The sequence below is a fragment of the Spermophilus citellus genome (genome assembly GCF_964194105.1).
Source record: "Spermophilus citellus genome assembly, chromosome: 8".
Lineage (NCBI taxonomy): Eukaryota > Metazoa > Chordata > Mammalia > Rodentia > Sciuridae > Spermophilus > Spermophilus citellus.
In genome coordinates this window covers 141068786-141140874 of record NC_138189.1, presented here as the reverse complement: position 1 = coordinate 141140874, position 72089 = coordinate 141068786, and the positions used below count along the sequence as shown (strand labels likewise).

The 72089-nt window shown below is 35.6% G+C and overlaps 1 long non-coding RNA gene across 2 annotated transcripts; it reads left to right on the top strand.

Moving 5' to 3' along the window:
- Nucleotides 1-18781: 18781 nt before the first annotated feature.
- Nucleotides 18782-41359, top strand: LOC308654238. 2 transcript variants are annotated; one of them, XR_014023207.1, is made up of 5 exons: nt 18782-18908; nt 36592-36678; nt 37616-37745; nt 39155-39245; nt 40654-41359. It is a non-coding gene; the product is annotated as an uncharacterized lncRNA (long non-coding RNA). The 2 variants fall into 2 exon arrangements; XR_014023206.1 differs by lacking the exon at nt 37616-37745.
- Nucleotides 41360-72089: the final 30730 nt, after the last annotated feature.

Below are 72089 nucleotides of genomic sequence, written 5' to 3'. Positions count from 1 at the left end.
GACATCCTCTCAGGTCTGCACCTAGTTCCCCAAGGAATTAGTTCTGTTGAATTGGAAGGGATTGCGGCTTGCACTCACTCCTTCCCCTTGCTCACTTCTGGGTTTAGCCCACTACATTCCAGCTTTCACCTCTGCTAGTCACGAAAGACAGTGTCCTACTGTTTGAAAAATAAAATGGACACTTTACCCTAAAAATTTGTATAACATTGATAAAGGAAATTACAAATATTCCTCTTAAACATCTCTGCTTTGTTTGCATTCATGTTCTTCTGGTCTGATTCTCCTCCTACTTCTTTGATTCCTTGTGCTGGTTGGAATTTTTCTCCTATTCTTTGCGTATTGAAACTTCACGTAGACTATTTGACAGACTTCTCCCATAGTTCTGTGTAAATCTTAGTGTCACCTAAGTATATACAAAAGTCCTAGGAACACCTACTGTTCTGTTAATCTTCAAACCAATGCAGTAAATCATAAGCATTTTCTCTTGCTTCCTATAGACTACTGAATGATTCTAGATTAATTCTCTGTTTTAAAGAGCCCCAATTCCATTTTCTACAATTGAAACTGTACTCTTGGTTACTCCTTTCTCTGCCTTCGATCAACAGCCTCTCTTGTTCTCCATAGCAAACATTTCAGATCTCTAAACATTCTCTTGAAGAAAATCCAACTAATATAAATTTCATGAAAAATAGGGCATGAGTGTTTCTATAAATGTATTGACTAAATTAATGAATATCTAGATTTTAATCCATATTTGTCATCTATATTTTTATAGTACATCAAAAATATTGCCTTCTCTATATTCCTTACATAATACTAAAGCACTGAATATGTATTTGCTGGGTGATTCATGCATGCAGTAGGTAAATTTTGTATTGCAAAAGCAGTCTGTTCATTCTTCCCTGCTTCTTTCAGTGAGTCTTAACTGTGATACAGCCTAATTACTACTGATAATTACTTCTAGATGCAGAAAAGCCCCCTTTAAACCAGTGTCAATGTTTTTTACTCTAACATTACTTCTTTCAAAGGAAAATTACAGCTATTAAATCTATAGTTAAGGAAAGAAAAAATGCTGTAATCAGTTCTGGGGATTAAATTAAGTAGTGAGTAATAATACCATTCATTTGAAAGAAAACAATTTGTACCTGCATGTTTTCATTAGGTATATAAAGTACCTTTTAAAGGATTATGCAATAATTATATGTTTTATGTCTCAGTAAAATAGCCTAATTATACCATTATAAAAGAGTATAATGAACTTTTTCTTAATTCAGCTGCAGTTAAGACAAAATGCTTTGTATAATATTATAACCACATAGATCCTTCCTAGTTTACAAAAATCAACAGCATATAATATGAACATGTTGAAATGATAGGTCTATTGAATCTCCTTTTTTGAATAATTTTATAGTTACATTTATATTTTGCCCCTTCTTTTGTTCAAAAGTTTAGCTTTGTCTTTAACTTCCTTGGACTCATTTTCTACTTAGTGATAGTAGTACATTCCTTATGTATTAAAACATCAGCTAGTTTTATGCTCTAAGATGATTCAAAGGTTCTGACATTATAGCCATTCTATCATCCCTAATAGTGTTCTGAATCAACTGTCTTTATCTACATGTTTCTGATACATTTTTTTCCCCTCTCCTAGGCCACTGAAATTACAAAAAATAAAATAAACTTATTTCCATAGTTTCTTTCTTAAATTCAGCCCACTCTGGCTCCAGGCTGATGCTTTGGGTCAGAGCCTCTACAAGACCAGGAGCAGAGATGATCCCAGGCACCAGAGCCACAGCAAGAGGGACTCTCCTCTTAAGACAATCTAAGCTCTCTTCCCCAGAGGCTGGCCACACCTGCAAGAAAACTCATCTCACAATTGACATAACTCAGCCTAGTAATCACTTAGGAGAAAATAAATGCATATATTAAGTTGCTTTTTTGGAACAAGTAGAGGAAATATATGGTGGAAAAAAAGTAAAATAAAATTTGTCACTTTGGGGAATCTTCATTTCCTCTTATTTCATAGATATTCAGAAAAATTTCATACATTTGATTGAAGTGGGTTATGAACTCCCATTTTTACCCCGTATACACATTGCAGAATCACATTGGTTACACATCCACGTTTTTACATATTGCCATACTAGTGACTGTTGTATTCTGCTACCTTTCCTATCCTCTACTATCCCCCCCTCCCTTCCCCTCCCATCTTCTCTCTCTACCCCACCTACTGTAATTCATTTCTCTCCCTTGTTTTTTTCCCTTTCCCCTCACTTCCTCTTGTATGTATTTTTGTATAACAATGAGGGTCTCCTTCCATTTCCATGCAATTTCCCTTCTCTCTCCCTTTCCCTCCCACCTCTTGTCCCTGTTTAATGTTAATCTTTTTCTCATGCTCTTCCTCCCTGCTCTGTTCTTAGTTGCTCTCCTTATATCAAAGAAGACATTTGGCAGAAAAATTAGTCACTGAGCTACTTCCCTCTAGCTCTCCTACTTTTTAGCAATTCCAGAAAATGCTGCATTGTTCTCTGGATCACTTTTGCATGTCAATTAAGCTGGATGTGTTTTTGTTATACTAATAGATGTGTGCTAAAAAGATTGGTGTCTACCTCACTTCTTTTTTGATTAAATTCCACTCTGACAAGTTATTCCTATTCAGCTGTTTTTCTCAGCCAAGACAAGTTTGTTCACACATATGAATGACCTTGAAAGCATTAACACAAAATCCTAATGAAGGAATGTAATTTAAATATTGGGATAGATTCAAGTTCTAGCTTCAACATTTAATATCAGGACAAGTCTTTCATTCATGGTTTTTTTGTATCTTCTGTGATTTTTAAGTATTGGACTTTCCTTTTTTAAAAAAAAATTTTGAGAGAGAGAAATTTTAATATTTATTTTTTTGTTTTTGGCAGACACAACATTTTTGTTTGTATGTGGTACTGAGGATTGAACCTGGGCCACACGCATGCCAGGCGAGCGCGCTATCGCTTGAGCCACATCCCCTGCCCAGTATTGGACTTTCCTAAAGCTAAGATTCCATAAAGCACATGGAACATTATCTGTGAAACATGTTAAGGAAGTTGTACACTTCACAACCCAAGAAGCAACATAGGCAGAAGTAACATAGGAAATTTCCTAATCTATTGAATGTGAATGGCAGCACCTGCCTCAGCATTGTGTGGCTGTGTGTGTGTGTGTGTGTGTGTGTGTTAAGTTACATAATCGTCATAATATATTTAGAATAGTATCTTGAATATGGTAACCATTTAAAGATTAAGGTATGCTAATTTTAATCTTTTTATAATTGCAAACTTTTAAATTTTAAATTACAGTATTTTATAGATCACAACTCCAATTGATCCATTATCAATTGCCATTCATTTTTCCTACCCTGTGTAAGAAGTGGCATCAAAATTTGTCACCTAACTCACATAATGTCAAAATAAAAAATAGATATCCGAGACACATAATTTATATAGCATTATGTGAAAATGGTAAATTAACCATATTGTAACATCTATGGATCTATGAGTCGATGATTAATTATTTCAATCATATCTCATTATATTCTCTCCAATAACATTACAAAACTTCAAAACTATTTGGGACAGCCCACATAGAGGCACAACAGAAATCTGCTAAGCACTGCTTCAGTTTCTCTAACTCGTCATCATTAACACAGATTCTGTGATGAATTTACCCTTGCTCTGCCTCGGTTTTTGTCTTGAGCATTTTATATTGCAGATAATCTGACATACACCACAGGGAAGTCGAGAAAAGGGAAGAAAATTTAACTAAAGCAAGTCAAAAGTAAAGGCACAATGTAACCATCAGTGTGGAGTTACCCAAACTCCTGTGTCCTCCTAAATTGTCTTCCAAAAGTCTAAGATTGAAAGGAGTTTGGGGTATGGCCTCTGATTTGTAGTATGTGTTCTGAATTGTCTCCAATTCTATTTGTTTTCTGGCCCAGTACTGACGTGGAGTTGATGGCTTTAAGTTTTTTGTCATTGTCCCCAAAGGATTCTTTATCAGCTCTTGACAGATTGTGACCATTTAAGGAAAAACTTCTTTACTGATTTATCAACCTTATTTTCATAGCTTCTTATTTCCTTGTGTCAAACAGTATTATGTACATAAAAAAAAAAAGTGCAGTCATCCATGTCAGGCAATTGTGAGCAGAATTGTACTTTAGGTGATACAGCAAACAAAATTGACCTTGGTAAGCCTTGTGACTTGTCAGAAATATGGCCAATCCTTCAATTCAAGTTTTATTTACAGAACGAAAGAACTAAGCTCAAAGAAAGTGGACTGTTTTAAGAAGGTCAGAGCCATTTCTTAAATACAAGGCCAAGTGTGCCCTCTTCAGTGAACGGCAGCTCAAAATTTTATTTATATAAAACGACTAGAATCAGAGATCTGTCTCCATGTTTTACAGGGGTGATACTCAAAGCCTTCTTCCTGGACCAGCAGCAGTAGTGTCACCCAGGAACTTCTCAAAATTTCAAATTCTTAGACTCCCCTACTCCGGGGAAGTACTGAATCAAAAATGCTGGATGGGCCCAGAAATCTGGGGAACTTAAACAGTGCTCAGTGTGATTCTGCTACACATTCAGGTGCTCAGCTGAGAATCATTGAAGTACACTATAAGCTATGATTTCAAGCAAAGATTAGTTCACTGTTTTAATTGCCATTTATTTCTATAACTCTCCTGGCCATAAAATTTACTATGTGGAAAAAAAAAAGTAAATAAAGTGTAGGTCTCTCAAAAGAATGATTGGGAAAAAAAAAAAAAACAACTAGAAAACAGTACTTGGCAAAATGGAAACATAACTCATTCTACATTATTTTTTTTAAAAAAAGCCTGAAAAAATGCCATCAATAGTCCAACAAATCCGTAAAAGGAGAACATCAAAAAATCAGAGGAAACAACCCCAATCCCAAACTTTGCTGTGTCCCCCATGCATCACTGATAGTCACAAACGATTCTAATAATTTAATACTAAACAAGGCAAGCATTTGGGATGCACATGCTGGGAATATTCTCTACAGCACATCATAGGAAAACATGAACCATTAACTATTATAAAAAAAATGTGTGCACTACCCAGCAATTTCTTGAGAAAATACTGCCAGCTCGGGTAATATGTTTATGAATCAGAAGGAACAGAGAGCTCTACGGAGTTTAACAGTCAAGACAGAATTGGGGAATTAGGAGAAAGCATTTTGCCTCTAGTCATTTGCATAATAGCCATTTTATTTTAAAAGGATCATACTGAAACTAGAAATGGTCTGAAGAGAAACAGCAAGAATCCCCATTTTGAAACGAGCAGAGTGGGAGTGAAAATGTTGCCAAGTGGACTGGCTGAATCTCAAGATCATTGTAAAAATAAGTTATGGTGAACTCCGGGCTGAGTCAAAGGCTATGGCCACAAAGGGTCGGATAATGGCTGAGGGCTGAAGATTCCATTCCATTCCCATCACTATGAAAATAGAAAGCAAAGAATGAAGCTTTGGCGTGCACAGAAAACTGCAGGCAGTTCAGCAAAAGAAACGAGGGTTTGATCTTTCTTCATAAAGAAAAGATATGCAAAACAGAGTAGCTTTCAGTCCAATTCATGACACATCAAATATGCATATTATTAATAGCATCATGATGATTTCATTGTCCTGTAAGCAATTTTTAATGAAAATGAATTCAACAATTCGGCTTACTTGCTTCCTACAAGTACTAAAATCTTTTACTTCTTTGTAGCCTGCAAGAGTGTCTTCATTATATGATGGCCAAAGTTAGAAAATAAGGTTGAACATGGAGACCAAACATAACAAGACCTCTGTATATCTATCTTTCACACATAATCCAGTATTTCAAGTCTCAAATTTTATGACACTTTTCTCCATTTATACTTCATAACCAATTGGGCCGTCTCAAAACCGTAATGCTAATGTTCCTTTAATGGTTGCTTAATCTTAAAGTATGTATTTTGCTACTGAGCTCTGCATTTCCTACTTATTAGTAATTTTCTCTATCAGACTTTGATAGTAACTTTCATTATGTTATGAAAGCAATCTGGCTGTGAATCTAAAGTGCCCCTGGGCTCAATCCCCAGTACTACAGAATGAATAAACAAATAAACAAGAGAAAACAGATATGGAGCTCAGTTCACCCTTCTTGAAATCAAATCATTAAAATAATGCATCTATTCCTACTCACTGGTGACTACCTTGATATACAGTCTAGAGAATAGAATTTTACAACCAGAAGAAATCTTACTGAAATATTATCTGGTGTAATTCCCCATTGCACAGATAAGGAAATCAAACCTCAAATTACAGCAATGTGCCCAACAGTACACAGTGACAAAACACAGAGCTAAGTAAATTCCAAGAAGACTATTAACTCTGTAATAGAATGACATTTTTTTTTTAACTTTTTAAGTATACTAGGCACATAATATAGTGGACTATGGGTATGGTCATAGATAAAAATTTGACATATATTTGTTATAGTTTTTCCAAATACAAAATTGGGAATGATACTTAACACTTCAACTCACTGAAATTTAACTTCAATATAAAAGGGTAAATTCATATTTGTTGTTTGTGCCTCAGAATAAAGAATGGTAAACGTTTTATAAGTACTATTTGAACCAATGAATATGTAAATAAGTAATCTATATTAATTGGATATTAATGAATACATATTACCAATAATGGAAATTATACTAATTAATGGTTGATTTAATGAACATGAATATATTCTGTGTAATATAATGATATATGCATATATATCTTTGAAAAATTCAGATGTGATGATTTACTTTTATGTAAAAACTTGGTAAAGTTGTACTACCCAGTTATTTAATTAAATACTAATAAGGTAGTGGTAGAATACCCTCAGGTATTTTGTAGACGTATTTAACATTTATAATTAGTTGACGTTAAGTAAAGGAGATTAACCTGGATTACATGGGTGGGAATTACTCAATGAGCTGAGGATTTGAGGAGCAAGAGCAGGTTTCCCAGAGAAGGAAAAGTTCTGTCTCATGCCTATAGCATAATCCTGTCTGAATAGGAAGCCTACTAGCCTTCCTTACAGTTTTTGAATTTGTCAATGTATGGACCACATGAGTCTCTTACTTAAAATCATACATTTCTTAAGTAACTCACACATCATTTGAGCTAAAACAAAACATACATATATCCTATTTGTTTTGTTTCTCTAGAGAACTCTGATACACCACAATTATGAAATCAATTGGGGAAATACCTGGCACTTCCTGCTACTAGTTTTCTTAGAATGTCACTGATTTTTCATGTTAGGTACTCTAAACTATTATGCAATACATAAAGAGAAAAGAAAACAATTTAATATTTTGCTGATTAGTTGGCCAAAAATGTGTGTAACCTCGTGTCTTTATTTTCTCTCGTGGACAAGCTACTCAGATTCTCAGCCAGGGTTTTTTTTTTAGGTCACAATTTTCATAAAATTATTAGTTTTTTTTTTTTTTTTACATCAAGCATGATTGTAAATATTCATACTTTTTGCCGAGCTTTATGTATCTAATCCCTTAACTATAATTACCTACTTTTCTATTTTGTGGCCAAAATATGTCATGGATAAGAAAACAATGTCTTATGACATATCCCACTAAAACACTGAAACAAATTAACCTGACTTAAGCTTAAAAACAAATAGAAAAATAAATGTGTAAAAACCAGACAGCTGAACGGGTTAGTTTACCCTTGGTGAGTGGGTTTGGAAAAAAGTTTAATTGAAACCTTCTGTTGATGACTCATTCTCTCTCAAGTCTCTTAAAATGTGTTTTTTGGTGTTTGTTTTTAAAAAAAAAAATTTACACCAAAGCCCAACAAATTGCCTTTGAAAATTTCTGAATTACTTTTTCAATTAAAAAAAGAAAAAAGAAGTAAAGAATGGATTAGGTACAATTAAGAGCTTCAAACATCCATTATCACTTGTTGCCAAGTGAGATTTATAACCCATCTCTGTGTAGATGTTGGGGTTTCCTGCTTCCTTCAGTGTGATGACTCCTGGCTGAGGCCGTAGATTATCCTGAGTAATTCCTCAACCATCTCCCAGGAGCCCTTCCTTTTGCTCTATATAGTGAGCACCACAATGAGCAGTGGATGGACAGATCTGCAAAGTCAAATCCCAGAGTATTAATTTTCACTTTTAGGTGTTTATGTTATTTAGTTTTTATTCATAATCACAAATTTAAATCTGTAATCCAGCTAGACCTGAAGGGGAGTAGGAAACTAAAGAAATGCAGCGAGAGCACAAATGTTGCAGGGTATTGGGAGCAGGTAGGAAGAGGCACTCTCCTAGAAGACAGAAGGAATGGTCTTGAGGTTAAGAAAAACATGAATCAATGTATCACTGCTGTCCCCAGTTGGCAATGGTGACCTTGCAGGTCTTCCATTGCCAGACCCAAAGCATTCCATGGCTCCTATGTGTTCACATGCTCTTCCTCATTTCCAAAGACTCTCTGCTTGCCATCCACCCCCGCAGTGTTGGCACAGCAGATGAAACACCGGCCACCATTTGCATTTGGTCCAGCACTTTCCATGAACAGGCTGGCAGGACCTGTGCGCTTCAAGATGACGTTCTTGTCATCAACTTTCTCCCCAAAGATGCACTTGCCACCAGGGCACTGTGACTTGTGATATCATCACCCTGGCACATAAATCCTGGGAAAATTCTGTGAAAGCAGGAATGGTTATCATCAAATTGTTGTTTTATAGTGCTCAGGAAAGAAAAGATTTCTGCTGTCTTTGTCTACAAATGGCTTGAAGGAGATGTAGCCAAGGGCGCACCACCTACAACCCTTGGGTTGATCATGGTTTGCAGTGGGCAATACAGGCAACGCAGCATCTGCAAAGCTCCACTCAAATTTTTTTTTTTTTTAATTCTGAGTTAACAAATGAACCCAGGTTTACCAGCTTAAACCACCCAAATTCATCATCTCACATTTCTGTGGTCAATTACATGACTTACATGAGTCCTTTGTTCAAGGTCTCATTATAACCATTTTTCGTCTGGAATCTTAACTGAGGAAGAAAACATTTCTGAGTTCTTTCATTTATAGAATTCTTTTTGTAATGACTATATGATTGAGTCCCAGGTTTTTTGTCGACTTCCAACTCCAGGGTCCCACATATCCTAGAGATCACCCACAGTTCCTAGTTATATAGGCTTCCTCAACATGATTGATAAATCAAGCCAGCAGGTGAATCTGTTTCTATTCTGCTGAAATAGATCATTTTTCATTTCAGTTGTACATGAAAGTAGAATCTAATTTGATATATTCCATTCTTGTATAATTATATCTTATTCTAATGAGGACCCCAATACTCTGGTTTCTCTTCAGATCATATAAATCTTTCACCTTTTACTAATGAGGACCCTAGTCTTGTGGATGTTGCATAATGGTAAGATTCACTGTGATATATTCATATCTGTACATAGAAAAATTATGTCAGACTCATTCCACCACATTTTTTATAAGTTAATATAATCATGGGATTGATATTCCATCCCCTTTACCTTATTTATTTCTCTACCATATCTATTTCCATTGATTAGAAACAAGCCTGCCACACCATCTAGGAGTAATAATCACACAGGCAAAAATAACGAGCTGGGAACCAATGGGGCCTGCCTTAGGGTCCCTGTTAGCTGTCCATCTCTATGATAAACGAGAACAGCTTAGAAGAGGAAAAGTTTAATTTGGCTCACAGTTTCACAGATTCATAGCTTCAGGCCAGAGGTGAGGCAGAGTATCAAGGCAGAAAGGGCATGCACAAGGAAGCAGCTGAGGACATGGAAACCAGTAAGCAGAGAGAAAAAGCACAAAGAGCCAGGGATAGTATAATTCACAGGGGTCTGCCCCATTGACCTACTTCTCCCAGACCCTGGCAGACTGCCTACAGTTACCACCCATTCATTCATTCAAATTATTAACCATCAAATGAATTAATCCAATGATTTGTTTACAGCTCTCATAATCTAATAGTTTTACCTCTGAATATTCCCATATTGTCTCACACATGAGCTTTCAAAGGACACCTCATATCAGAAACATAATGGGGTCTACCATAAGCAAATTTCTAGAACGATTTTCCTGAGAGATTAGAAATATTATCAGGGGTTTCAAAGGTTGCTCATTTTTAACAAATACACAAATTAAAAAGTCATGAAGAGATCCATGGTTTAAAATCACCCTTGTTCAAAGTGAAGGCTAAATTACCAAATTTTATAATTCCTTTTCTGATTTAATTTTGAGGGAATTTGCTGAGGGCCATTGCCAAGTAGGAATGACGCATCGAAATTTCCTTGCCAGCGTACCCCATGTTAAATGGACTTGCCTTGGAAATTCGCTGTGACATTGCATGTGTGTTTGAGAAAGGTGACCCTGCTCAAGGACCAGGGTGGATCCAGGATTAGGGTGTATCCTGCAGGTTTTAGGAAGTATCCCGGTTTAGGATAATTTGGGTTTAAGACTTGGGTTTAGGGAAGTTCCAGGTTTAAGGTGTACCCTGCGGGGGAATAGGGCGTATCCTGCTGCCTCAGGCACGCCCGATCAGATCCTTGAGTTCCCGTTGAGTTCTCGTGAGATTCAGAAAGTATTGGAGAAGAAAGCCTCGTGGAGTAGGTGAATTGGGCGGCAGCAGAACTTGGATTTCCCCAGAACGTGTGTAGAGGCCGGTGTGAGTTCGGGAATAAAGAATTGCTGTTTGAATCTACAAGGTGTGTGGTGGCTCCTGATTCTGTGCCCAGCCAAGACATTGGCAGGAATTAATATTTTTCCCACTACCAAAATATGATTCCCACAAAACACCTAATTCTCTTTCCAATAAGTATTTTATAATTCATTTTTAATAAACTTAAACACTTAGTAAAAGGTATATTATAATCTATAACCTCTCATGGTTTTTAGCTTTTGATTAAAAAAAAAAATCTTGTGATGCTGTGGTGCTGGGGATCAAACCCAGGGCCTTTTGTATGTGAGGCAAGCACTCTATCAACTGAGCTATATCCCCAGCCCCTAGAAAAGAAATTTGATGGAAATTTAAGTATACAAAATTTAAAAACAAATTATTCTTTTTTTCTAAGAAATGTAATTCAGGATTCTTCATTCATTGGAATTTTCAATACCCTTAGATGTAAACCTCACAGTAGCATGCTATATTCTTCAATCTTGAAAATTAAAATCTTGATGTTTATAAAACAATCAACAGATAGCCACATCTCTGTGTATATGAGGAATCAAATAATCCATACAGAGAGACAGAAGTAAAAATCACACTCTCTCATAAATATTTGCATGTGTTAATTTGTATACACGCTGTCCTGTGCATTATAGAATGTTTACGATCAGTCTTGGCTTCCACTCCTTCAGATGCCATTCACATTCCATGAGATGAATAATCAAAATTGTCTTCAAATATTGCTGAATTTTCCTTGCATAGGTAGAAGAGTAAAATTTCTTGAACCTCAAAATCTCAATAATGAAGAACCACTTTATGAAAAATTCAAATACTATTCAAATTGACAGGGAAAGAGTTTCCTTGTACAAAAAACTCTAGATCAGGAAGAGACTATAAAAACTAAGCAATTCATTCCTGGCTGCCTGATCGACTAATAGTCTCCTCTGTCAACATGAACAATGTTATACACTCCAGACAATAATATCACCAGATTATTGTTGGTTCTAAACTCTGAACTCTGTGTAACCAAAACTGTCTAATTTAGGAAGGATGTTCTTTACTAGAAAATGGCATAATGCTAGATAATATAATTATATCTAAATTTTCCACATTTGTATGATTCTTCAATCTCTTCTCAATGGTTGTGCAGTATGTCCTACTGTCATTCTCTTCAGGGTGTTACTATGTTTATTGTCCTTTATAATTCCCAAAGTTTGATTTGATATTCATTTTTTTATAGTTATGGTTTCCAGGCACTCCTCTAAATACTGTTCAAGACTGATCTCACTTAATTTTCTTTTTTTGTTTCCAGATAGAAATCTCATTTAATTTTAATCACCCCTCCAAGAGATTATTATTGTTTTTATAGATTATCAAAGTGAGGCAAAGGGGGCTGGGGATGTGGCTCAAGTGGTAGCGCGCTCGCCTGGCATGCGTGCGGCCCGGGTTTGATCCTCAGCACCACATACAAAATAAAAATGTTGTGCCCGCCGATAACTAAAAAATAAATATTAAAAAAATTATCTCCCTCTCCCTACCCCCTCTCTCTCCTTCTCTCTCTCCCTCCCTCTCTCCCTCTCTCAAAAAAAAAAAAAAAAAAAAAAAGTGAGGCTAAGAAAGTTGCAGACTCCAAGGCTGGCCAGTACTATGGTAGCCATAAGTAGTCACTTTCTAAGTCCTTGAACTGCAAACCATAATGCTTTTCAACTCCATTTCACACTGAGAAGAATGATTCAATGCATTCGATTGTTACCACCCAATTCATATATAGAAAAATCACTTGGGTAGGTCTGTGTGAGATTATAAATAGTTGATGACATTTACGTCATTATTTTGACAATATAAGTAGGAAGGAAATTGTCAAACTAGAATAAAGTACTTGAAGACCAATGAAAGGCAAGGGTAAATATATTAGGAAATAATAAATTCTTCAGGAAAGGTATCGAGCAAAACATGTATCATGACTTGCAGGTATAGAAAAATATGCATAGTCACAAAATCAGCTATATTTTTACAAAGGTATTATAATTATTTTCTGTTAAAGCAGTATTTTTTTGATGATCAAACTGACAGTTCAAAACACTAAGGCACTAGGTCAAAGTAAATGTTTGGGAAAAAAATAGAATCAATACTCAAAATTACATTTGTTGACTCTATATGCCATGATTTTCCCTGTATAGGTAGGAAGAGTAAAATCTCTTAAACCACTGAGAGATACCAAAGTTAAAAATTTTTAAAAAATCAGAATAAGTGGATAGACTTTATAATTAGACAAGAGCAGAAATTGATGAATTTGAAGACAGAACATTAGGCTATGGCCTACATTAAGATATGTGATAAGATGAAGAAGGAGTGAAAGACTAAGGAATCATCAGAGAGAAGGAAAAATCACTAAGAAAAGAGTCCTCTCTTTGGATTTAAGGAAGAAATTTCAACATGAATATAGTGGTCAGTGTTGTAACACTGAAGTGATCAAGCAGAAGTATCTGAAATGGCATATTAAGTATGACAGTCAGGGAATTCTTCCTGAACTTTGACATAATGCTAAAATCAAGGTGGCATAAAATTGGTGTTTCAATTATGTGACTGGTAAGAGGTAAAAATATGGAAATAATTACAATTACACACAAGCAAGTGTCATGACTAATGAATGATGTTTTAGTATATTGTACAATTGGCAGTGTTTGAAGGTCTCATCAAGGAGTCAAGGAGTCACTGGGAAGATGCAAATAGATAATGAGGAAATAGAAGATGAAAGAAGAAGAGTTGAGCACAATGGCCCACGCTGTAATCACAGCCATTGGGAGGCTAAGTCAGGAGGATCACATGTTCAAAGCTTGACTCAGCAACTTAGTGAGGCCCTAGGTAACTTAGTGAGACCCTGCCTCAAAATTAAAAAAAAAAAAAAAAAATTAAAAGGGCTGGGGATGTAATTCAGTGGTTAAGCACCCCTGGGTTAAATCTCTGGTACAAAAAAGAAAAGGAAAAGAAAAATAATGGAAGAGGAAATAATAAATGGAAAGAAAAAATGTTGGCTGCAATGGAGAACTGGTTGAGGTGTCGTGGTTGGGGAGGGCAAAAGGACACTGATTTAGCAAGGAAATGACCATTCATCCTTTGAAAAGACTATTAGTTGATGAGTCATGAAAAATGTTCAAAGAGGGCTGGGGATGTAGCTCTATTGGCAGAGTGCTGCCTTGCAGGCACAGGGCCCTAGGTTTGATCCCCAGCATCACACACGCACACACACACACACACACACAAAAACAAATTAAAGAATTTCTAAAGGGATACATAGTAACATAAAACAAATTGTTATTAGATTGTTTTGTTACATGTAAAGTAGGAGGCAAAGTTTACCCACTATAACAGAGTATCAGAATGGCTTTAGAGAGGTAAAAATGCTTCAAAACCTGTACTTAAAATCTGCACAGGGGTTTATTTATGTGAAAATAAGAAATACTATACAGCACACGGTATCTAATTGAGATTAGGTACTATGAATTACTAACATTTTCAAAATAGATGTTGCTATTTCAGAAAACATAATGTAGATTACAAAAACATTTCTTATACTATTTCTCATAATCTGTCTTGTCAGATATTTTTATTTTTCTCTTGTATTTTCATGGACTTCTTTATTTCCCTTTTCTGCCTGTTATTTTTAACTGTATCTAGTTTTAGCACCTTAGTTTCATTTTTTTTTATAGTGCACATTCTTTCATTACCCTTCATTCTATATTTTGGAAATGACTTAAATAAGTCACAAGTACTTCTTCATAATCTGAAAAGGTAAATTCTTGGAAGAAAAAAAAACTTATAGTAGTTTAAGAAAACAATGTACTCTACTATTATAACAATCTATAATGTAATTAATTAGAAAATAGACAAATATTAATATGACTATGTTCACAACATCAACATGTAATAATACAATTCTTAACTCAGATTTTTCAGTGTAAGCTAATCAAAAACTAAAAGTATGCAAGTAGGACAAAACTATCAAAATATTCAATAGAAATCTTTCTCTTTTTGCTCATATATGGTTATTTTGCCCTTAACTTGGTATTATTTTTATCAACATCCATTAGTTTATAGAACTTTTCAGTGAATAAAGAAAGCATTCTTCAAAAAGTTTTGATTTCTAATTGTTAATGTTCTAACCAATACAGTTAAAAAATGACAAAGAAATTGTGCTCTATATACATAATAAGAATTGTAATGCATTCCGTTGCCGTCTATTTTTAAAAATAAAATCAATTAAAAAATGACAAAGAAATTTAGCCTAGCACATGAGCAGAAAAAATGTCTTGTTCAATAAAGTTCTATAGGACTTTTTAAATTTTATATGTTTCTGAGGCACAAAGAATCTGAAGACAATAAGCATCCATAGTAGAATAAAGTTAATGCTTTAATTCCCATTTTCAATTTAATTAAAATCCTTTCTGGCTTTAGACAGTGTGTGTGTGTGTGTGTGTGTGTGTGTGTGTGTGTGTATGAAGTTAAATCCTTTTGTGTCCTCTGCCTATGGTCCAACCTGCACTGGTGACAGTTCAAAACATGCTTAGAATAGTTCATTCCACATTTGCTGTTTTGATTTAAATGCATGCTTCAAACATCCAGGCTAATTACTTCCTGAGGAAGATTGCACCAGGCTCTTTCTAGTTCCCTCAGTAATCAAGCCAGTACCAGACCCACTAATATGTATGGGGCTACATTTAAAGGCATATCTAAGTTGTTATAGAACAATTATATTTAGGAATAACATCAAACAAAATGGGAATGCATAACCTCTGAGATTTATTCTTCATAGAAGTGAAAGTTCAGGCTTATAAATACTTGCTAAAACTCCTGGACTTGCACTTAAGTTCAGTTGGAATGAAGGCATGAATTTAAATGTTTTAGTTTATAAATTGTGTAGTTAATTCTGTTGGTATTACAGGAAACTCTAAAATGTCAGCCCCAATTACAAGACAAAGAATCTAAAGGGCACAAGGAGAGAATCGTGCTTAAAAGAATTGTCTTTTTAAGTCTCTGTGTGAGGGCAGTTACTACTCTAAGTCAAGTTATAATCTTTGAAATCAAAGGTTTCTCCACATACAGAAAACACAAATATGAAAAAGTCCAAAAATTGACTTAAATTGTTTAATATGAAATATCTTCCATGTTCATTTGCCTACCATAGAGTATAAAACTTATATTAAATATGTATTTACCATAACAGTGGAAATTAGTTGCAGACTTTCAAAGAGACAGAGTCAGACAGAGAGAGACAGAGAGAGACAGAGAGAGACAGAAAGAGACAGAGACAGAAAGAGACAGAGACAGAAAGAGACAGAGACAGAAAGAGACAGAGACAGAAAGAGACAGAAAGACAGAGACAGAGAGACAAATAGTTTTAGAGAAACACGAACTATATAATAAATTCCCCAACATCAATTCCATGAGCTAGGCACACTTTTAAAATATTTATAAGTAAAACATATTTTATGCTCATAATTTTACAATTTTGCAGATGAGGAAAGGGGTTAAGTAACTTGTCCAAGTGCCAAGTTTCAGAGTCAGACTGTAAAAGGGTCTGAAGTGGGGTTCAAACCCTTACATTCAACACTATGTAACTTCTTTAGCAGCAGATGTATTAGCTACTAATAAAAGAAAGTAAATTTGGGTCATACATATTATTCACACTTATCTATTTTAAATAACTAAACATTCTCAAAGTATCCAACAGCATCAGCTTTTCTCCCTTCTTCCCTCTTCACCTTATCTCATTTTTTCTTTCTCTTTTTTTCCCTCATCACTAAATGAGCATTTGTCCAAGACTCAAAAGACACAAAAGCAAGTTTTCATGATGCTTAAAATAAATAAGATGCAAAGATAGAAACATAAACTAATGTGTACATGGGGGCTCACATCATGTTAAGGAACAGTAGGGAGGAACCCCTTCCCCAACCTTGATGTAATGCCTTACTAGCTCTCTTGAAAGTGACAGCTGTGTGTAGCAAGAGGTAAATAATATAATGAGACTGAAATGCTTCTGAGAATTACAAATCATGTGGTAGGCAATGAGGAAGGTAAGAAGGAAGTAGAATATATATAGAGATAGATATAGATATATTCATACATACATACTGTGGAACACTATATATCATATGTGTGTGTATATATACACACGTTTGTGTGTTTTGTTTTTTTTTAGTTTTAGATGGGCATAATATCTTCATTTCATTTTTATTTGGTGCTGCAGCTTGAACCCATTGCTTCATGTATGCTAGGCGAGCATTCTATCATTGAGCCACAACTCCAGCCCAAGGAAGTAGAATATTAAGACAAGTTAAGAAATTATACTTTATATAATTCTCAAGATTATCTCAAGGCATTGAAGGATTTCAACTATAGTAGTACTTAAACTATCATTAATACTATTCTAGAAAATAAAACAAAGATGAATGAATGTTTAATCATTCACATGTGAAATTCTTAATGTGATCCAACTTGGCAAACTTTTGGACACGTATGTATTCAGCCAACTATGGGACATTCAGATAGTGATACAGAGTGGGGTTTGGAACATAATCAACATGTAAAGAAAGGCCTGGGTTGAAGGTAATGTTCTCAGAGTTCACAGTTTAGGATTGAAATCCTTGGAAAAGGTGAGACTCCTCAGAAAGATTCCATACAATAAAAAGAAAAAAGGATAAATTATCAAATACCAGGAATGCACTAATATTTAAAGAGTGGGCTTCAGGAGAGAAAGTCTGGAAGAATATTGAGAAATAGTAAGTACTTTATGGAATAATCGGAACAAAGCAGGGTCAGGAACACCAAAGTGTGACAGCATTGTTTTAAATATGAAAGTTCAATGGCTTTAAATGACAACAATAATAAATAAAAATGGAAGGATGATGAATGCACTTAGCAACCAAAACAAAAACATTTTCAGGGACTCAGAGTCAACAATATGGTAGTGATGCGAGTACTGACCTCTGTCCCTTCATCTCTCTTCCTTGTGTGTATAACTCAGCATTATCAACCTATTAAACTATGCTCTTTCAAGCACCACAGTATTCTTTCCTCTGCTTTAATCAGGCTCTTGAGTCCTCAGTTGGAACTAGATTAAGCATAAAAGGACATGTATTGGCTTCCAAAGCTGAAAAATCTGAGTACACTGGCGTTAGGCCAGGGGACTCAGGTGATCAAACCCTGCTGTCACAAACAGCTCACTCTTTCTTGGCAATGCTTCCCGTGTTGCAGGGATCCTCAGGCAGGTGTTGTTAACATGCTGTGAGAGAGATGGGTCCCAGAATCCCCACACCTACGTAGAAGTTTTGGCTTGAGCTTTATGAGGCCAGCAGAATTTCATCACGAGGTTTTGATTGTCTCAACTCATCTATCCTTGGAGAAAAGGACAAGTCCAGCTAAAACACATAAGGGAAGAACAAGAATGTGACTTCCAAAGGAGATCTGTTTGGAAAAATAAAAAATAAAGAGGAATGTCACTTGGCAAAACCAGCTAATGGCCACAAGAAAACACTAACCCTACTTTTCTACATGCCTTTCCAATCTCTGAGTCTGATTTATTCATTGTGTTAATAATGGAAAATACAAGGGTTTGATTCAGATGTACTTGGCAAGGATAAATTGTCAACCAATTTTGTATTGGACTGGTGCCTCACAAAAGATTTGGAATCCTGCTATGGCCTTGTGCTTAAAACAATCATTTCCAGTCTCCAAACCCTTGATTTTGCCAGGAAGTGACTGGCCTTTCCCAATATGGACACCACCGATATGAGGCATCCGGCTGCTGTCTTGCCACATCACAAGCTACAACAGCAAGGCGTGGAACAAGCCCCTGACTGATACTAGAGTATGACCTAGTTCTTCTACACACAGCCCCAAACCACAAACACTGAGTGGACAAGAGAAGGGAGATGCAAAGGTCTAGCCAAGCCCTGCCCTTAGTTCACTATGATCTCAACATGGGAGGGGCCAGTGTTTTAGTAACCACACAATTTACAAAGCCCAGTGCCCAGGGTCACATTTCTTCTCCCAGAGTTGGAAAACAGAACCTGCTAGACCCCTGTGCACAGGCTATATAAGAGAACAACAATAATGGACCCACACTTCTGTTACTAAAGTCTCCCACAGTTTTGCTCAATGAATCTATTCCTGCAGATCTGGTAAGTATACAGGCCTGCAGTGGCCTATATTATATTTTATTTCCAATTGGTTGTTTTTATTTGGGAAATGACTTAATCACAGTGCCTTCTTGAATAAATCAGTGTTCTCTAGAGGAATAGAGCCAGCAGGAGGGAGATAGATAAATGAATTTATTAGATTGGTTTACTACACAATCAGAAGCTGGATAGTCCACAATGGCTGTCTGCCTATCAGAGAGCCAGAGAAACCAGAAGTGTTCAGTCCAAGAAGCTGGAGCCTCAGAAGAAGAGAGAACAAGGATGCAGCCTGAGTCTGAAGGTCAAGAACTCCCTGGAGAACTGGTGGTGGAAAATCCACATTGGGAGAATGAGGTAGCTAGAGGCCAATGTCCACAGGTCATGGCAACAGCAACAGACACACCTGCTCACGAAGAAACTGGCTTGCAGCTGCCTTGCTTTCCTCCTTTCTCTGCTTTTCTTGTCATCTGCGCTCCCAGCTCCTATGGTAGTGCCTCCCACATTCAGGAAGTTTCTCTTCTCCATTTGCTGTCCCACATGCCAATCATCTCCAGAAACACCCTCACTAACACATGGAGAAGTCTCTTAATCCTGGGCATCTCCCAAACCAAGCAACCATCACAAATCCACCCAGACTAACCATCACACATCCATCCCTTATCAACTTGGCTCCCCAAAATATCTCCTTAAATCGTACTCAATCTCTAAATTAACACAATAACCATTCTAACATGATATAACATGTCGTATTCAAATAGAACAATAATTTCATCCACAGAATATGAGGGAAAGCTTTTGAGTGATGCTTACCCTTTCTGACATCCCACCACTTAAATATTATAATCTAGATTCAATAACAAGTACTGGTATTAAATTGATGGATATTGTTATCCAATAAAAGGAATAAAAGAGAAGAAAAACAAAGATATTCACTTAAGATATGTGTTTATGTGAACAAATATATTACTTAAAAAAAATAGGAAGGGAATAAGGGAATATATCACTCACAATCCTCATTTTTATAACAGGTCACATGGCCGTAAGTGGTATTTATTACTACCTTTTTCTACAACCCATTCTGAATTCCCTCTTTCTTCAGCAAGTATCTCAGTGGCTCTTGGCTCTTCACTGGAGGGATGACTCAAATCTTCATTTCGGAAGGGTTTGGGCCATGTGTCATCTTGACTGAACTGGGTTGTAATTTCCTATTGATGTTAAGGACAGGTAATGGTAATATTAAGAGCTGCCCTGAGGGATTTCCTGAACTTCAGGCATGCTTTCCTCCATGGTGGTGTAGTCGTCCAATTTTCTCTTGGCAATCTGGATCACTCACCCCCATCAACAACATAACTTCCCTCTTTGCCTGTTGATTCTGAGGCATGAGGAACCCAAAGTGACCAAGGAGAAGTCTTAACTTTCAGTTAAATGAAATCACTGTTGTGCCTATTGGTAGAAGCATCCCTACCTCTGAAGCTGAGATTTCTAAGCCAGTAGAGCATAAGGTTATGTAGACAAAAAGCAAAACATTTACCAATGAATCACTAGTGTTAATGGTAAGTGGTAACATTTGTTTCTAAATCCTTGATTCTTGGACCTGTGAATCCTAGCTAGAGGAAGCTAGAGGAGAAATAGCACCACATATATTCGGTCCTGATGCAGAGCATATTTAGTCTTCTGGCTAAAATTTCCCTCGTCCAGCAAGATAGGCTAGCTGGCACTGTAGCTGCCCCTTCAAAAACCATTCCACCATTCTGTCATTCCAGTTGCCTCAGAATAGTGGAGAACATAAGACCAGTGAATCTCATGAGCATGAGCCCATTTCTACACTTCTCTGCCTCTGAAATGATTCTGTAGTCAAAAGCAATGCTCTGTGGGATTTCACAATGGTGGATAAAGCATTATATAAGTCCACAGATGGTAGTTTTGGCAGAAATATTACATGCAGCAAAGACAAACTCCTACCCAGAATAAGTGACCATTCCAATAAGGCCCCTTCATGATTATAGTCCAATATAATCAACCTGCTCCAAGATTGCTGACTGATCAACTAGAGCATGATGCCATATCAGAAGCTTGATGTCAGTTTCTGCGCTGGCAGAGTGGACATTCAGCAACGACCGTAATCAAGGTAGCCTTGGTGAGTGGGAGTCCATGTTGCTGAACTCATGTACAACTGCCATCTCTGCCACTCTGGACACTTTGTTCATGAGCCCTTTGACCAATAATGGGGGGCTGGGAAAAGAGGTTGACTGCTATCCACAGACCATCTTATCCACTCAATTATTAAAGACCTTTTCTGCTGAGATCACATTTTTTTTTTAAAGAGAGAGAGAGAGAGAGAGAGAGAATTTTTTTTTTAATATTTATTTTTTAGTTATCGTCGGACACAACATCTTTGTTTTTTTGTATGTGGTGCTGAGGATCGAACCCGGGCCGCACGCATGCCAGGCGAGCGCGCTACCGCTTGAGCCACATCCCCAGCCCCCTGAGATCACATTTTGATGAACATTTACATTGGGCACAAATACCTTCACTTTTTCACCCATTTGGAAAGATTTATCCATATACCTATTCATCAAATATCTGACACCAATTTTCCAATCATGTTCTTTACAAGTCCCAGAACCTCCAGCCAAGCCATTGGCTATAGCACCTGAATTGATATGCATTTGCACATCTGGCCATCTTTTTCTTCCAAGAAAAATATACAATCTGGTGCACTGCCTGAATTTCTTCCCACTGCAAAGATTTCCCTTCATTATTGTCCTTCAGGGATGGTCTAGACAGCAACTGTAATGCTACAACTGTTCACTTCTGTATAATACCATATATCATGCAGAAACATTTGTAATACAGTCCTTAGTTTTCTAGAATACACCTATGCGACCAAAGGTTCATGCTGAGGAATAGAAGGCATTGTAGAAAGAACTCATGGATATTTGGGCCACTTTTTCTTACAACTTTCTTGATCCTCCAGGACCTGATCATGTATATACCACTTCCATTTGATGATGGAGTGCTGCTGCACATATCCAACTATATGGCTTCATGGGTTGCATAAAATCCAGTTTTGTGATAATCAATTGTCATTCTCCAAGATCCATTCATTTTCTACTCAAACCAAGTAGGAGAGTTAAATGGCCAGGTGATGGGGAGAAACTCCTTTACATTTTTCACATCCTTGATGGTAACACTAATCTCTGGAATTCCTCCAGGGATGTGGTATTTTTTTTTATTTACTATTTTCCTAGTTATAACAGCCTCTCAAGGGGGTTAGGTACCATAAACTGACTCACATCTGGGAATTGGTTGAGAGGACATGATTTTCTGCTGTTAAGATTTAAGGCAGACTTTTTTGTGCATTTGCTCTAGATTGAGTCTACTTATATAAATTGAATCAGAATCTGGTGGGATTTCCCATCTATTTCACTTCTGGGAACACCATGATATACATGGGTCAGAATATTTGGTTCACTGCTTCTCCTGTTCTGCCAATTATGGTAAATACGACCACCTTGCCTTTGAGTGCCAGCCATCACTTGGCCCCTGCCACTGTGGGATCCTATTATACCCACAGCATTTCAAGTTTCCCAAGTGAATGATTGCAGTTCCCATTGTAAGATCTGGTGTTTTAGTCAGCTTTTTTGCTATGGTGACTTAAAGACCCAACCAGAACAGCTGAAGGAGGAAAGGTTTATTTAGGGGCTCAGGATTTCAGAGGTCTCAATCCATAGACAGCAGCCTCTATTCCTCGGGATGAGGCAGGACATCAAGGCAAAAGAGTATGGTGAAGGGAAGAGGCTCACATGGTGATCAGAAAACAGATGGAAAGAGGTCTCCATTTGCCAGATACAAATATATATCCCAAAGCCATGCCACCAATTCCCACCTCCTCCAGCCACACCCTACCACTTAATTACCAGTTAATCCCTATCAGGGGATGAATTCACTGATTGAGTTAAACCTCTCACAACCCAATCATTTATCCTCTGAACCTTCTTACATTGTCTCATACATAGCTTTGGGGGAACACCTCCCATACAAACCATAACATCTGGCATGCAGAGTAGTGTAATAATGACATAGTCCTTCAAGGATGCTGATACTCCCCACCCAAATCTGTTTCTTAAATTATTGGTGAAGGGAACATTTTCTGGAACTTCCTAGTATAAAGGAGAAGGTCTTACATGTCAAACCCACTATAGTATTACAATCTCACTGAGTTTCTGACTCCCACCCTAAACTATAAACCAAGGAACATCAGGTATTTCCAGCTCTTCCACACTAGCTCATCCTTTGATACATAGTTCAGCCAGTCAACAAATGAAGTATCAGTGTCTTTTTTTTTTAACACTGCGCTAATACATTAAATCCAGAATCTCTGAGCCCATATTTAAAAAAAAAATTATTTACAGTAGATGGGGTAGAGAGAGAAGATGGGAGGGGAGGGGAGGGGGGATAGTAGGGGATAGGAAAGGTAGCAGAATACAACAATTACTATTAGTGCATTATGTAAAATTGTGGATGTGTAACTGACGTGATTCTGCAATCTGCATTTGGGGTAAAATTGGGAGTTCATAACCCACTTCAATCTAATGTATGAAATATAATATGTCAAGAGCTTTGTAATGTTGTGAACAACCAATAAAAAAAATGTAAAAAAAAAATTATACTGGTCTAATTTGATGTTCCTTCCACCATTATTCCACACTCTTAAAATCCATTCTCATATGTTCTCCAGACTTTTGTCTGTATAACCTAAAAAACTCATTCTTTTAGATCATAGTACACTTTCTCATGGGTCTCACATCTTTAAGGGTCTGCTTAGACTAGCATCTCCTTATAGGTCTAGAGGCAAAAGTGGGTTGTCCTGAGGAATATCAGCCTTGTCATGCTCATTAACTGCACCATGGAGTATATTTTTAGTGTTTCCACAGGCAGTGCAGGATTAGTTCCCTCAGGGAGATCTGTCGAGGCCAAGACCACAGAGGGCAGTGGGGATGCCGCCTCCTCTAGCAAAATAAACGCATCATAATGCAGGAGTTCAATGACTCCAGCTCTTCAGGGTCCTCTCATATATCCTCATACAAATTTAGAGGATTCCATTCTTTTACAAGAATTGCTCTTCTGTTTAACTGCAGACACCTTTCAGAAACTGAGAGCTAAACGTGCATTTCAATTCAGCAATTGCTGGATGACAGATTGTGTTGGTTTGGACAACCCCTTCCCAGTAGCCGTAGGAGACAAGATTCTCCTTGAGAGCACACTGAGAAGTCTTTAGATTGGTTAAGCATATCTTGACTTGGGAAATTCAATCTCCAAGATCATTCTTCCATTTTGTTACTCTGCCCAGTGAAGCCTGGAGCAACCATCTAATGCCATTATATTTCTTAGTTTTCCAAAAATGCTCAAAAGTGTCATCCAGAGAGCAACTGTACTCTTTGTCTCTCACAAATGTGGAGTTAGGAGCACTGAATACACTCACTTTACACATATCTTTAAACAGTTCACAGCACATATTATCAGTGCTTTCCATTTCCTCACATCACTTGACTTGTCAATATCTTTAGTTTAAAAAAAGAATCATTTTTGCTTAAATCCCCGATCTATGCACTTGGTCACATATTTGTTACAATAAATTTTTCTTAGTAATGTTCTTCTTTATTTTTACAATATAAATTATTAGTTTTTAATCGGTTTTATTATTATAACACTCCAAAAGAGATCCCAAACTTGTACTATGCAGTGTTCACTGTCAGAATGAAAATCCATGTAACCTGAGCCAAGGTCAGTAAATGGAACCTTGCCATAACCCAAGGAGCCTCCAATATTTCAGTCAATCATGAGACCCTAATACCACACCCAAAATATTCTAGCCTGGCTTTAACTTTTATCATTTCCTTATTTGTTTTTATGTTTTGCAGCCAAAGCATGCAAACCTAAATACCATATTTCAGTTTTGCCTGTTAGTTATGTTATTGTTGTTATTACTGACATTATTACTTTATAGAAATGGAAAGAAAAATATGATTCTTTGGGACCTAGTTTCCTTTCTATAAATATCTTGTTTATTAGTTTCTGCCATGTGGTTTCTTTCATTAATGTCAGGGACCCATGCTAAACACTCTTGTACATACTTTTGGTGCATTTTGTGTACTTCTTTGTATTTCTATTAGGAATGAGTTTGCTCTCTCTATGTTCAACTGTAGTAGAAAAATGTAATTTTTTAAAGTAGTCATAATAAATTCATTCCTACCTGTGAGGTATTACCTGTGAGAAAGAGGAAGTCTTATGGTCCATTTTCAAAATAGAGTATTTGGCTTTAAATATAAAATTACTGGGAATGTAAAAAGAAAAGAAACCAGAGGGGAAATAAACCAAATGGTTATCAGTAGTTAATTCACACAATAGCCTGGGGGAAATAGCAGATTCAAAGTCCACATGCCTAAACAGTCCCTGGACAAACAGGAGTTAGGGAAAGGGGCCATCCTGACCAAAAGAGAGAAAAACATCTCAGTTGAGGAGTACTTGCCCAAATGCTTTCACTCAAAGAAGGCCTTCCCACCACAAGAGAACAAAGGGAGGTAGAGACAACTAAAGGTGCATTTCTTTAAATAACCCAAAAGGAGACAGTAAAACCTAGGCAATGTCTGGGAGGATAGTATATCTTATAATATTCAGCCAATGAGGAACAAGGAGAGGGACCTTGTAACTAGGGAATACAATACTGATAGTAACCACTCTGGGGGTGCCTGTTCACCCAGACACCTGGTCTTGCAAGACTGTCATTAAAGCCTTGCTTTAGCCATACCTTGTGCCTACCAGTCCAATCTTTGGGTTTGGACAGGTGAGCCTGTTTCTCACATTACCTCCATCCTACCATGGGTCGTGACTATCTTTTAAAATTTGCCATTCTGGTGACTGTCTAATGGTATCTCAGTGTTATTTTAAATTGTATTACCTTGATTTTTGTTTAGGTTGAAAACTTTTGGGGGGAGGGGTCATTTAGAGATCTGTTTTAAGCACATTACCCATTTTCCTTCGACACTGTTTTATTCACATTGATCATTAGAAAATTTCTTGCATATTCTGCATCCTGCCTTTGTTAGTTACATGTGTTGCACATATCTTCACCACACTCTTCTATTTTAAGGATGACTTAGTATTTTACTAAGAGACTTTGACCAAGATAAATGAAACAGTTAAAAATAGTAGACACTCAAGGAAATACAAAATATTTTAAGGGCTAGTTGTTAACGAGTCCCTAAAATTAGTCATTCTCCAGGAGACCCGATAAACATGTTGTTTTGATATAAATATTTTTGAAGACAGACATAAAATATGCAAAAATTACCATGATTAATATCTATATTATTAACTTCAATTTCAAGAAACAAATATCATCAACTCACATCTCTGTATTGCCTGTTCCTATCACTCTTCCTGCTTTCTCTGTTAATTACTATTCTGACTCCTAGAACCATACACTAGTATTCTGTATTTTCTAACTTCATTTGCAGCCAATAAATGCATTCTTTGAAATGTGACTCCAAGTCACCATTATACTTGTAAGATTAATACATGTTATTATATTTAGCAATAATTCATTAATTTTGTTGCTACATATTGTTGCATTGTATGAATGTGTGCCATGTTTTATTTGTTCTTTCTACCTCTGATCTTCATTTAAGTTATTTTTATTTGAATCTATCAGGAATAATGCTGTTATATTTGCATGCATAAAATTCTTTTGGAAATATACACTAGGATTCATAATTACACCCCTAAGTGTGTGTAATTTTAATTTAGTGGAAAATGTCAAACAGATTCCTAAAATTATTGTACCAATATGTACTTCCATCAGAAATCTGAGTTTTATTTGGTTCACATCTTCAGCAACACTTGGTATCATCAGTATTGTTTCAGATGTTGGTATTGATACATAGCAATATCCATTTTAATTTTCATTTACCAGATTAAGATCAAACATTTTTTGATCAAATCACTGACTATTGCTATGGTTTAGATGGTTCCACAAAAAGCTCATGTGTGAGACAAAGCAAATTGATTGGGTTATGAGCATGTTTATCTAATTAATGAATTAATCTCCTGATGGGGGTTCTCTGGGTGGTAACTGTAGGCAGGTAGGATGTGGCTGGAGGAGTGGGACATTGAGAGTGTGCTTGGGGATATGTACTTTGTCCCTGCTGAAGAAAATCAAAATCAAAATCAAAAGTCAATCTCAATCTCTCTCATCTCTCATTCCTGGTGCCACGTTCCTAGCTACTTTCCTCAGCTTCATCTCAAGACTCAAAGGATGGAGTCTACCATCTATGGACTGAGGCTTCTGAAACCATGAGTCCCCAAATAAACTTCTCTAACACTGCTCTTCTCGTGCATTTTGGTCACAGTGGGGGAAAAAATCTATTTATCCTATTAAAATGTTCAATAGGTTCATTTTTCAACTGGTTGTCTATTATTAGTTTGTAGTAATTATTTATATACATTTTGGATATGAGAAATTTGTTTATGTGCAGTAAAGATATTTTTCCCATTTCTTAACTTTATTTTCATTCTCTTAATAGTACTTCCTAATGAAAAGAAATCCTTAATTCCATATGCTCCAATGCATTAACCATTTCTTTTTTTGTGTGTTTTATGTTTTTTGTTTCATAAAATTTTCTCAATCATAATTGCATGATGATATTCTCCTATGTTATCTTTGGAAGCATTTTGCTGTTCATTTTGTATTTAAATCTATAAAATGTCTGGAATTGACATCTGTACATAGTGTGAAGTTGGGGTGGAGTTTCATTGTTTCCTAAATGCATATTGGAACTGACCTATTACTAATTAAAAGGACATCTTTCCTTATTTCTTTTGCATTGTCATTTTTTTGTTATAAATAAATCATCATATTGACTTCTGACTTCCATTGTTTATACTAAAAAAACTAAGTACTAGTTTAATGATTTGTTCTTGAACAATAATATATTTTTATTTGCCTGCTTTAAAAAGCTGTCTTTTTGATTTTCACCAGTATCACTATAATGTGTATTTATAGATACGTCACTATTGGGGAATTCTGAGCCATTATCCCTTGAGATACTGTCTCATTCTCTTCTGTTTCAAGTTACATATATCTGAGTACCTCACTGTGTCACCTAAGTTTCTTACTCTGTCTTCTGTAGTATTCATGTTTTTTCTCTGTCCTTTTAAAATATCTTTTTTTGATCTAATTTCCAATTCACTCTTACTTCATCTGCTTCTCAATTGCTTTTAAATAAAGCCACTGCATTTTAATATATCATTTTATATTTATTTCAAAACTTACTTTATATAAATCATTCATGTTTTTTTTAACTTTTTTATTTTTAACTGAATTCTTAACCTGGATATTTTTATGCTCCTGAGCAAGAGAGACCCGATATGTTGAGAGCCATCCATGAACTATGCGTGAGGACCTTTTCAACCTTGTAGCTGGCGAGTGGGAAAGGCTGGTACTGGGAACTTAAGTGGCTCTCCTGCTGTTAAGATGGCCCCAATACATGTGAACTCCCCTCAGCTCTGCTCAACAAGGTCCCACACAGCACCAGAGATGGGGTGACCTGCTGCAGCCACAAAACCTCTGAGATGGGTGTGACCTGCCAAATGCCAATCAACCTGATGACTGCAAGACATCACAAAGTAAGACTCCATCCCTGAAACCTTATCCCTGCCTTTGATGTACCCCTTAAATAAACCACAGGAGCCATTTTCTAATTGTCCAGCTCCAGCTCCTGTGTGGACTGAACCTATCAGTCGCTCTGTTTCAAAATTATGATTCTGACTCTCTTGTTCTTCACTAATTATTTCTGACTTATTTTCTCCAGTGACTTATACCCTCCTGGGCAGGAAAAATGACATCCTGGCAAGACACCGACACTCCCCATACTGATAATTATAAAATTTGATAGAAAACTGTTAAACCCTTTCATGGTCTGTTTTAAATTTCTGTGATTTTTGCTAAACTTATGTTTTTATTTACGTGGGTTTTTTGTTTGTTTTTTAATATCATGTGCCAGGATTTCTATTTGAAAGTTAGATATTTAAGGCCTAGGTTAATCCCATCTTCTTCCAGAGCAATTTTCCTTTGGCAAGTACCTGAATAGTAAAAATCTTGGATTTGCCTTCTTCAGTTTTCCAAAATATGAAGTTTCCACTGGAATCTCCTTGCTTCCTATCTTCTGGTGTTCAACCATGGTCTTATTACGCATGGGATGCTTTCAAAAGTGGTACTTCTGTTATCAGCCAACATCTTCAGGAGAAAAGTGTCTCCAGGCAGCTACCTATCTCTGTTTATAGGCTTTTTATTTACCTTAAGAGGAGGATTTACCTGAGATTCCAAATTCACCAATATTGGAGGTAGCAGACCTCTATTTGAGACATTTTGGGGTCATTTTTAAAAATTTTTCTTCTTTCTTGTCATGTTCTTATGGGAATATTGAATAATTTAAAGTAAAATTTCCTCAAAATATACTCACCTTTAAAAAAATTAATGCAAAACTTAATAACATAGTTGTATGTACTCTATTACTTTCTTGTGCTAAATTTCCATTTTCAACTGTTATGTTGGTTTTGATTCAACAAATACTTCCTTGAGTACTAAACATTCACCACTTGGCTCAAAATGATTTATTGGATACAAGTGAATTTCTATACCTGATAATTTAGACTTTATTGTAAATATTAAACCTCAATTAAACACCGATTCATCCTTTCTCTTTGACTTTATCTACAATTTTAACCCTTTGGTTAATTTTTCATTTTAATTTTTTCTATATGACTATCCTTTTGTTAAACATAATTGAGGAAACAAGAATATTCTCTTTCTGTGTATTCTAAAGCATTATTTTTGGTCCCTCTATATGCCTTTCTTTGTAGTTTTGAAAGACCATCCATTACTTGTTGATTTGGGAACAAGTCTTTGATTACCTACAAAATACCTTGCAAAATCTTGCTTTTCTCTGATAATTTACCAAAAAAAAAAAAAAATCTGCATAGTACCCTGAAGCTCTGTTTCTCTAACATGAACATTTGTTTTATTTATTGCACACAGTGAATGAAAACAGTGTTCTGTTATAATGGGGGGCAAAACTTCTATTTTTAGAATAGATTCATAAAACTACAAAACCCCATGGCAAAACCTAGACCTACTGAATCAGAATTCCTGTGGACATAACCTGGTACTTTTTTTTTTTTATCTCCTTTTTCTTTTTCTTTCCCCCTTCCCCTTCCACTTTTTTTTTTTTTTTTTTTTTTTTTTTGTCTTTTAACCTCCTTTATGAACTGTGATTAACATCTATGACTCTCATCAGCTGCGGTACTTTGTTTCCTTCCCTGAAATCTAATCTTACCAAAAAACGTCACATTTTGGTTTTTGCTTATCACTTCTTATTTGCTGATGTATCTCTAATTAAATTCATATTTGTACCAAGGAGTTCACAATTCCCAGCCGCCCAGGTATGTAACATTAAAGCTTTCCCCGACATCTTTGCTTCCCAAATTTCCATCTAGTCCCCAGCCATATTGATTCTATTTCCACAATATTTCTCTCATTGGTCTTCTCCTTTACATTCTAGAGCAAGACTAATTCAAATTCCCATTTCTCTTGCTAAGATTTTTTAAGAGCCTAGTCTCCCTAACTCCAAGATCAATGCAACACAATCTCAAAAACTGTGTCCTGATCTTAGCATGCCTTAAACAAACATCACTAATTGTTCCTCATTTTCTACCAAGTGAAGTGACTGTTCATAGTCTGTCATACAAAATCTGCTATTATTTGCGTACAAGGTACCAGTTACATTTTGTCTCCCTTGATTGCTTTCATGCAATTACCTGTTAGTCTATCTACTCCCTCAAATGTGCTCTGTATTTTTTAGTTTTTATGTGTTTGCTTCTGGTATCATTTTCAGCTGATTATTCCTTTCTCTCTCCAAAATCATTAATATTTCAAATTAACATTCAAATGCCACCTTCTTCAAGTCTTAGGATCTCAAAGGATTACAACAATCCATTTGTCTTCCCAGTCACATTTTCTTATGCTATAGATATTTAGCATGAAGTTTTTCTGTCCTCATTGTTAGGAAGCTCACTGAAAGTTGCAACTGTAAATTACTCAGCCTTCTCTGCTGCTGCCTGCCTGGCATCATGCCTTGCCCACAATGAAGGCTCAGTAATTTATGGAATAAATTGGTGGGTGCATGAATAAATGACTAGACGGAGAATCATAAAACAGCACTAAAATTACTATCCAGGCATCCCTAAAACTTGCTTACAAGATTCTAATGGGGGAAATTGAGAGTAATAGAGCAATAAACATATTAATATTATCTAAGAATTATTTTACTTTATTGAGAATAAGCAATTATGGTTGCCTGCATTTCTACCTTGGTTGCCTCAGAAAGCACAAACACTCACATAGAGCACACAGCTCTCTGCTTAGTGCTCAGTCTAAAGTAATTAATTAGCTTGCGAAAGTGTAAGTGAATGAATTCAAATGTAAAGTATGACATAGGTTTTGCTTTGTAAATAATTCTTTTCTTAACCATCCTATTTGTAGGAAGGGGAAACTAATATATTTGTTGAATGATTTCTGGAAGCAAAATAACTAATACATTTGGAGTTGTTTCAAGAAAATAGAAAGGCATTGAACTCTGCTTTCCTTATTTAAACCACCACTAACTTGCTCTTCTAAAACATTGTGATCCACCGAGGTAAGACACTCTATAAAGTGTTCCCTTACTCTCCTATTCTGAAGTTTGTTTTCCACTTTTTTATTAGACTCTATCAGCCCCCTGGTCTTTGAAAGTGGTAATGAGCATATCCTTTTGAAATACATAAGTTTTGTTCTTAGTATTGTCAAAATATCTGGAGTTTACATTTAAAGTACTTGGTTTGGTTTAAAGTTGGAAGCATTTGGAAATTTAATATTTGTTTCCAAGAGGAATGACAATTATCGATGCTTGAAACAACTACTGAATGGTCACATCATACGCATTTTTAGCTTTGTCTCCCTTTTTCTCTTCCTGCAATTAACCTATAAATCTACCTATTATTCCAAACATGTTCTGCACTTCTTAGCTTTTAAGTATTTTCAAAGTGTTTTACAAAGGAATTTCAAATAATATGGCATTTCTAAATAATGCAATCCATTTTTTTTGTGGTATAGAATTTAAGAACATATTTTCAAATAGCAATCTAAATAGATAAATGACCTGAGAGGGTATTCATAGATTTTATATTCAGGTAGTGATTAAGTGCAGTAAATGATTAAAACCTTGGCCTTTTGCGTATTATTCGTTCCTTCCTGCTCTGCTCCTCTTTGAATTTACTCCCTTGCATTAGAATTCTGCTCACTTCCTTTTCTCCCCAGGCTGCCAGAAACTGCTAATGGACTATGCTTGTTCTTTTTTGATCTTCTGGCGTTTTTTTTTTCTTTCGGTGCTATTAATTTGTTTATATATTTGGATTTGGAGATATTATAATATCCCTTAAAAAAAACCTATTGATTGCTGTGAAAGATTTGCCTCCTTTATCATGCTACCAAAGTTAGTTCCCTCCAGGAAACAAAATGAAGTCATTCATTGGTACTTCTCTGCCCATTTTAAAATGTTCCTGAACATATTAAAAAGAAGGTATGTAACAAAGGCATCAGTGCTTACGAAAAATGGAGTGTTGTGCATTTATATTTTATTTCTGACATTTTCCCTGTAGCAATGCAAACACCTAGAAAGAGTCACGTGATTACATACTGGTAGTTTTCATGAGTCTAACAGCAAGTAAGTTTTCCATTCAATTAAACTGGAAATACAGATAATTTTATTCTATGTAGAAGATGTTATCCCAGATTGTTCTGTTTAGAAGAGGCATAAATTCAACACTATGAAAGGAAGCTACTGGATTATATAAACATAGTCTAGGATAGATATTTGGTACCAGGGATTGAACTCAGGGGCACTCAATCACTGAGCCACATCCCAACCCTATTTTATATTTTATTTAGAGATAAGTTCTCACTGAGTTGCTTAGCACCTTGCCATTGCTGAGGCTGGGGAAATGGTAGAAATACAACTCTAAATACTACTCGCGATCCTCCTGTCTCAGCCTCCCAAGCTTCTGGGATTACAGGCGTGCAACACTGCACCCAGCTAGATAAGGCTTTAAGTAGTATGGATTCAGGGATGTAAAAGATGCTATTGGGATTCTAGCTCCTTCCATTGTTCCTAGATTAAGCTTACTTCAGTCCCTTTTATGATTTGTGACCTGTTAAACAGAGTGGTTGTCTTACGATAGCATCAGCAATAGAAGGACAACTCCAACTACCTTAGCCAGGGAGCTGATTCCCAGGTTGGCAATGTGGCCAATGTAATTGACAGGTTTACCTAGTGGGGAAGGATGGTTGCAGGAGTAAAATCATGTGGGAATGAGAATAAGGAACTATGTTAACTAGGTCACTAGTTAAGTGCCAATCAGCACTTTCAAAGCATGCATTGCTGGATAAGCCTCTGAGGAAACAGTCACCAAGAAGTGAGCCATCTGCTGAAATGCTACTCTAAAGCAGAATGAAAAGACTTAGGAAGAGAGGACCCAAGAATTGAGACTTAAATTTTTCCAGTAAGCATTGACTTGTTCCTTTGCTGGGACAAAGTGAAACTTCCTTGCATAATAAGTGTTTTTGAACAGGATATAGTTTATAATTTTTCCTCTCAATTTCTCCTTTGAGAAAAGTTTTCACATGCATGAAACCTCCATCTTAACTAAAGGTGCTGAATTTGTCTTTTCCACCTCTTTACTCAGCTATTTAATCACTAATGTGTCTACTCCTATCTTCTGACTATGTCTTAGGTCCATTACCATCATCCTACCTCTCAGCACATTCATTGTGGCTCTCAACATGAGGTGGTCTCCAGGTTGACATTTTTTTTCTTCCTTTTAAACAGGGCCACAAGGGCAGTAGTGCTAAAGAGCATATCTAATCAAGTTAATTGTCCACTTTAAATCTATAAATAGGGAGAAGGCTCCCATCAACTACCCTCCTGACATGGAGAACTTGTGCTTCCCTGACTGTGCTGTGGATTAGGTGACTCTACGCACAGACTGATACAACGCAAACTAGGCTGAAAACTCCCTTCCATTCTGCTTTCCTCTGCATATTTCTATGCACATTTTTATTATTGTACTTACAAAACATTCTTTATCTGTTTGCATGCCTTGCTCTTACTGTTAAGGCAGGACTTTAACAGACAGAGCCTATGAGTTTGCTACAGTATGATGGTCCACACACCAGGAATGGAAGCATCATCTAGGAGCTGTTTAGAAATGAAGCATTTTGTGCCTAAGCACAGCTCTACTAAATCAAAATCTACCATATCAGAAAAATACATTTTAAGAAAAACCTTCAGGTGAATCAAGTGTACTTTTAATTTTGAAGCACAGATTTATGATATATACTTTGTACTTTAATACCAAGTATCTAGCAAACAGGATCTTATGCCTGTATATGGAATATGACTTACACATTTTGTATTTAATAACATTGGAAAACATTTATCCTCCTTACAATATTTTCTGAGTCATTGGGTGAAAACTCTTCTTCTCAGAATCATACTGGGGACTTTGCACCCTGCCAGGACATGCAACTAAATCATTCAGGGTCACTCCAGGTGATTTGCATTGGCACAAAATAATTACACAGGCAGACAGAAAATACCTTTTTCTTATGGTCTGGTGACAGCCTTCCACCTTAGGGGTCTGCTGGAAAAAAGAGTGAGCCACCTGAATTCTTTATTTTTATAGAGGGCACACAAGGGGAGGTTCAATGGAACATTCCATCCAAAAAAGGTCAGGGATATAAAGGAACAAGAAGGCAGCTCACTCCATTGGGTAACGCCCACTCCCACACTTTGCTCCTCTGCTGAGTGGAGATGGGGACCCACCTGCTTCTGCCACAGGGAAGTCAGTCTCCACATTTCCATCACTCAAAGCTGGGGGGGGGGTGGCACTCAGCTCCTATGAGGCAGCTCCCGACAGCACCAGAAGAAAGTAAAGAGCTTGTGATAATGCCACATGCCCAGGTTACAGATTTAATATTTGTTTCCTTCTCTTCTTATAAATCTCAGGACCATGAGAGTGAAAAGGATGGTGGGGAAACATGAATGAGTTTAAACTGTGTTGCAGACCACAGTGGCCTTTAATTACAAGCACTTGTTCATGATTTCCCACACAGACTTTTGTCTCAGACACTGACTGCTTTAACTTATAGAACAGCGACACATTTAATGTGAGTAGAGGCCAAAAGTCCTTCCATTTTCTTTCTCTTGTTCTTCTCCTACATTATTGGAACACAGCAGAGCTCAGTGCACCCAGTTGTACCAAAGTTCAGACATTACAACTTGTAGCTAATATTCAGCTTATTACAGACACATGAGTGAGCCCAACCAAGCTCAGCTTAGGTCAGCAGAACTGTCCAACCCACACCCAGAACCACAGTTCAAAATATTTATGGTTATGTTATTGTACATCACAGAGGTTTTGTTGCTGTTATTTATGCAGCACTCTTGGGACAATCAATAATCACTACTGCAATGGAAGGCAGTTCAAGCATATTCAGTTCCAGCTAAGGTTCAGTCACACCTGGAAAATTTGTTCACAGTGCTTAAGCTTTAAAATTATCAAAAAGGGTTGCAGATGCTGAAATTACTTAACAGTTACAAATTTTAATAATATCAAAAAGTTACGTTTATGGAAATAACACTACTTTTAGAAATCTTTGAGTCTCTGTAGGAACTAATTAAGCTGTACTATCCCTATATGTGTGCCCCCGCTATTTGAAAATATGTCCTTAAATTCTATACCACAAAAAAATGGATTGCATTATTTAGAAATGCCATATTATTTGAAATTCCTTTGTAAAACACTTTGAAAATACCTAAAAGCTAAGAAGTGCAGAACATGTTTGGAATAATAGGTAGATTTATAGGTTAATTGCAGGAAGAGAAAAAGGGAGACAAAGCTAAAAATGCGTATGATGTGACCATTCAGTAGTTGTTTCGAGCATCGATAATTGTCATTTTTTCAAAAATGAAAATAAGGCAGATATATGAGAAGATTCTTCTGAAAACGAAAGGGTAAAAAGATTTCTTGGAATGTAAACATCTTTCTTATTAGTTTCTCATAATTCTTAAGTAGAAAAAGTCCTTTAGATTAGATTTTTGCTAATTAACCTTTTCTATTTTCAGATGTTTTGAATCCTATTTTATAAAAATCAGAATTGGAAAAATTCAGCAAGTATATATAAACCATATTATAACTATGCAACACAGTCAAAAGAAAGCAATAAAAGTTATCTTGAACTACCTTTATTTGTTAGTTCAGTCAAAATGCTTCAATCAGCCATGGTCCCAGGTATAGAGATGGGGTGGTAAGCAGAGAAGGCAGGAGCCATTTGTTATCAGCCACACTCGTAGCAGCTGTGGAAGGGACTTAACTCTGGTCATGGGAATCCATGCAGATGTAGGGGCATCACTGTGCCTGATTATCATTCTAGAATGCTTATTCCTTATATTTTCCATTCATTCTCTTGCTTTGTAAATTAAAGTTTTCCTCACTCTTGGTATGTTAATAGTTTTTGATGCTTTTTCACCAGACTCAAACCAGAATGCTATCCTATGCCCCCTCTGCGGAAGCATGATACCATGAGAAAGAACCAAATGGATCACTCCATGAGGGTCAGGTACAGTTCTATCACAGTGCTTGAAAGCACTTGGTTATGTTTTCTTCTATCATACGATATATGTTGTATATAGAGTGCATTTATTAGTTTCAGCCTTGCTTAATTTGCTGTTTATCCCCAATTTTTCCAAAATTAGATTACAATAACTGCATCCTTAATCAGCAAAAAGTAAAATATAATACCCTTGCTTCTACTAATGAATGTAAATTTTATTACTGTAGTTTATTTTTAATTATAAAACTGAAAAAATATGTTTCATTTATCTTCTAGATATTTAATAACCACTTATATAAAACAAAATAATTGTGTTTTGTTTTCCCTCATGTATCTTCAAGAACATCTGTGACATCAATTCAAGGAAGAAACAAAAATGTATATTTTATACTGCTTGTTTTCTTTATAACTCTCTATAATAGTATTTCCATGCTATAAGAATCTTTCTAATATTTTAAAGGAAAAAATGTGGAGGTTGACTGGCTTTCTTTCTTAAATATAATAACTATTTATCGAAGATTATGTGTTTTATGTGAAAGAGTAAAGGTCTCAAGATTATGTTAAGCAAAATCTAGAAGAACCATAGAACTTTCAAAACAATAATGACAAAAACAATTACATATGTTAGCTAGAATGATTTTATGAGTTAACCTCTTAAAAATTAATTAATCCATCTTTAATTGAAATTAGGCATGTCATGAGAGAAAAGTTGTATTAAAATTGTGTCAATTTCTGTATTTCAGAAATATTGTTTTGTATCAATCCAATAGAGAACTTTGGCTGTTCAATTTAAATTATAAAAAAAATTTAGAGAATATTTTTAGGAACTTGATATCTTTTGTTACATTATAATTTAATTTTTAATGTATTCTTCAACTTCTGTCCAGAAATTCCTATTATCTTGCCTACTTTAGTAACTGAGGAAAACTAATAAAATTTCTAGCCTGTCTACAGAAGTTACACAGAGTTACAAGGAAGATGAGTAGTAAAAGAGTAGAAATGTAACAGAATTCTACTCCAATCAATTTCTCAATTTGCACTCAGGATCTACTTGAACTACTTCACTACAGAGGGTAAAGTGTCTATTAGCCAGATCAGTTAGATACTATAATTTTTTTTTTTTAAATAGGGATAGTAACAATCTGGAGAAAGTGAGGACAAAGTCTAATCCAAATAGAAAACACACAAGAAAACAAAAGCAAAATATGCCCATAAAAATTGCCTATTAATTGCCTAAAGTGCTTTATCTACACCATCAATTTTTATATAAAAATTGTGATATTTTTATGTCTAGCTCTATTTAATATTCTGATAATGTAAAACAACCAACAGTAGCAATGTTATGTAAGATTAATTGTGCATGATTTCTTATTTTTCCTTTAAGACTGTATGTAATTATTTAAACTAAATAATAATTTTGCAATAAATTAGCAGTTTTGGTCTCAAATAGCAGACAGCTTGATAGAGAATATCAATAAAATAATTTAAGTAATTATAATTAAAATTATTTATTGACAATAACCAATAAGCAAATCTATAAAATTTGATTTTTTGATAAAAATTAAACAAACGAATTCTCCAAGAATTTTTTTAAGATATTGCAAAAGTAATAGTATGCTAAGGAAATATATCTGTTTAGAATGGGAAAAAAATAGTTGCTCATGGGTTTGTCATCACAAAAGATAAACAGAATACGCAGCCTCAGTGCACCTCTTTAGTCCTAGTAGGCACATTAAGAGATTAGAACATGAAGTTTTTTTCCATACTATTTATTATTTTTTTGGCAACTTAAATAATGTCTATATGCACTGGTGATAAATATTGCTATGCATATTTCAGATATGAGTAGAAATAATGCATCCAAATAAAGGTCAGTACTCATTTAGGTCAAAAGGAGAAGTGGGAAATATTATTTTTTGTCTTGAAGATAAACAAACCAGAGACTGATGGAACAAGAAAAGAAAAAACTTTTAAAAGCCAGCCATAGACATCTTCCTGCCAATAATCCAAGCTGTGGATCATGGGTTAGAGTTGTCCTGCCAGCACAGATAAATACAGAAGATAAATTGTAGTCCAAGATCTCTATGCCAAGAAATATCCCAAGCAGAAATAATAATAAAAAAAAATACCCCAGAAGGTTAAAAGAAGAATGCTTTCAAAGGCTTTTTAGCAAAGCAGCTGGTGTCCTCAAATGGTCAGAGAAATCTCAGGATGGATATTTCCTATGGCTCTACTGCTCGGTTCACCTGCTTCAGGGTTGATGGAATCCCTATCCTTAATGCTTCTTGTCTAGATTTTGACATTTAAGAAAGTATCATGGAAACTTTAGAGAAAATTCTTAGGTCTTTAGAAAGAGATACACTGAAAAAACTTTACCAGTTTGTAAAACATCATTCAGCCTTCATCTTGCATAAAGCAAAAATGTTCCAATTATTCAGGAATCATCTTTTTTCTTTTCAGCTTATGTTTTTTTTTTTCACAGAAAAGAAAACCATCAACTTAAGAAATCCTATTTCTCCATTGACTGCAATGCTGTTTTTCAGGATTATGTGGTTTCGCCCAGTCCACATCAGGTAAGTAGATTTAGAAGATACATGCAAAGCAACCACCTCTTGTCTGATGAGTAATAACAACTACATTTCTGACCTAGGTCAGCACACGTATATTTTCAAGGTATGAATTTGTAAGATGTACCTCATTATAAAAACGGAATAATACTGAAATGGAAATTAATTCTATAGTTAGCAGAGACAGATAGATGTCAAAATGAAAACTGTTTATACCAGTGCTCAAAAACTCTTAGGTCAGAGCATCCTGGTTTTGCATGCAGTTCATAGGTAATGTTAATCAAAAGAACTCAGACAAGTTACTATCTATAAGCCTTAAATTTCTATACTTACAATGAGCTTTAATGATTGTCAGTAATCTGTGAGGCAGTCTCAAGTTATATAAGTTCCTGTAGGCTTATTTTTTTTGCATAATACCTGACATATTAAGTTTCATACAAAAAACAGAAAATGTAATTTATATCATGTCTTAACTTTTAGTTTGCATTTACTATACTCTAGATAGTGTATTTTTTCAATTTGTTATGCTGTGGATACGAGGTGTCTCCCCAAAGCTTCTGTGTAAATACAAGAAGTGAAGTACTAGGTTATGAGAGTTCTAACCTACTCAGTCCATCCTGGACTAACTAGGTGGTAACTATAGGCAGTTGGGGTGTGGCTGGTGGAGGTGGGTCACTGGGAATATTCCCTGGAAGGGAATATCTTCCCTGCAGCCCCTTCCTCTCTTGCTCTCTACTTCCTGGCCTTCACACTGGAGAAGCACACCTCTACCACCCCATTCTGCCATGATATTCTGTCTCACCTTGGGCCCAGCAGAGTTGCGCCACCACATACTGAACCTCTGAAACCATAAGCCAAAATAAACTTTTTCTTCAAGTTGTTTTGTCCGGTATTTTCATCAAAGCAATTAAAAGCTAACACAAAATTTGTTGAATGATTCCAAATCATTACAATAGCCCTAAAGTTTGACATTGCTAGTCCCAATTTATAAATGTGAAAGTACAGGCTCAGAAGTGGTTTTATTGCTCAAATTTACATGGTTAATGAATAGTCTCATACCAATGTTATGTGTATCTGTTTAGTTATTTTTGTTCCACAGACATAATTGGAAATGCGAATCCTGACCCTACATTATACCTCAATTGTATGTGACCTCAATTGCATGTGACCTTTTCAGACCTCACTAAAACAATTACCTCATCTTGGATCTGTTACTTGCTAAAATACAAGACTCTCTCATTTCCAAGTATTATGTATTTAATAATGTAATAAAAATTGCATCAAAAAAATATTTGCTTTGAGTTAATCTCTTGTTCTGCAAATACCTGTCTTTAGGAACACATATATTCCCAGAGTGAGGAGTGATAAGAAATGAAGACTGACTTCTACTGCATACTTTTCTTTTTGCTTTAAGATGCCTTTCCTTATTTTCATCCTGCTGGGAAGATTCATGGCATTGCAACAATACTTGGAGCCTAAGAGAGGTCTAAGTGAAAATAACTTCACCAAAGATGAATTTCTAATATTATAATAACACTCAGTGTCTGTCTTGTCTTTTAAAACAACTCTGTTACTTCAAATCCTTGTGGAGTCTGTTCCTTGAATATAAGATATTCTTAATTTTTATCAAAGATGCATCAGGAAAATCTTATTCAATCTGCTGCAGTAGTCTTAAAATCATACAAAACTATCTGCTTCAATAAAACTGTCTATAAAACTCCTTTTATATAAGAAATGTGAAGAATGCTTTTAAATAGTATCCTGGAAACTACTAGATTTATTATCCCAAGTAGTCATAACCCATAGGATAATCTTACCTATTATAATGCATGTTAAAATTTGTGTTAAAGGAAGTAAAAACTAAATTTTGGAGAAAAAAGAATTTAGATATACAAAGGGATTTTTTTTAAATGTTCTAAAAATAACTGCATAAAGAATGTTTTCATAGCAGTTACCAGATAAAGTATAAATCCAAAAGTGAGTCAGATATTTTGGTAAAGGGATTTTTTTTTAGTTCTTTCTATAATTATAGAGTTTCATTTGGAAATCATTACAATCATGATGGTTCCAATAAGAATCAGTTTTTGACCTACATTGAGATGAAATCATAGAAAAATAAATCTGAAATTTTGCATCACTGAGAAAATAATTTTCAAAACTTCTTATTCTCTCAATGACAAAGGGACAATTTCTACTAGTTTAAGAGTTCAAAGCCTAGCTGTTGACTTTCCTTTTCTTCTTTACCATCTTATCACAAGTAAAAATGAGGTATTAAAACCTCAAATGCTGAAAACATCATACAGAAGATTTTTGTGACTCCTCTTGGGATTATACACACCGAGGAGTTACTTTATGTCTCCTCCATACAACAAGCAATGGCCAAGAAGTTGAGCAGCAGCTCCAATTCTGCTTTGCCAGAGCTAGAAAACATGTGAAGCAAAAATTGGACAGACACCAAGTTCTCTCTGCACCACATGCTGTTGAACTCTGACAAGCAAGCATCCTGCATAAGCTACTCTGCACTAAAACATGTGCTCCCAAGATTCTTGTTAGAGAAGGAACTAATTCTTTTGATTCAAGAGAACACAGAGGATGCCTTAGGATAGATGCACAATGCTCAGCACAGAGAAGCATCTTTAGAAACGAAAGTCATAAGGAATTGCTAACAGCAATTGCACATTTCACAACTAAAAACTCTGATTGTATATATATATATATATATATATATGCTGTTTGAGACCAATTGCTCTTTCTCCCTCCCCCTGCATTTTTCTTTCAGGTAGTATAATCCTTTCTCAGGTTTCACAATTCTAAACCACAGTACCAAATGCCATATGGTCTTAATAAAAATAAATCTGACTTTAGCAGGAAAACAAGATTTTTTTTTGCTGTTAGTTTCAATGAGTTTTTCTCCCAAACATTTATAGTTACAAGTATCTAATACTTAACATATATAATTAACACATTTAAGTAACATGTTAATGATATTACATATATTAAACACATATAAATGCATATAAATAGAAGTTATAAAAATTCTTAAATACTACCCTCCTCTGAAAAGTTCAAATCTAACTAAAAGAATAAGTGCTCAGAGTTTACTTGTGTAACAAGAAGTCAACAAAATCTCTTGCTCCTTGTAGAAATGACAGCCTGAGTCTCTTCTAAACCCACCAACTCATAGATACCCTCAAATTCTTGCCTCATGGAATAATTTGATTTTAGACTGCTGAATTTTTTTTTAACAAATTATAAAACTATGTTCTCCAACAAAGTCACCATGGGACCACCCAAGAGGAAGGAAGCAGCAGTACCCAATATCATCCAAAGATTATCAGAGCAGCAACCATTGCATTGATTTTAAATTCCAGGCTTTGGAGAGTGATACCTTTTTAAATACAGGAATATGTTCTTTTGAGAAATTTTGGAAAACTCAGCCATAGAAAATAAACAGTACAGTCAGAGGATATTAAATGACTGGCCCAAGTCTAACCATCCATTATGGATAGAGCTAAACTTACAACTCTACACTGTTATGAGGACCACCCACTGGGAGCCATCTTTCTGAATACTTTTAATGAATTAAGCAAGAAGTTTTCTAAATCTGTATAACCTACTTTCTCCTCTGTACTCAGTCGAACTGGTCTATTTCAATCTAGGTTTAAAATAAAAATTCAAAATCTAACGACAGACAACCAGTGGTTAGAATTATTTTCATAAACAATGAAAATTTCTAGAAAACATTTATGTTTTAGTAGTATACAGTTAAGCACCAAACTAAGAAAATAAGGTAATAAATATCAATAAATCAACAAAATCAGATTAATTTGTTGGCTTGGGTCCTCAATTACATAATTTCCATTTAAATGTCCAATTGAAAAATATAGAGTCTCAGAGAACAATATACTAGAGCTCAAATATTCTTGTTCTTAAAACTGAGATATCTCAATTTAACAAATTTATTCAGATTGTCTTTTCAAATGTATTTCCTTCATTAGTTTGTTTTTTCGGCACTCTTGTCACATTCTTTACAGCCTGACAAAATGTCATTTCTAAACCCATCCTTTAGATATATTTGACTAGGCTTTTAAAGCAATTTAGCAGAGTGCTGTAACTGCCTAAATTGAAAAGCTTAAAGCAGAAGAACTCAAATAAAGTGATTTATACTCCAGAATTACTTGCAAAAGTTTTAGAGTAAGATAAACTAGAAGTCTGACGTTCAGTCCACAGTTTGAAATTCTTACGTATTTTATTCAAATAAAACAGGAGTCTAGTGGCAAACTGGGCAGTCAGTTTACTTAAGCTTAAGAATTCCATCTCATTCAAATTGGTTACAGTAGTTAAGGAAAACAATTCGGCCTCTATTTTGTGCCACATGTTATTTTTTTAAATGTATACAAGAGCTGAGCCGTCATAGGAGCAGCCTGTTTTGCACGCTCTGTGGAAGGTTTTATGTTTCTGAAAGGCCTCCGCCTCCTCCTCTAAATGCTGAAAATAAATCAATTTCATCTGTTGGTTGGCTTCTTTTTTTTGTTCCTTCCTGCTTCCTTTTAGGCCACTTTCCACAAAGCCATACGGCAGCTGAGAGAAGCAAAGCAAGGAGCTGTATTTTCAGATCGTCACAAAAGGGGCTGCCATGTCACAGTGGCCCATGAATGCATGAGACAGTCCTGTATGAAAGGGCCTCCAGCCCTGTCACCAGGGACTGAAGGGCCCGCTGTGGACTGCTGTGGCCGTTGAAGCCTAGGAATGCTGCCTGCTTTCCTTGCTCCTGTCATCTGCCCCATAGGGTCTTCCTCCAGGTGTGGATGGGGTTCAAGGTCCAAATTCCATTCACTACATTAGTATACGTTCAGAGAGGTACACATGTAGAGCAAGACAAGAAAAACACAAATTGAGCATTCTTTCTACTTTTGTCTGATATTTATGACACAAGAGGAAAGAATCAACAAAACAAAACGTGTCCTTCCTGCTTTCCAGAGCTCAGCATGCACGACAGAGTAGAACTATGACTCTTCTCTCAGGTCAGCCTGACTCCTCTTAAGCAACCAAAAATGTTAGACTTCTAAACAACTCATGTAAAGAATAAAGGAAACATTCATTATTAAGTTTTTCAGTGATGAATTCTGACATACAGATGTTCAGAAATTCCTGATCACACTCATTTACACAATGCACGCACACATACACACTCATATATTCATCTTTTGTAGATGGAGACTACATGTATTTAAATATTAAGGCTACAAATGTTTAAAATACTTAAACTCCAATCCTTTTTAGATGTGTAAAACAACTGCATAGCATAAGATAAACCAGTAAATCTGGTTGGTCACCATTTGGAATAACTAGTCCCAATGTACATAAAGATAGTGACTAAAGAGTTTTGAAAGGAGTAAATAAATATATGTGTTTTTCTCTTATTTATACTATAACATAGATGCTTATATTTATATTGGCAAGTGATTAGTAAGATAGGAAAGGGCTATGCAGAACATTTATCTTTTCTAAAGTTTAAGGCAGTAGGATCACAAATGAAAAGAGGAAAGGAAGATGTAAGAATAGCTTCTACCCTTTCATGTCCATTCCTATGACATCTCCCTTCCCACCATGGCTAGACAACTTGGAATGTATAAATGCAACTGCTCTTAATCCTTCTTGGCCTCTCTGAATTCTTGACTCAGTAATTGGATACTAAGATCATTATTTAAAGAAGTAATAAATATTTAGATATTTAAGTCATGAAAGAACTCGTGTCATGCAGGGAGGGGTAAGCACAGAACTAATTATCTGCCATTAGGAAACATTTGACAGTCATGGACAAGAGCAATCCTGGAACTCCAGCAATGATGATGACAATCTAAATAAAAAGTTGGATGACAGGTGCTTTAGTGTCACTCCGTCTTCTATAGCTTTGGGTAGACAGGAACACTACAGCATGCCAAATACACAAGAGCAATTATGACCTCATCCTAAAAGAAAGGATTGCAGCATTGGCAACAATGCTGTTATTGAAAGGAAATAGATTGCAGATATTTAGGAGTTCTGATAAAGACAGTGTGAAGAAAAGCAAGCAATTTCCCTTACAGATAACAATTATAATAACTATTAAATCATTAAACACAAGCAAAGTCAGGCAAAACCAAAATTATTGAAAAAAGTTCAGTCTTAAAAACATATAAACCCATTAGAGTAGAACATGTGTGTATGTGGCTTTTTAGTCTGGTGCCTTCTGTAACCTGAACTCCAGTGAGGGAAACTGCTACCTTGCCAGCTCACAGTGAAAGATGATTGCATTCAGGGAAGGAAAAAGGAAATCAAAATGCCTGAAGTCAAAATTTGGAAATATGCACCCTGCCCATATTTCTGGCTGACCAGTACTACACAGGCACCTTATAATCCCTAGGCAACCTGAAGAACAAGTCTAAGACCCTAGGTGAAGTTGAACACTTAAAAAATATACACGGCTCCTGGCAAGATTTGAGGATTTGCAGCAACTCTGACTCTGGCCCCTCTTTGCACACAGTTTGGACCACAGAAGGCTAAAGCTGACTGACTTGAGAGGTCAGAGGGATAAACTCAGCTGACTAATGAACTGGAAATTTAAAGGGGAATTAAAGAGAGACTCGCCAACAGGATGAACCCCAAAAATCCATGTATAAATTCTAGCCAAATCCCTGTCTGACCTCTAAACTATGCAAACACAGGAAAGCCACTAAATAGCCAGACTGAAAAATGAGCTGCAGGCAACTGAAATCTTGAGCTGCAGCCTCAGCAATTGAACGTTGTGGGTAGACAAATCCCGTATCTTAAATGTAATCAAGTTAACTGTGCACTCGCATACTCGAATAAAAAGTAAATGGTACTCACAAGAGCAAAACAGAATCCACAGCAAGATACATGTGATGTACAATGTTCCCAAAACTAATACACACGTAAAAACAGAAAAATATGACTCATATTAGAGAGGAACAAAACCTGACTAAGTGGGGTCAGATATTAAATTCAGCCAAGCTGGATCCTTTGGTGCACCAGCCTGTAATCACAGCAACTGGGGGGGGGGGGGTGTGAAGGCAGTAGGATCACACGTTCAAGGCCAGCCTCAGCATCTTAGTGAGATCCTCAGTAACTTAGCAAGACCCCGTTTTCAAAATAAAACAATAAAATAAAATGAAATAAAAAGGACTAGGGATGTCATTTAGTGGTAACAATCCAATATCAAACAAACATTAATTTAAGCCAGTAAAAACTTCAAAGCAACTCTTGCACATATACTCAGGAATGATAGAAAACTATTTAACAATTAAGGACGGTATGAAATCTACAGAAGTGACACCTGCCTTTGATAAACTTCTTAGTAGATTGGACACTGCTGAAGAAAGAATCTCTAAACTTGAGAGTAACTAAATAGAAACCTTAAAAACTCAGAAATGAAGAGAACAGAGACTGAAACAAGACAGGATAGGCCATCCAAAGCGGTGGAAAGACTGCAAAAGGTGAAACATATGTGTAATGGAAATAGAGACAAAAGAATGACATACAAGGGACAAGAAACTATTTAAATCGATGATGACTAAGAATTTTCCCAAATTAATGTGAAATAACAAACCACAGATAAAGTAAGCACAGAGGACACCTTAAAAACAAAACAAACAATACTACACTTTGTCATCATTTCAAACTACAGAAAATTAAAGATTAAAAAAACATTATAAAAGAAACTAGAGGAAGAAATGCCTTACCTATATAGGAAAAGAGCTGAGAATTATATACAACTTGTAGAAACCATGAGAGCAAGAAGAAAATGGAGTGGAATATTTGAAGTGTGGCTGTGGTATAAATGTGTTCCCCCAAACTCATGTTGAAACCCAGTCAGAAATACAATAGTCTTGAGAGGTGATTAAATCATAGGGCTCCTCCCTTAATAATGGAATAAAAAAAAAACTTTGTAAAAGGGGCTACACACAGTGGTAATCCCTTTACTTTTTTTCCTTTTGCTCTTACCACTCTGCTCCCACATGAGGACACAATATTCACCCCCTCTGAATGCCTTCAAACACTAAATGCCAGAGCCTTGATCTTGAGCTTCCTAGGTTCCTGAACAGTAAGAAATGAATTTCTGTTCTTTATACACCACCCAATCTCAAATATTTTGTATAGCAGCACAAAGGGGCTAGTTAAAAGAAGTTCTTTAGAAAGAGGGATAAATATTCCACACTGACACTAATGTAAAGACGGGAGTCAAGGCTATATTAACTTCAGGCAGGGCACTCTTCAAAGCAAAGAAAATCACCTGGGGTAAGGGAGGGCATTACATAAAGATACAATGGCCATTTCTCAGGGAGTCCTAACACTCTTAATGTGCGTATGCCTGACAAGAATGTGTCAAACCATATATGACAAACACTGGTGATGGCAGGGCAAGGAGGAACATGCCAACCCAATATCATAGTTGGAGGCATAAATGTCCTTCTAGCAGCAATGGGGAAATATGACAGGCAGAAAATCAGTAAGGACACAGTTGAACTCAACACCACCATCAATCAACTGGGTGATTGATATCTATAGATTACTTCATCCAAGAGTGGAAAACATGCATTCTTTCCAAGCTTACATGGGAAATTCACTAGCACAGACACATTTTGTGTGATAAAATACACTTTAAAACATTTGAGAGAATAGAGACCCGGAAGATGACAGAGCAGATCTAGGGAGCAAATCTAGATTCCTGCACAGCCCAGAAATGAAGCAATGAAGGAACAGCTGAACAGAGGGGTGGGTGATGGAGCAGATCACCTAATATTCAGTGTCAGACAGCTTGACACTTAGAGGAACTTGGAATTTGGTTAACAAGCAGAAAACAAGGATAGAATTCCTTGACCTGAGCCCTGACCCTGGTTAAGTCAGGGGAGAGGGGTAGCAAAGAGAGAAAGAGGGAGAGGAAAAACCCTCAGTGCACTTTCTTAACAGGAGGAAAGAAAAGGAGATCAAGAAAGGGAAATGGGACAAGATCAGTAAAGACAGGGAAGGAGATCACAGTTTATTCCAAATTGGGAGCTCAAAGCTTCTCTGGGCAGGCCAATCATTTTGTAGAGCTTCCTTAGAAGACATTAAATCAATACAGCCCTTCCACACTACAGATAGTAAAAAGTAAAACCAGGAGATACACCTCTGAAATAGATTGTCCCAGTAGTTCATCTAGAAGGGCCCTGCCAACTGAAGGCTATTGAAACCCCTACCCCTCACCAAGGACAAGAGACATGGGTGGGGGGGTGGAGCTGACCCAAGAGCAAATCACTCCTGGTTATTGCTAACCCCAACCTAGCATTCCACACAGCTCTGCAGCAGACAAGGGGGAAGATGGACTAACTGACCTCCTAACCCAGTCATGACAGGTAAAGCCTCAGCGCTCTGCACCAAACAGGGTGGGTGGTTCTGTGCCACAGGCTGGCCACACAGAACCTCACCCACAGTTGAAGACAGCCACCAAGCAATTAGTGCCAGTACAAAAAAAGCCCCAGTAGAGGGGAACAGGCCCTCAGTGATTCCCAACCCTGAGCCATAAGAGCCCAGATAAAGGAGAACCAATTGTCATTCGACCTCAGTGATGGGGAGGGTATCTTCAAGATCCACATCAACCAGGCTGGAAGTTTCTATGCCATAGATAACCCACAGAGAGGCTGAATTCACAGACCCTACAGCTTCAGACAGCTCAACCACCATGCTCAATGCCACTATGAAGAGGGAGCAAACACTGGGCATGCCACAGCAGGAGGCCACAGCCCGGAGCCTTGAACCCTGCGCACACGCACCTTCCCCCAACCAATAGAAACAGCAGAAGCAGCACTTTCCACACCTGCAGACTTAGGTCTCTGGACCGATTTATAAGCACCAACTGGTAAGAAATCCATAGGAACCCTGAAAGTAGCTTCCGGGCCCCAACACCTCTAGGAGGGGCCACAGCTATGAATCCCAGAGTTACCAGTTAACTCAATCCTCATTCAGAACCAAGGACCCACAGAAGGCATTTCCTGAGTATAATCCCCAAAGCAGCCAGCCAAGAACCTCAGCATATACACAAGAATGGTATCCCCACAAAGGGGCATACAGAAGACCTTCCCACAGAAACCAGATACTGCCCAGTGTGCCATGATACAAGCCCACAGACCTATGACCTGTGCTTCTAGAGGTGGCAGCAACCCTAAAGCCCCCATGGATCCACCAGTACCAAACCAACCAAATCAACTGCCAAGCCCCACAACTTCTGAAATACACATGGGGGGTCTCACATTGGATTTGACAGAGCTAGAGACATGGAATTTTTCTTAAACAGGGCACACAAGACTGTACTTCCTAACTGGGAGTAATGTGGTTGCCAAATCACAAATAGGACCACGAGAAAGCCAGCAGGTACCTGGCACACTAAAGCTCAGACAAGGCATCCAAGAACTGTATCAGAGATGAATTGGTATGATCATTACCTCCACACCCAGGGAAATTTAGAGGTTAAGCTGAGGAATGGTGCATATCTTCTAAATGTCTGAAATTCTGATGAAACACAAATCAGGAAGACCTAGTAAGAAATCTCCCCATCTTGGCATGGGATACCCTAAATAGCTCTAATGTCAATTTTGATCTACATAACATTTTTTTATATTGAATCAGTAGATGTTCCATTATTGTTTGATAGTGCATCCCTCAGCCCAAATGATTGGATTTGTTATAATGTTTTAAAGCATTAACAGAAATCATTTTATCTTTCTTTATCTTGCTCAGGTTTCTCTTCTTAGTCTCTTCTTTTCCCTTTGAATTCATTCTCTTGCCTCAAATCCCCGTTTTTTTCTTCTTTTGATCTTAGTTTTGTATATTCTTTTAATCTTCTTTTTTCTTTGCCCCATTTTTTCTTCCCTCCTTTTCAACCTCAGTATAGCTATCTTTAACAACTAATATTTTAACCTATTCAAAAACATTAACACGATTTTATACTTGGATTAGAGAAACTGTGAAGAACATTTTCAGTAAGTTTTCTTTTTCCCTAAGGTTTAATAGTGCATGGCTTTGCTATGAGGTCATTGCAATTAATAGGATTTAGTACCTTCTCTCAAATGATGCCGATACTGAGCATAGCAGAGGATACACATTGAACGGAAATATCAGTATACGTGGATATTCGCCCAGCCTGGGGCACTTAAGAGAAAGAACCTCACTAAATAGTAACTCACATATCTGCAGAAGACATAATCATCCCAGCAGAAGGGTAGACATACAAACAATATGAAAAACTATTGGAACAAACCACCCCAAAGAGCCCACAACACTTCAAAACTGACCTCACCGACACCAGGATGAGATTTCAGATAAGGAATTAATAAATCACTTGAATACTTAAAAAGTTCAGTGAGCTAAAAGGAGATAAAAGGAAGATGCTAAGAGGAAATATAGGAAGTAAAATACCATTTCAATAGAGAGCAATTCTGAAAAAGAATGAAACAGATGTCTTGGAAATGAACAGCTTGTAAATCAAAAGTTCAGGTGAAAGCTTCACCCATAGATTAGGCCACATGAAGACCGATTCTCAGACTTCAAAGACAAAGTATGTAATCTGGAAAACAAAGTAAGCAATAAAGAAAGGTAGTAACAAACTATGACCAAGAATCTTGAACCAATCTGGGATAACATTAAGAGAGATATTAGAATCACTGTTATAGAAGGAGGCACCAAAATACAAATTAAAGAAATGTGCAAACTTGTCAAAGAAATAATATCAGAAAAATTTCCAAACCATAGGAATGAGAAGGAAATTCAAATACAGGAGATATTTAGAATGTGAAAACTTCTGGGACTAATAAAATTCATCAAGACAGCAGGATACAAGATCAATGTTTAAAAAAATAGATTTCCTATACTCCAGAAGTGAATGAATCTGCTGAGAAAAAAAAAAAAATCAGGAAAACAATTGCATTCACAATAGCCTCGAAAAAAAAAAAGGAAGGAAGAAAGGAGAAAGCAAAAGAAAGAAAAAAATTGGGAATAAATCATACTAAGGTGGAGAAAGTTCTCTACAATGAAAACTACAGAACAACGAAGAAAGAAATTGAAGATCTCAGAAGATGTAAATAACTCCATGTTCCTAGGCATAATTAATATTGTCAAAATGGCCATATTACCAAAAGCATTATACAGATTCAGCAGAATGTCCATCAAAATACCAAAACATTCTTCACAGAACTATAAAAAACGCTTACACTCATTTGGCAGAATAAAAGACTCCAAAGACCAAAACAGAACTGAGCAAGAAGAGTGATGAAGGAAGCATCCTAGTAGCTGATCTCAAATTATTCTACAGAGCTATACTAATAAAACCAGCATGATACTGGCATAAAGAGAGACATAATACCAATGGAATAGAATGGAAGATATAGAGACAAACACACATAGATGTAGTGATAGAATAGTCAACAAAGTTTGCCAAAACCATGTTGGAGAAAAGATATTTGATTCAATCACATCTGTGACTAAAAGATTTGACCAGAACAATTGTTTAGGACGAAAGGTTTATATGAAGGCTCATAGTTTCAGAGGTCTTAGTCCTCTGATCATGGCAGGAGAGTGTGGCTGAGGGAAACAGCTCAGATAATGATCAGGATAGAGAGAGAGCAACTCCACTTCTCTCACAAACCAATCATTTCTTCTCTGAACCTTCTTGCATTGTCTCACACATGAGCTTTTGGGGGATACCTCACATCCAAACCATAAAAAATATCCTTTAACAAATGGTGCTGGGTAAACTGAATATCTGTATGTAAAATGAAATTACATACCTATCTTTCACTCTGAATAAAAATCTACTCAAAGTGAATCAAAGTCCTAAGAATTAGACCAAAGACCTTGCAACTGCAAATAAAGGTTCAGCATTCCCACATATTGGTATGAGCACTAACTTTCTTAACAAGTCTCTTTATGCTTAAGAAATAAAGCCAAGAATCATCAAATCATGAAATGGGATCAAATTTGAAAGTTTCTGCACAACAAAGGAAACAATAAAGAGTATTTACAAATTGGGAGAAAATCTTTGCTAGCTGCTCCTGCAATAGGGGATTAATATTCAGAATATATAAAGAACTAAAAAAACTTAACATCAAAAAATAACCCAATAAATACATGGATAAGAGATTTAAATAGACACTTCTCAAAAGATGAAATATATTTTCTCAGCAATAATGAAAAAATAATCTCTGCAATCAAAATGCAAAACACATCTACATTGAGATTTCATCTCACCCCTGTTAGAATGGCAATCATCAAGAAAACAAATAACAAATGCTGGTGAGGATGTGGGGAAAAGGTACATTCATATATTGTTGACGGGGACTGCAATGTTGTACAACCATTTTGAAAAGCAGTATGGAGATTCCTCAAAAGACAACTGTATGACCTAGCTCAATGGTATTTAAATACTCATTGGTATTTATTCAAAAGAATTAACTTTAGCACACTACAATGATACAGGCATATCATTGTTTGAGAATATAAGAGTGCAATTCACAATAACCAAATTATGGAACTAGTCCAGGTACCTGTCAAGAGATGAATGGATAAAGAAATTATATACACACACACACACACACACACACACACATATACATACACACACTATATATATATATATATTTCATATATATGAAATACTAAGAGAAATATCATATGAAATATGTATATTAAATACTAAGAGAAATGTATGTATATATGAAATATATATGAGTTTTATTCAGCCATTAAAGAATGAAATTATGGCATTTGCTGGTAAAAGATGGACCTAGAGAACATCATGATAAGTGAAATAAGTTGAGACTCAGAAATTCAAGGGTTGAATGCTTTCTCTCATATGCAGAAGCAAGAGCACAATAAGGTAGAAAGGGGTGGGACATCCCCATGAAAACATAAGGAAGTGAAGTTGACAAAGGGTCTTGAGGGAGAGAATGGAGAGGGACAGGAAAATGGAAGAACTATAGCGTGAAATTTAACTAATATATATATAATTATGAATATATATTTATATATGCATACATATGAATATACTATAGGAAATTCAACCTTTATGTTTATCCATAAAGTCTGAATTTTAAAAACAAATAAATAGAAGAAAGACCAATAGTGTAAAGGAACACGGGGGGAAAATAATAAGTACTGGGGACTGAAATGGAGCAAATTATATTCCATGCATGTATGATTATGTCAGAATGAGCCCACTATTATGTATAACTACAATGTACTAATAAAAACTTTTTTATTTGAAAAAGCAGAAATCACATAATATCTGTGATTAGATCACAGTACCATTAAACTAGGAATTGATAACAGACAACTAGAAAACAAAAATGTAATTAAAACCACACTTCTAAATAATGAGTAGGTCAAACAGAAATCTCAATAAAAATATAAAAAATATTTTGAACTAAATGTAAATTAAAAGACATTATTAAAATTTGTATGATATAGTGAAAACAATGCTTTTAAATATATACATATTATATATTATATATATATATATTATATATATATATTATATATATATATAATATATATATATATATATATATATTCTAAAATCTAAATCTAAGTTTTTAACCTAGGAAACTAGAAAAATAGGAATAAAGCAAATATTAAATAAGCAAAAGAACATAAATAAGTCAGAAATTAGTGAATTTCTAGATAATTAAAACATCAATAAAAACAAGATATTTTTTTGAAGAGATGTATAATTTCAATAAGTCTTCACCAAGGGTATATAGTAAAAAGAGAACTTAAACTATGAATATCAGAAATGAAAGAGGGGATGTCAGTGTAGATTCCTGGACATTTAAAAGTTGTTGAAAGAGTACTTTGAGTAACTCCTTGCATTCAAATTTTATATCTTAGATAAAATGGATAAATTCCTTGAAAACCATAATTTTCCTTGAGTCACATTAGAACAGACCATTTTAGTAGTCCTATATCTATTAAATAAATTAAGTCAATAACTAATAACCATTCGAAACAGAAATCACAAAACTCAAATGGCTTCATCGATAAATGATTTTCCAGAAGAAATTATACCAAATTCTGTACAATCTCTTTCACTGAATAAAAGCAGAGGAAATAATTTCTAACTCATTCTATGAGGCCAGTGTTACTTTAATGTCAACCCCTGACAAATCCACTGCAAGGAAATTAAATTATAGACTCATCTTTCAAGGAACTAGATGCAAAAAAACCCCAAACAAAATATCTGAAAATTGCATTTGACAATGTTTAAAAATATTGAATATCAAATATAATAGGAAATTATTTCAGTTATAAAGGGCTGATTTGACATTCAAAAATAAATTGATGTAATTTTGTCACAAAAAGAGTAAGAAGGAACAGTTACTAATTTCATGGACACAGAAAAAAAATATTTAACAAAGTTCAATATTTTCTATCAGTAATCTAGAAATAGAGGGAATCTTTCCCACCTTGATGAGAAATATCTACAAAACCCCTCCAACTGTCATCATACTTAATGATGTAAATCTTAAAGCTTTCCCACTAAGATCAGAAACAAACTCTCACCACTTCTCTTCAGTGCCATACTGCAATTCCTCATTAATGTAATAAGCAAAAATGAAAATTATGCAAATCAGGGAAAATAAAGCTGTCTTTATTTACAAATGTCACTGTTGCATATGTAGAAAAAAATGAAAGAATAAAAAACAAGGAATTGCTTTAAGAATAAGTAATTATAGAAACACTGAAGATTATAAGTATAAGGTTAATATGGAACCAGACTTCCCTATATATCAACAATGAACAGGGGGAGTTTGAAACTAAAAACACAATACTGTTAATATCAGCACCACTGAAAATGAATTCTTAGGTATAAATTTCACAAAATATATACAAGATCTATATCAGGAGAACTGCAGAACTCTGATGTACTAAATAAAAGAATAATTAAATAAATGAAGAAATGTTGCATGCTCATGTATAGGAAAATAATACTGTCAAGATGTCAATTTTTCTCAATTTATAGGTTAGTGAAATCTCAAGCAAAACCCCAGCAAATTATTTTCGGATATCATTCATTGCTGGTGGAAACGTGACGGTTTGATGATTTCTTACAAAACTGAACAGAGTCTTTTCTCATGTTCCAGAGATCACATTCCTCAGGATTTACTCAGATTAGTTGGAAAATTAATGCTTCACAAAAACTTCTCTGGAAGTTTTTATCAGCTTCATCTTAGTTACTAAAGCTTGAAAGCAACCAAGATGTTCCTTCAGATTGCAAATTGTTAAACAGTGGTACATCCAGACAAGTGGAACATATTAATCAGTGCTAAAAATAAAGTATCAAACCATGAAATGGCACAGAGGAACCTTAGCTGCACTCTACTGAGCGAAGGGAGCAACTCTGAGAAGGTCTGTACAGTATGATTCAATTCAATTGCTGGAGCAAAGATTCTAGAGACAGCAAAAATATCAACACTTGCAAGGGGATTGGTGGGTGGGAGGAAGGAATGAACAGGAGCAGAGAGGAATTTTAGAGCAGTGAGATATTCTTTATAATACTATAATGATAGTTGCATCTCACTGTACATTTGTCTAAAGCCATAGAATGCACACCAGCAAGAGTATATCCAATGTAATCTATGACTTTAGGTGATTGTGATATGCCAGAGTAGGTTCATCAGTTCTAACGAAAATGTCATTCTGATTGGGATAATGGAGAAGTTCATGCTGACCGGAGAGTTTTTCAGAGTACCTTGAGGGCGTTCAGGGTAGATGGAAGCTTTGTACTTTCCCCTTGATTTAGTCATGAACCTAAAATTGCTTTAAAAAAATGAAGTGCTTTTAAAAAATAAAAATGGGAATCTCATAGAAATATTGACTTTAGCTAACAATACTGCATCAATATTGATAATTGTAAAAAGTGTACTGGAGAAGTTAAGATATTAATATTGGGAGAAACTGGAGTGGATTGCATACAAACTCAATATAGTTTCTTTAAAATGTTTTTATAAATCTCAAATTATTCTTAAAAATCAAATTTTAAATATAATTTTTTAAAAGCACATTATACTAAGACTGCTTATATCCTAATGGAAAAGGGGAACCATGAAAATAGCTAGAAAAAATAATATATTGTATACAATTTTACTAACGGTATGATTAATAGCTGATTTAGTAGAAACAATGCATGCTTAAAACAAAGTAATTGAAATAATATTTTCAGGAACTAAAAAGGAAAAAAGTCAAGTAAGGACTCTACACTGTTGAAGTTGTCCTACAAAAATGAAAATAGCATGTATTTCCCCTAGTCAAAATCTGAGAGCATATATTGATATACAACAAAAATTCAAAGAAAATGGATCAGAAAAAAGAAAAATGATAATGGAATGTGATAAAGATATAAAGGGAGGAAAATTGATAAGAAAAATTGACAGTATCAGACATTATAAAAATGTAAATATACAAAAAGAAAAATGTATGCACACAAAATTTCTTAATAAGTTCATGGTGCTTTGGTCTTCAACAATCAGTATGATTCTGTCTAGTGTATCTTCCCCAGTATTAACCCTTTATAATGGATCAACAAATCAGGATACAAATGTCGATGCTTTCTTCTTGCTAAATATCTGTCCTCCTTACAATGTCAGGGGTCCTTTCGGAGGTTCAGATTCCCCAGTACATGTTCATAGGAGATTCCCCTGGTTTCTAGGGCATTGAACATGGTTGCCCACAAATGTCCATTTTTCTCTTTTCTTTCATCATTAAGACTCTACTACTGCTCTTTAATATGGAATCAAACTCAACTTAAAACATGTGGCTCCATTTTGGCCAAAGAGAAGTAGAATTCTACAAATCAAGACAATCACAGAATCATTGTTACTCTGATCATAAGAGATTGTTCTCCAGGCATACTCTTTCCTTTTTTGAGCAAACACTTATAACATTCATTGTGTCCTTGGCATGTTTCAAAGAGCTTTGTGCTTAGTAATAAATTCTTAAAAGTAACCGATAAGGTAGTCACTATTTTCAACCTCATTTAGTGATTTTGATATGGAGGTAGAGAAAGCATAAAAACTATTGCAGCCTCAACCCTTTGCCCTCGTTCTCTCTCCTGCATGGAATGGGGAGCAGAATCTAGAGATGGAACAGCCAGGATGGAATGTGAGCGGAGAACCGACCACCCAGCGCAAAGCAGCAAGGTAAGGCCTTGTGCAGTTGCTGCCCTCCTGCTTCTCATTGTCTCGTAAACCATCCTGGGTTGATAGTTTAACAAACTGTTTAATGGCTATAAATGCCACCCTATTCAAGAAGAAAAGCACAAGCTCTAGCCTCTCAGTTGTACAAAGAACATTTGAGAAAAACTGTATTGATGTAGCCATCTTTGGGGATTATAATCTGTCACAAAAGAACTTCTTTAACGTGAAAATCACTCCCCGTTTAAGTCATGACAAATTCCTGAAACACAGATATTTGGTTATGGACACACTTTTGTTTTTATTTTCATGTTTAAAACATCTTCCAAACTAGACTCTAACCTCCACTAGGGCAGGTTTATTTCTACTGTTTCCCATCCTGTTCACATTGCCTGTTAATTTTAATGAAAACTTGTTGAAATGGATAAAATGGGTGTATGCTGAGGCAATAAAAAGATAGAGTTTGGGAAGTGAAAATTTTCACCATGGTCAAGTATGAAGTTCCACATTGCATTATACACTGACCACACTCACACTGGGACAGAGCACCTGATGTGTGCTTGAGGCTTGACGGTGTGTTGCTCTACAGACTGCTCAGTAATGACGAGTAATTGTGTGTGTGTGTGTGTGTGTGTGTTTGTGTGTGTGTGCATGAAAAGACAATGAAAGCAAATGACAATTGAAAAAATGAGCACAGTTTCTTGGCAATAACTCTCTCAGGACATTTTATTGGCAAACTCAGTCTGCCTTACAATTTCCTAATGAAACAATTTTTTTTTTTAAAATAGCCCTCAATGTGTGCTACACGGCAAATCAGAAGAGGTACAAATGCTTTTACTTCATATAGTATGTCGTGAAAGAATTTTAATTTTATATAAAAGACCAAGAAAAAACAATTCCCGTAAGAATAATTTCTTATGATCAGAAAAGGAGGGAATCACCCAAATTTTACACCCAGAACGCATAAAAAAATCCCCAGTTCTTATATAATTAGTCATATTATGTTCCCTAGAAAACAGTTAATACTATTCTTAGGTGTATTATGTAAAGCAGGTTAGCCATGATGTCATGCATCAAACTATATAATATTTGCACTCATGTTTCTTTCAAAATATAAATTCAATTATGGGGGGAAATGTCTCATGGAAGAAAGTTTTTTTTTCTCTTCTCCTGTGACGTGTGATTACTTCACCCATTAAGGAACGTATGGTGTAAAAACTGGATTTATAGCAACACTTCAGATAATTACACAGTTTAGGCATACAAAACAGTGAAAGAACAGCCAACTGTCCACACAATGCCTTCTTTTACTCCCTCTTAGTCTCAGAAGAATGCAATGGTATGGGTTAACTATGCTGATGTTGTCCTTAGGGAGAAGAAAGTTTATGTTTTTTAAAAGGGCAATATTCTTTCAGCATGCTACACTTGTAGGAAAGAAATAAAGCCTTGTAAAAATTGGAATAAATGTCTTCTATCCAATATGTTATTTGCAACGCTATTTTACATGGTACATTCATTTTTTTGTCTCACCTTCACATAACTCTGCAAATAGCTATTGGATTCAAGTTGTCTCAAGGGTAAAAGCATAAAGCTCAATGTTTCTGTTGGATTTAGTTGAGCTCAAAGAGCGTCTGGATTTGTTGGTCATAGCATTCCCTCCTAAACCCTCAAGTGTCTGTTTGAGCCCAGTTATACCAGCACAATTCAACAATTCAGGGTTTCCTTTTCTGTGTAGAAACATCTGTTTACAAGGCTTAAGCTTGAATGAAAATGAGCATATTATCATTTGCTGAAAAAATATAGTACATATCTTTTGTAACTAGTAATCTTTATTCTACTCGTGTTTCAATATGTTAATCAATTGTAGAATAGTCTAATTCTCTTTGCTCTGAAGTATTGTAGTTAATAGTCATTCAGAAGGCAGATTTCAAAAGCAATACTTGGGAAATGTCTTTAATATACCACAACTCGTATAAATATTGTGTATAAATATTTATATTTAGAGTTTAGTCCTATGGTTAGTCCCATGATTAACTGTATTGTTGGGGAATTAAAATTTTATTAAAAGAGTAGATCACATGTGAAATGTTCTTCCAACACATGGACACACACGTAAGCAAATGGATGGTGATATCTATTATTTTGCATACAGTAATGAACCACAGATGCTGGTATCACAGGTATATGCATGTGTCCAACCTCTTCCTGCTGCATACATGAAATATACATAGGGATTTGATATATCAGCTCTGCCTCAATAAAGCTATTTAAAAATGTGTGAAAGGAAAATGTCTTAGTAGGAACTTTAGCATGGTTTCATCCACTTGAATACACATTTTTTTTTTGCAAAATTCAAATGGAGAGAGAATACAGATCGTAGTAGAGACAGATCTTTCTCTTACTTAAGCTTCTGCTACAACCACTACACCTAAAGAGAATATATTTTGAACAAATAGAGAAGGTTATCTGATATTTAGTGCTCCTTCCCCTATTCTGTGAATTCAGGCTACGACTTTTCCAAAGTTGATGTGTATGAGAGAAAGGAATCAGGAAAGACTCTAGTGTGCATATTTTACTTGTACTGCTATAGTGTTACAGCATTAGTAGCTCCTGAATTTGAAAGGTTATCTATGCAAATAAATCATTCAGTCAGCATCATTACATTCTTGAGGTGTTTGGCAAAATCTAGCCAGAGAAAGAAAAGAGGTCTTACACTAATAATTCATCTTCGAGAGATTTGTCTTTACTTGAGGGTTCCACAGAGCACCATATGTGTATAAATGTGAGAACATAACAAGATGAAGCAATTCTGCTCCTTGAAAGTTTTCATAGGTGATTTTGGAGATTTGTAAACCCTACTGATAAGTGGCCTGGCTTCCCTTTGTACTGGGGGCAAAATTCTCCCTGGATGACTGACCTTTGACAATTCTGTGCTCATCTTTGGTAAATGCAAATTTAGCCAATTCTTTGGCCCAAGGAATTTGCACCATTTCTGGTGGTGCCCTTTAGTAAAATCAAAGATGGCTTTTTCATGGTTATCTTTTATGAGTGAACCTATTTGAGGCATGTGTTTATTTTTCTGCCATAAAGTCTTGAAACATGCTGACTTCCTATGCAGAGATTACTTCGCTTCTGTCTGTGCAACCTCAGTGATCACCCTTGAGTGACCCCCGAGTCCATATATCCAAGTTATCCTCTTGGTCATCTTGAATGAAGCTCAGGGCCCTGCCATCCTAGCCCCTTACAGTGGAGTGGGAGTGAGAATTTGGACTAGGGTTTACAACAAGATTTCCCTACTCAAAGTCGACTTATCCCATTCAACATGGCTTCTCTCTGCTTCATGATGTCTTCCTTGAGCTCCCAATTGAAATTTACTTTATTAAGCTCATTATTTTTTAGAAACTTCAGCTGACAGTAAAATGGTTGTATTTACAGTCCTATTGCATAATTAATATCATATCTGTGCTCTGAAAAAATATAGAAGTTCTAGACAATCCCCCAAAGTTTTATTGTCCATTTCAGTCTTCCTGGGCTAGGAAGATTTTATTGACTATTACTATAGTTTGGGAAATTTAGAATGACTACTTTGGTTTCTTCATGCCCCACTTAACATTGCATGTTTCCTCTAAATTCCACGTAACACATTGATTCTGTTAGTATGGTCTTGTTAGTATGTATCCTTTTCGAATTTTTCCCACAAATCATAATCAAATTTTGAAGGTGATAGAGCCAATAATGAGAAATAGTAAAATGGAAAAAGAAGGAACAAATCTGGAATGCCATACTTCTAGAGAATGCATTTTGATTAATCCAAAACAATTGTACAAGATTGTTTCAGCTGGGGGACAGAGAAGCAATCCCCTGCCAGCAATCACAGGGGTCATGGTAGGCAGACACCGAAAGGAAAGGGTAAAGTGGGGACGAGTTTCACACATCTCTAGGCCTTGTGGTCAGTGCTGAATCCTCAGCTCTCCTTTGTCAGTTTGAAAGACATTCATTTAACAAATCACCAATTGTTTCCCTTAGTTTCAGTTTATGGATTTGACATCTTTAGTGGCAAGTAACAAAATTAGTGAGATGATTAAATCTGATTTATTTTGACACTGTTTTGAATATGAAAAAAAAATTCTGTACATTTGAATATAAAACTGCAGACACAAACTTCAATTTCTCGCTATTTCTCATAATGTTTTTGTTTGCTTTGGCTGGGAGTGTATAAATGATACACTTCCTTGTTTGTAGTTAAATGGTGCCTTTGATTCCCAAGTCTGTTTCTTGTCTGCAGTGATTTCACTCAAACATACTTGTTGAAATGTAGAGGACATAGTTAAGAAATAAATGATTAAATTACAAAGTGAATTATTATGAGTTTTATGTTGGTGACTGATACCAAGCAGTTATTCTGGACTGAAGCTTAATCAATTAATATTTTCAGCTACATATCAGTTTTTATATTTTTTCCTTCAGGATGAAGTCTTAGCCAAAGAGAATGGCCCAAATGCCCGTTTTTCTCTCATCATTTGGATTAGCCACAGAAAAGGGAGGTACAACTGTCAAGTGACCACAAATGAAGATCATTGTCAGAGTCAGTAATAACTGTTTTCTGAGAGCTATTTAGAGAAAAAAATGAGATGGCACAATTCAAGGGGTTTATGTCTGTTTAATAAATAAATAAATAAACACTTTCGATGTGTTTTCAATGTATTTCCCTTCTATGTCCCGATTTCATAGATCACAGTCAAAATTGCAAGTTTGGCATCTCAACTCTCTGTGGCTATCACAATTTTTCCCAGCTAGTAGCAGACTCATTTCTGCTAAAATTCTATTACTCTAAGCTATTTCTCTCAAGGATTGCAACAATTCTTCTGAAAACAGATCAGCAGCTTTCAGTATAATCTTACTTCATCTAACTGGAACAAGGTCCACTTCTGGTAAATCCTGCAACTAGATGTGACAGGAATAGAAAACTATTTCAGGACCTTGCAGAGTGTGTCAAAAGGTATTTGAAAGTGGCCAAGATTGTTTTTATTGTTTTGTTTTTATTTTACTTTGTTTTCATCTTAGTCTTATTCTTAGCTTTCATTGCCTTTTATTTTCAATAATAATGTAAATCGATAATGTTAGTATTTTGAGCACAAATAAATTTTAAAAGTTCTTTTCTTAGAAGTTTACTGACTATAAAAAATATAAACAAACACCTTATGGGAGTATTTTGACTTCATTACACTCAAGTAATTAGGTTCAGATACAAATGCTGAATTCTACATTTAGCTATATTTTTTCTGGTGATTTTAAACTCATACAGGCACATATTCATCTGCAATATGTGCAGAAACTAAAACTGAAAACGTGTCAATTTTATCAGATTACAAATCTAAGAAAGAAAAGAGGTGAGAGAACTAAAAAAATGAAAAACAAAACAAAGTAGCCAAGAGGGAAGAAAGAAAGAGCTAGAATAATTAGAACTGCTTGAACTGCAATTACTTTAAGAATCTGCAAGAGCTTGATGAAATTATTTAAAGCTTAATTTGGTCAAGAAAGTTAATTTAAAGTAAGTTTAATTGAAAGTTTAATGGCAAGTTTAATTTAGATGAAAAAAGAAACTCTTAAAATACATCTATTCCTTAAGATATTTAAATTGCAGGGGAGTATTAACCATGTGTCCCTTTCTAAGGAACCTAATTATCTACCCAAGACTACAAAATTAGTAAGAAATACAACCAATTCTCTAACAAATAAAAAAATAAAGTAACAAAAGAAACACAAGGAACTTAACATTAGGAATGTCTCTTGATTGACATTTGCATCTTTTTAAAGATTCTTTCTGGATGAATTCAAATTAATTCATTATAGAATTCTTAATTGTTACAAGGATTACAAAGCACTGAATTCCCAGGAGCATGGGAGGTATGTTAATCATTTCCCAATGTCCTTTTTTCTCTCCCCCTGAATTTTTTCCCCCTTTCCACCAGTGTACATCTTTCCTCCTCCTCCTCCCATTCCTCTTCATAATGGCTGCCATTTATTCAGTATTTAGTAGTCCTACCGCTGTTCCTGTCCATTGTTGCATGTTTACACATGATATCTGCTTTTATCTCCAAAGCTATTCTATAGTGCAACATGTATGACTCTCATTTATAAACAAGGACATTGAGGCTCCAACCGCAACCAAGCTAACGCCAGTGCTGTGCTCTTTATCCCACACATTGTTTTACATTATTTTGCAACTATAGTAAGCAGTTATAAAGAAGTCACTGCAAATACTGTGCCAGAATAAACAATTTTTTAAACTTTGAGCTATGGATTGAATTATTGCATGTGGCTTGAGCTTTAGAAGGTATGAGGGAAAAAAAATACATTGGTTATTCCCTAGACTTGTCAATAATCTTGAGTTCTAGAATTCGAAGTAAGCACATGTTATTTTGTACTCTTTAGACTGCTTAAAAGCTGTTTTTTAACCATTGCTACTAACATTGTAGCTATGAAAGAGGACAACAGTAGTGTGGAAGACTAACTGAAAGTGTCCTCTTTGATTAGAATACATGTGATATATTAATAAACAATAATTTTATACTAATTAGCTTCATACCACATGTAGTTAAAACCCAAATTAGCAATCTAGAAATATTTAGACATCAGTCTAACTCTTGCATCCAAATTAGGAGTTCTAAATGTATAGTACAGCATTAATTATTTTCATACTTTATAGAAATATATATATTCTTTTTTATCCTATTAATAAACTATGTATATAATTAATTTATGTGCCAAGACATGTTAAAGTTAAAGGTTAACTTTCAAAGTTTAATGAGATAAAAATAGCCAATTAGAAATGAGTAACAAAAACATTTGAAGAGCCAACATAGAACCAGTTAAATAAAAGTCATAAATAAGAGTCAAAAAATGGAATAAATCATGGGAAATTGTGGCAATTGTATATTTTGCACAGATTTTAACAGGAGAGATCACCTTGGAATTAGGAGAAAGATACTAAGTGTTTTAAAGAGAATATTCACTTGGTTAATGTGAGGTTCTGTGTAATAACAGGCTTCTAAATCCAGGAGCACAGGGCAATCTAGGGCTCCCCAGTTAAAACCATGAATCAAGTATGTAGCAGATCGTCCAGGACAAGAGGTCAAATACAAGAATTTAGGGCAAAAGAGGATTCAACAATTTCCCAATAGAAAATCAAAACAATATTTCATCAGAAAAAGGAAATAAAACATCAGAAAACTTTACACCCAATTAAACAAGGAAAAGCCACCAAGCAAAACTCAGGGAACACATAGGCAATTTCAACAAAATCAAAACTCATTTTCTCAAAATCAGATTTTATCAGGAGCAAGGTAATTGTATTTAGAAATACACAAATATGGAAATGATGTTGGGGAAAAAAACAAAAGAGAAACCTAGTAAGAAATCAGAACCGTAAGACAAGGAACCTGGCACAATTTCCAGCTGAATTTCAAATAACGTCCATCTCCAGGGGATGAATCCTCCTGGGACAGGCAGCAGTCTCTGGGTGAGGCACAGTCAGTGCTTATGTGATCAGAAAAGCAATGTGTTGGCATCACTGAGCCACGGGAAACTGAGGGTCAGAACCCACTGTAGATCAGCAAAAGCCATTGAAGGAAAGGTAAATGAGTGCAAATACAAAAGGGAATTGAAGATTGAGCAGAAATCTCATCTAGACCAAGCTCATTTTTATTATGAATAGATTCTAAAACCTAATTGCTCAAATATGACAGTTTTTTTTTTTCTTTCTTCAATAATGGTAATGGGTGATGCCACCCCCAAGAACTTGCTCAGGTACTTAAGCTGACAGTGGCTCTGCCATCGTCAACTCCTCTCAATCCCTGTGCTGCCTATCAAGATAAGGAGAAGGGCTAAGCCTCAGGATGACTGGGCTAGGAAAATGCAAGGCCAAAATGCAAGGCCAAAATGGGAGGAAATAAATTAAACACAGAAAATCCATAATTGGGCTTAATTGGGTTTATCTTTATTTCAAAAGGAAGAAAAGCATTCTGTTCTCTAGCACGCAAGAAAATGCTCTTCCCAAATCTCTGACTACTGGGAGCAACACTGACAAATGGTCCCAGCTGCACTGGGCCTGAGCCACATCCCCACAAGCTGATCCCAATCAGTTCCTGAGCCTGGTAAGAATATTAAGGCAGGACTGCTCAGGGAGACAAGCACCTTGTAACATGCAACTTCGACTCAAAGACTCTCCACCTGACTTGACAAATTTTCTTAGAATTGCACGGCATTCTAAAGACTTTCCTATGTAATTTTTTTTTTCCATTCCCCCTGGAATAGGTCACTCACTAATGGACAGGCAAAGGGAATAGCATCCTGAAGAATATGAAGGACACAGAGTCCTTACCAAATGGCATTCTCTAAACAGTAACGATCTCACCAGAGGTCACCTAGGAAAATATCCCTGTGGAGAGAAATGCCTTTAGAAACTTAATAATTTAAGCATTTCAAGAATATTAGAGCAGCAGTGCTTAGAAGGCATCCAAGTTTATTGCTACAATTTGGAATTACTGCCCTGCAGAAGGGTAATGTGAAATTTGAGACTTAAAAACTAAATGTGAGAGCCTCAGGGACTCTACAGCAGCTTACAGAAATCTCTTTATACTGCTTTGGAAGTGGGGCCACAGCTAAGGATCCAGCAGAAGGTCCACAGAAATGTTTAAATGCCCAGCTAATTCGAATGCACTATGTGCTATGCTGAAATGTGGGGTGAGGAATTCTGCATGGATCCACTGCTCTGAGGCTGTTGTCCCTACAGATTGTCCCATTCTGCACCCTCAGAATTGGCCATTTGCCTCATTTTCCTTAAAAAGCCTGGCTCCTTTTCTGGAAGATACTGAAGTGATCAATCATCACCAAGGTAATAAATTCTCTCCTGAGCTCCTCTCAACCCCCTTCCTGCCCATCAAGCCAATGATGAGGGCTAAACCTCAGGATGATGAGGCTGGGAAAATGCTAGGTTAAGAAGGGAGGAAGGAGTAAGAGCTGTTATTATAGAGTGCAAAGCTAGGTGGACAGCTCTGTCACCACCCTCCACAAAATAGTCAACATTTAAAAATCAAAAATAGTATTTTTTAGAAAATAAGAGATGCAGGCATGGTAATCCTTAACATATCGGTTTAATTCATCAGTCTTAAACCTGAAGGCAGATTCTTCAAAATGTATGTAAAATTATCACAGGATCAATAAAGCCCCAATCTCAGTCATTGTACTCTATGCAGTATCATTTCTAGAGTACAGTAGTAAGACCTCACGTACTTACTATTGGCATATTTAGTCAACAAATAGCTCACTTTTATTTCCTATGAGGAAGGAATATCAGAGATCGTTTGTGCTCACCAGGATAGACAACCACATTTAAAGTTTCTCCTTAGGGTTATGTTAATTCCCATGCCTTATATCTTAAAATAGTTCAAAGAAATTTAAACCACCTAGACATTCCAAATAACACCATACAGATCCATAATATTGATAACCTCATACTGATTGGGCAAAATAAGCAAGAGATGCCTAGTATTCTGGAGACATTGCTATGACACATACTGTTATAGTCAGCTTTTTTGCTGCTGTGACAAAAGGATCTGATGAGAATAACTGAAGAGGAGGAAAAGTTTAATTGAGGACTCACCTTTTCAAAGGTCTTAGTCCATAGAAGGCAGGCTCCATTCCTCAGGGCTCAAAGTGAAGCTGAACATCATGACGCCGCAACGTGTGGCAGAGGAAAGCAGCTCACATCATGGTGATCAAGAAGCAGAGATACAAAATATATACCCTATAGCCACACCCCCAATTAACCAAATCCTCTAGCCATGCCCCACCTGCCTCTAGTTACCACCCACTTAATCCCATCAGAAATTAATTTTACTGATTGGGTCAAGACTCTCACAATCCAATCATTTCTCCTCTGAAACTTCTTGCATTTGTCATACATGAGCTTCTGGGGGACACCTCCTATCTAAACTCACCTGTTCCATAAGCCTCTAGATTGTGGCACTTTCACAAAACATGTAGGAAAAAGAGGCAATTGATACCCTGAACAAGTATCTGTCCTACACAGGTGCAACCACTACCTTCCAAGTTGGAGTGGCTCAATGTGGTCAGCTTTCTACTACGTGATGATTAGTGCTTTATTATACTCAGCATTGGTCTCTACTGCTGACACCTGGGACTGTCAGAAGCAAGAGTGAACAGGGGTTGGAAAGCAAGAGATCATGCTGTTGGATGTTTGCAGGCCCTTTTTGTTTGAAGTTGGCTTTAAAAGAATACCAAAGCATAGTTAAGGCACCAGCTCAAAGGCAACTCTGGAAATGTGTAGCTCCATCCTTCAGGTTACAGCATATACATTGAGTCAGAGACCTTAAGGTGGTACTGTATCTCCAATAGGAAGAATACATGGGTCCAGAAGCTAAGTAGTAAGACCAGGAGCAAAATTACCATCAGTCTTTTGTCAAAATATTCTGTATCCACCTAGCTCAGTCACAAGACCCAGACAATTGGTGAAATATAATTCTAGATATTTTTGTGAATGTGTCTTTTGGATAAGATTAAATTTAAATCTATGAGGAATTTAGATTATCTTCTAAAATTACATAGACTTCATCCAATCAATTGGAGATTCAACTTTGGTGATCATAGGATCAACATTAATTTCATAATTATTTTAATAACTTTATAATATAGTATTAGCCATCAGTACCATAACTTACTTAGTAAATCCTCCATTAATGGGCTGGGTTTTTACTCTTTCTCTTTTTCTAGAATTATAAATAATGCTGTGTGATACTTCTACATGGGTTTTCTTGGTTTGTCATATGGTTGCATGGAGCGCAACCTCACTGGGTTCATCATATTTAGTTCTGAAATTAATTTTTTCTTTAAGAATGCCTTTCCACTCCAACTTATTCCCTTTTGTTCTGTGTGATTCCAACATGTCATATCTCATTGCATGAGATACTTGCTACAAATTTCTGCAAGTATTTAAATTTGTTTTATTTTTTCCTCAGCTAAATGTACACTGCATGAGGGCAGGGACATTACTGACTAGCATAATATTTTATTCATGATACAGTAATCAACATACTACACATTCACTAACTATCAGTATAACTGAAGGCTGAACTTGCTTTTCCATATTTCTTTCTTGTATCATTTTTCTTATGCTTTAATTGCCAAAAACTGTATGTGTTAACGGGCTTTGACATGATGTTTTGCTATACGGATACAATATAGAATAGCTAAATCAAGCTAATTAACAACTGTGTTGATTCACATACTTGTTGGTTTCTAGAACACATAAAATAAAATGTCTTAACAAGTTTATACAATATATAATTTTAACTTTACTCAGCATGATATACAATAGATTTCTTGAACATATTCCTCTTAACTAAAATTTTGTACCCTTTGTAAATCACCTTTCTACTCCCCCAGTTCTCCAGCTTCTGGTAACCACCATTCCACCCTCAATCTCTAGGAGTTTTAAATGTTTAGATTCCACAATTGGTATCATTCTTTTTGCACCTGGCTACCTTTACTTAAAAGAATGTCCTCCAAGTTCATGCATGTTGCTGTTAATATCTTTTAAAGATGGAATAATAATCATTTGTTTATATATGACACGTTTTTAAATCCAGTAATCCCTTGGTAGACACTTAAATAGTTTCCATTTCTTGGTTTTTGTGGATGATGCTGCAATGAGCACCAGTTACTAATGTCTCTTCCATGTGCTGATTTCATGTTTTTTTGGGTATGTGCTCAGAAGTGAGATTGTTGGATCATATGGCATCTCCACTTTTAATTGTTTTAGGAACTCCCTTATTTTTTATATGGCTATATTAATTTCTATTCTCAAGAGCATTAAAGGTTTCCCTTTTTTCAAATTCTTCCCCACACTTATCCTTTGTCTTTTTTGAAAATAGCAGAGCAGTCTCTTTCCCAATTTGCATAAAGCCAGCAACATTTGGTACATGAACATTTTAATCTAATAGTTATTTTGTTACTTTCTGAGTCTATACCAAACAAATAAAAATAGCAAATAAAATACATTTTATTAACAAGACACAAATTTCAAACTGTAATATTTTATCACCAATAACATTTGTGGACTTGGGGTGTAGCTCAGTGGTATCATACTTGCCTGCCAAGTGTACTGCCTTAGGTTTAATCCCCAGCACTACAAAACAAGAAAAATAAATAGAAAGAGGCGGAGAGTGTGGGCATACACCTGTAATCTTAGTTGTTTGGGAAACTAAGGCAGGACTGTAGCAACTTCAAGGCCAGCTTTGGCAACTTAGTGAGATCCTGTCTCAAAAAAAATAAATAAATAAATAAAAAGGGCTGGGATTTAGCTCAGTGGTAGAGCATTTACTTGGCATACATTCCTGATACTATAAAAAAGTAAATGAAAATTTAACAATTTAGAAAGGATAATGTTTGGGGCTGGGGATGTGGCTCAAGTGGTAGCGCGCTCGCCTGGCATGCGTGCGGCCCGGGTTCGATCCTCAGCACCACATACCAACAACGATGTTGTGTCTGCCGAGAACTAAGAAAAAATAAATAAACATTAAAAAAAATTCTCTCTCTCTCTCTCTCTCTCTCTCTCTCTCTCTCTCTCTCTCTCTCCCCCTCTCTCTCACTCTCTCTTTAAAAAAAAAAAGTCTTCAAAATATATATATAAAAAAGAAAGGATAATGTTTATTTGGGGGCACACAAACAAAAATTTGCTATCCTTAAACACTGGCTTTCTAATTCTCCTGACTCCAAATAAGATTGGTTCAATTTAGTTCACCTTTTTTTCACCCATCATTTAAAACCTTTGAATCAAAGAAAGAAATTCACAAGGTCAATACTCATCAATTTTTATTTTTTCAATAATACCAAAGAATTATCTACAGCAGGGCTCAGGGACTGCAATGGGTGACTTGTTTTTGTAAATAAAGTTTTATTAGAACACAACAAGGCCTTTTGATTTTCATACTGTTCACTATGATTTTCATACTACATTGGATGATACAACAATTGTGACCAAAACCTAAAGGTTTACAAGCCTGAAAGAGTTACAAAACAAAACAAAACACTGTTTGTGCTTCAACCCTGACCTACATGTTTGAACAAGGAAAGGCTAATTTGCTAATCTGAGGAAATTTAAACCATAAGGATATCTGAAGAATAATACTCATTTTTGTTGCAAGACTAACAAAAAGGTCAATTATTGCATTTTTGTGATTGTTTGAGTATCAATCCTTCATATTAGAAATTGTTGCATATAAGCCTTAGTATACTGGGAACTTTAAAAAAAGTATATTGCAAATATTTTAATATGGTATAAAATGTTTAAATATATAGAGTTGAAAATGTTTAAATATAGAGAGTTGATATATGCGTCTTAAAATTTAAGATAATATTGGGACAAGAGCATTTTTCAGAATCAGATCTAAATATTCAGTTGACTCTCATGACCATCAAACAAGGAATAAACAATATTTTTTAAGGTAGAAAGAAACTAAGATCTTATCTTCCACAACTGCCTACCCTCTATTTCAACTTAGCCTTAAAAAAAATCACTATGAAGAATAATAAGTACATCCCCAAAGCAAAATAACTCCACAATGTAATCTTTATAAAACAAGAAAGGAGAAGAAAAATAGACAAGAGAAATGAAAAGGCTCTGCCCTTCTGGAAAGAATTCTGCTTTACAAGTCATACTAGGGGTTACTGCTCTTTTCTCGGAATACCACAGGGTAACTCTGTTGAAAACCTTACCTACTGAATAATTAGTACAGTGGGAAGAAATGGATAAAAATCCCAAATATTGCAGACTGCCCCATTTGATGCTATGTGTGTGGTTTTCATTTATTCTACATATTAGAACAGTTGCAAAGGAAAATAAATTATTCTTTGAAAATAAGTATGACTGGAAGTCACACCAGTAATGACATAAAAACAATTATGTGAATTAGAGGGAGTCTCAATATTTAAGGACTCCAATGTCTACCCTTCAAGGGGGAAAACACATCATTTTTCATTTTAGTCATATTTACCTGTATACATTTTCTGCTCTAGGTATCCCATATTAATTAGAAATATTATTATCCTAGAGATGCAGACTGCAGAATCCAAATTTCAATTCATTTTTAATGCCATTATATATTTTGTTAGTTTATTTGCTTAACCATCAAACATATTAACAAGGATAGAAAACATGAAAAATATGATTTCAAATCCACACATGAGGATATTGGTACATTTCTGGATATGAGCAATTCCTTTTATTTTATTTTTTTCTGTTTTTTTATAACAGTAATTTATACATAATTATTTATGATATGTTTAAAATTTAGCTAAAGTGTCAGATATTCTTGGGACAGTAAAATTAACTTTTGTTTATAGGCCAGGTGAATTAAAAGAGTTACAAAGTTAAGGAATATATGCAGGGACAATTCACTATCCCATATGGGTACTAAGTTGCAGGATTTTAATTCCTCTTTTAGCTCATATGAGGAAAAAATAGTATGTAGTTATGTCTATTAGTAATATCAAAGATAAATATATATATATATATATATATATATATATATATATATACACACTATAC